Source organism: Apodemus sylvaticus, chromosome 11 (genome assembly GCF_947179515.1).
Source record: "Apodemus sylvaticus chromosome 11, mApoSyl1.1, whole genome shotgun sequence".
NCBI lineage: Eukaryota > Metazoa > Chordata > Mammalia > Rodentia > Muridae > Apodemus > Apodemus sylvaticus.
In genome coordinates, this window is record NC_067482.1 from 18004180 (window position 1) to 18076268 (window position 72089).

The following is a 72089-nucleotide window of genomic DNA, read 5'->3' on the forward strand; positions in this document are numbered from 1 at the left end:
ATGGCTTCAGGGCACTGACCCAGGGCTCTCTCCAGGAACTCACTTCACCTGAGAGCCTCAGGTCACTGCTACTTCGATTCCAACGCCAATCCTGCTCCAGCTGTCGATTATATGAAGTGAGACCCCACCCAGTGGTCTGGAGAGGAGCCTTACACAGATGGTGCATATTTTCCAGGTCTAAAAAACCTGAGATCTGTGAGGGTGTGCCTTCATCTCCAGGGATTTCAAAGAATGTCAGGATGTCAGAATTGAGCATCTACGCAAAGCCCTTTCTAGGGCAATGCCTCCTGGAACCGTCTAAAGTTTAATGTCATAACAATGACAATTCACTGAATGGATTTCTAATATACCAGCTATCTGCCTTGGCAGAATCTATCATCATCTGCCGTGATGGTTACAAGCCTCAGATGTGGAAACTGAGGCTTGGGAAAGTGAACCATCTGCGATCCCTCCACTTGGTGATCCAGCTCCAGTCTGAAGAGAGTCCTAAAACAGTGGCACCTTATGTCTCCCTCTGCTATCCCACCTACAGGAATGTCTACATGAATGGGAATCTGGCCCCAGGTGGCAGGACATGAACCCAGACACAGTGGCGAGCACATGGGTGAGGGACGCTAGGGTTCTGTCGCAGAGAGAATTGAGGTCTGGGCTCCTCGGGTACTTGCTTACAACTGCTCCTCCTTTTAACCGACGCCTTTTCTTTCTATAGCAATAATAATAATTTGATTGAAGAAAAGGATAATGACAGTGAACCAAACTCATTATTTGTAACACCCCACATACTCACCTGTGTTTGGTTCACTGTTATCCTTTTCTTTAATCAAATTATTGATCTCCTAAACTCTTACTCACTGTAGAAAAGATATCGAGCTGAACAGGTTTTGTATATAAAGGTAGATCCCCAAAATGCTATATAGGAAAGTACCCTAAAATGAGCAAGAAAAAGACAGACAAAGCAAAACAGAGTCTTCCACAGAAAAAATATTCCACTGTGAAACACAATCAAGTAAACAGCAATCTTGAACAGTGATTTTCAGGCAGTATTTTATTAGACAGCAACTCGATACTTTAAAATTTTGTTTCATCACTCCACCCAAACAATGCATCTTCAAAAGGATTTCATTTACTACTTTTATTGAAACAAGCCATATTGATAGCCACTTGAAAGCCTCCCAAGATGGCTGAATCTATAATCTCAGCCAAAAATTGGAGACTATGTTAACCCAGAGTAAATGTGTTCCGGAATCTTCCATATTACATCATCATGTGTGTCTGTTTATGTGTTGTGACCACAGATAACTACAGGTTTATTTTGTCTTGTCCAGAAGAGGCGGAGAAACATCCTTGACAGAGGCTCCTCTGTGTAGGAAGAAGAAAAGGCTGATGCTTCAAGGTCCTTCAAAGGAATCTTCTAGAGCCTCATTCCAGGTTTGGGAGTGCTGCTTGTGCCTGACTAATTCTGACACAGGGTGATGTCATCCAAACAATGTCTAGCTCAATGGCTGCAAGTTCCACTTAGGGACTCCTGGGCCACACCGAGTGGCTCTTCTTTGGCTGTAGCCCAGCTGGAGATCTGAAAACTTGGGACACAACTTGGTTACACAAATAAGGATGCTGGAAGGTCAATGCTTACCTCCAGCTTTCCAAACTTAAAGCTTGGATTTCAGATTTGAATTCCTCCATAAGAAATTGAAGTGCTGGGGAGTGGGGGGTGGGGCGGAGGAAAAGGGGGAGAACTAAGGAAGGGAAGGAAGGAGGGAGGAGAAGGAGGAGGAGGAAGAGGAGGAAGAGGAGGAGGAGGAGGAGGAGGAGGAGGAGGAGGAGGAGAAGGAGAAGGAGAAGGAGAAGGAGAAGGAGAAGGAGAAGGAGAAGGAGAAGGAGAAGGAGAAGGAGAAGGAGAAGGAGAAGGAGAAGGAATAGAGTAGAAAAGAGGAAGGGAGATTCTCTTGACCTTGAAGAGACTAGCTCTCTGTTGCCAGAAAATCTAGAGGATATATTCTTGGGAGCATTTCATTTTATTTCTGGCAGTAAATAAAGCTCCCAGGGAAAGACTACTTTATCTGGCCTAGTTAGTATATTAAATTACACTATTTCATCCTCTAGTGGCCTGAAAAAGTTAATTTACCATGTGAATGTCAGGAATGCTAAATACGTCTATCGTGTCCTGGCCTCTTACAATTTCTCAATAAGCAAACAGTGCGTTTTGCTTATGTGTGCTCTCTCTTTCTCTCTTTTTTTAGTATTTACAGAGAACAGGATAGGAAAGAGGCTGTAGCTGTCTGTTGGGGATAGGGAGGCAGATGATGAGTGTGGTGTCATCTCAGAGAGAGCCCTCCTACACCAGAAGAGGCCAGGAAGGAAAAGGGATGGAGGCCTGCAGAGGGAGAGCAGCGCAGCAGTCTACAGTCCTGTGGGCCTCCTGACTGGCCCAGGACTTCTGTGGTGCCTGGCCTTCTGTCCCCCAGACCTCGATGCCCTCCGCCCCACCCTTCGTCTGAGAAGGCCCCCACTCTCTACAGGGCTCTACAGGGGGAACTAGAATGAACGGATTTAAACATTGAAGAGCCAATTTTCATTTTCCAGATACATTAGTTGCCTAAGGCACTAAAATAACTAGGATTGGTTTAGAAATAATATATCACCTGCTTAATTGATATAATGGGATTCAAAAGAAGGGCCAAATGGTTGGCTTATATTTCATATGTAAAAAAAAATGTTTATTGTACTTTCCAGTGTCAGAAATACAACTTCTGAAGGTGGATGTCTTGTATGTATTGCTTTTACAAAATTAATAAATCAGTTCACAGGATCCAAATCCTTCCTTCAGTTCAGATGTGAAAATGCTATAGGGTAAAACTGGAGGCTCCTGTCCCCTTTTATAGGCTGTTGAGTATATCTTTGGGTTCCAGAAATGGCTCGATGCATAAAAGCTTCCCATAGCTAGGCATAATCAAGTAAGGGGTAATGTTTGGCAAGACACAAGCACAACACACACACACACACACACACACACACACACACCAGAAAAAGAAAACAGAGAAATCCAACTAGAATTAAGAGGCAAATAAATGAAAAAAATAATGGATAAATAAAATATAAATAAAGTTCTTTTATTTATCTATTTACTCAGATGATTTGTTACTAAGTTAGTTTCTGAGCTAACATTGTGCTGTGTGGGCCAGGCTGACCCTGGGACCTTGCTCTAACCTAAGGCTGGGATTAGAGGCATGTTCCACCACATCCAAGTGATAAACGAAATTTCTAAAGTACATTTTGGCAAGCTAAAATACCCAGGTAATTAATAAATGAATGATACTGAAAATGAGGTATTACCTTTAAGAATTGTACAGACAACAATGACTCTTGGGAAATGGCCTTCCCCTGTGAACTGTCAAATGCCTGAGGTGTTTTTTTTTTTTTTTTTTTTTTTTTTTTTCAGTGAACTTCGCTCCAGTCTCAGAATTCGCTCCTTAGGCCAGAAGGAGAGTTCCAAACTTTCCCCCAGAGGGCTTCCCATGAGTGGAGACCACGTGGCCAGGCCCCCTTCTGCCTCTCTGCAGGGGGTGGGGGGGGGGAAGCATTTACCTAGTTCTCTCCTGCTGGGGGAGAGAAATGAACCTTCAGGTGAGACCCAGCAGGGGGAGTGGGTGAGCCGGCCCCTTGGCCCTCTTAACGTGTCCTTGGGTGTGAGCATGGGTGTGGGGCAGCAGCTGGGTGGGAGCAGCGTGCAGGCCACCAGCACCAAGTGGTGTGCCTCTCCGGGGGTGTGTGCAGAAGGTTCCAGGATAAATAGGAGGTTCCCAGTTCAGGGTGACACTGGAGCCCGCTGGCTGCCCGCCCCGGGTGTTTCCCTGCTCTGTATCCAGGCTGCCCGCTGCGTAGTTTCGCTTCCTCCTGGCTCAGGGATTAGTTTCCAAGCACCCTCTCGGTGCCAGGGCCCGGGAAGGGCACGGAGAAGGAGCCAGGGGAGACTCGTCCAGGGGCTGCCCTGCCCCACACAGCACGGTTGATGGACCCGGCCGCCCCGGGCAGCGGTGTCAGCTCCCTGCCACTGCTCCTGGCCCTTACCCTGGGTAAGTGTGTTCGTTCTGAGAGCTAGAGATCAGGAGGAAAGACAGGGTGTCTTGCGAGTCCTGCGAGAGGTGGAAGACTGAGCTGGCCAAGTTAGGATCCCGCCTCTGGCTTTGCACCTGTTGGAGGCTTCCCTGGGTGTGCACGAGGCCCCAGGGCGGACTAGATCCTGCTGCAGGCTGCTGGGCTGTGCTCAGGTTGCACTTCAGAGTGCCAGGAGCAGAGCCCGCGAAGGGTGCTGGCAGGGACTACGGGAGGGGGGTTGGGGGGTGCTTAGCAGGTGCATGAGATGGGAGGAGAATCTCCCAAAGGTAGGAAAGCAAGGAAGTTTGCACCAGGGAGAAGGACACCTGAAGGAGGCAGAGGCGGGCATTTCTATCATGCATGATCTGGAGAGCATCGTGCTTCTCTCTCTCTCTCTCTCTCTCTCTCTCTCTCTCTCTCTCTCTCTCTCTCTCTCTCTCTGTCTCTGTGTGTGTGTGTGTGTGCTTTCCAGGAACGTGTGAGAGAGACGGAACTGCTTTTCAGACTACCAGTAGCTTAGGCGGATTTATCACACACACACACACACACACACACACACACACACACACACACACACCTTTTCTCTTTCTCCCTTTTCCTTCCATTCCAGAGTGGCTAGAGCTAAGAGGGGAACGCCCTCTCTGGAGAGCTTTCTGGACTGTTTCATTCAGGACAAGAAAGCAAAGAGAAATGAATAAAACGCCAAAGGGCCTCCTCACTCAGGACCTGTTGCTTCCTACTTTAAGAAGTCAGGAGAGGAAATGCATCTCTTTCTTTGGGAAGTTGGGGCCTGTTGGTTGAGAACTCCTGGCTGTGGTGTCCATGGGAAGGAAGAGAGGGGAGGCAGCTGCCTGGCAGCCAGCTCTCAGGAAGGAGCGCTGGAGCTTCAGGGGACACCCTGCCCTCTGCCTCTGAGTAGAGAATGAATGGACAACCTGGTGGGAGAGTGCAGCCACCTCAAGACCTCTGCTTCAGGCTTCTTGAGGGTTCTGGAAGAGTCTAGGAGGATTGAGACACTGGGAGGAGAGGGACCTCTCATGTGCCACCATGCTACATTACATACTTTCTCTCAAGCCTGGAGAGGGTTAGCAACCGTGAAAAGGGATGCGATTGTCTTTCACGGTGGAAAGCCAGATGGATACAAGTGAGCATTTCATTTGGCTGTGTCTCCAGAACTAGAGAGGAAGATAAAATGCTTGTCAACCTGGCGGCAGGTGGATTGCGTGAAGGGTCAGGTTAGAGAGGAAGGCCTGGCTGAGTCTGCGGTGGAGGCATGTCACCTTAACCCACTGTGAGTGATGTGGACCAAGAGGACTGAGACGGAGGTGTGGAGGAAGCGCTGAGACTATTGTCAGTGTCACTTGATGAAGCTGGCACTCACATCCTCTGTCTTGTCTGCACTGCTCCCCACCAAAGCCTTCTCCATCTGGATAGAGTGAACAATATGCTAAAGTATATAGGAAGCAGGCAGGAGAGTGCTCCAGAGATTCTTAGGCGTGGTTCTCTATTTATGTTGAGTTGGGAATGCCAAACTGACAATACTAAGCAATCAGGGGAAAGCTCAGACAAGCAGAGAGGGGAGATAGACGTGTTGAATATGGGGTGGCGAGAAGTCGCACAGAAGAAACCTGTGGGCACTGGGAGGGCAAAAGCATCTAGTGGAGGGACGCTGATTCAGCAGTTAATTCTTTGCTGGAAAAAGAAGCTATTGGTTTGAGAGAAAATGTAGATTATGAAGAACCAGCCAGCCAACCGAAACAAAACAAAACAAACAAAAAAAACCCAAAAGTAAACACCAGAAAATTAATTCTGAGACAAGTTAAAATATTTAATCATAAATCAATAAGCAATTAAACAGACTCAGTTACAAGTCATGAATGGAGGATGTAAACAATGACTCAGAGGAGATAAAGCTGGCATTAGGGTGCCACGTGGGCGGGGAAGGGACAGCCGGCTAAATGGCTTGGCCGTCTTGAATGTATGAGTTAAGCATGAGCTATGTTTCTGGGCCAGGAGAGTCAGGAAAGAAATGATCTTTCAGGGCTGATGGGCTTTCCTTCTGGTACTGTCAATCACTCTATTCCATACCCTCAACCTGTCCAAAAAAAAAAAAAAAACTCTCACCCAGTGTTACATTATGGCCAGGGAAACCTAAACCCGCAACCTCCCTGATGACTGATGGCTTAGGAGCCCGGATTCTGTCTCTAGATCCCCTACATGCTTGCAAAGGGCCAAGGGATGTGATTTGTTGGCATCCCTGTTTCCTTTCTTAAAACATATGTTATTTTACCTTTGCAAAAACTGTGAACAGTGTGATGTGGGGTGACATGGCCTGTGTGACAGTGGAAAGAACACTGTACACTGTCACTGAGCAGGTGGGAGACCTGGTTCCACCCCTGCTCCTCTGTGTCCCTGGGATACATGTAAGCTAAATGCTTCTTGACATCAATGTCTTCATTTGTACAAAGAGGAGGGGTTGTATTTCCATCACCACCTTTACATACACACACACACACACACACACACACACACACACACACACACACACACACACAAATAACCAAAATAATACATGATCAGTTAGGAATAGCATATGTGTTGTAGATGTAGATGTCAAAAGATACTGGGCATTTAGTAGATTGATCTATTATGAGTAATTATTATATATATAATGTGATGCTCCCTTTAGGAATTTTATGGAGGGAAATGAGTTGGAGATAAAAAAAAGAAGTATACCACAAAACAATTAATTTTATAAAATACACATAAATTTAACACATAGTATAAATCTATATGTATAAATACATATTTATTTATGCACTTAATATCCCTTACACACATGAAGTTGTTTTTTTATTAAAACTACCCAAAATCAATTTTAGAGAGTCAGTGGAAATCTTGACTACCATTTCTCAATCTTATTCTCTTGTGAAACCAAATTCAGCTGCTAATTCCAGGAGTAGCTGATGGGATCTAATTCCAGCTGCTGAGAGGGCTCCATTCAAACACAGATGCTGAATGCTGCTTTTTTTTTTAACCCTTGCTATTGTGTTTGATTCCCACCTTTTAGAATTATAGGAGATAAGAAGTAGCCAAATCTATGTCCTATATGATTGTTAAATGACAAAGAAACTAATACATGAGTTCTCCCTTGCCGGAAGTGGGGACACCTGGAATGATTTCATTCTGGACTCTGTTTGCATTTGTTCCCTGTGTGAAGACAAGCCTTGAGAACCTAGATCTGGTTTGGGTGACTCTTGTTTCGTGCTAGCTTTACTGCTCACAAGTCAAACTGAAGAGGAAAGCAAATCTGTGTGAACTTTCTAAGAGTGTACTTTCTAAGGCTAATGACTGTATCCTAAAGAACAGAACCTCGGTGGCTAAGGTGAGTCTTTAGTGGTGAAAATTTAAAGAAATACAGGTTTTCTTTTTTAGGTGGTTGGAGAGAGATGGAATATTTAATCTGAGTTCATATCAATTAAGTAATCACCTACTTTGATTATCAGTAGTTCGGGTCAACTGACCATGAAATACCTGCGTTCATTCTTTACATTTTTAAAAGATACGTAGGTCATTATTGACCGGTCTGTGGGTTAATGGCATGAGTTACAGAATGAGTCTGGAAAGCACAGCAGTGTTCATATCCAATTTTCTTGCTTTAAAGTGTGGTAGGAATTGTATAAAGGAATGGGTTACTATTAGAACATTTGTATCTTTTAAAAATTCTAAGGTCATTATTTGACCTTCTTTGCTTATGAAGGGTTTTACATTCTTTACATTGAATAAAGAATGTCTGACATAAAATGGAAATTCAGAATAATTAGTTAAATGAATGGATAAGTGCGCATGACTATTGGTGAGCATGAAATCTTGTGACTTCATGTTGGAAAATGACCCACAAGTCAGTGGCCCACAGGTCAGAGATGCTGAAGGACATGGTTTTTCATCCCTTGTTGTGTGAGCTTGGTACTGTAGGTATGAAAGAGCCTTGCACAAGAAAGACTTTTATTTTGCAAAGAGTAAGATCATTTCTTCTGTTCTATGTTGAAAATTCAAACATGCTGTACATATCTTATAGGTTTGGTATTAGGGAAGATTTGATTGGTCAAAAAAAGCTCTTCAAAAGAAATATTTAGATGTTGGGAATATACCTCAGTGTCTAACATATCTGAGGCCCTGGGTTTAATATCTAACACCAAGAAAAGAAAAAGAAGTTATTGCATGGGATAGGGAAGGACAGTGAACTTAATTAAGGTAACTGAAAATGCTCTTTGAATGCCAGGTGACTTATCTCTTGTTCCATTAGAACAATGCTTTTCACCAGTAGAAAATAATAAAGTTGTTGTATTTGTGGATTTCTGTGTGCTACTCAATGGAAGGAAAACAACAAAGTACAGCTTTGGTAGCCTCTGGGCATCCATAGATTTGCTTTGGAGGCAAAGCAAATTTGCCTTGGTCTTGTTGGTACTAGAGAATGCTTCATTTGTTCTAAATCACACATGAGATGGTAGAGCCCCCAACCGCCAGGCTGTAAGCTAGAGCACAAACCTTTCTCCTCCCTTCTTTGGAGCGAGCTATGTGGTCCAAGCTTGTTCTGAGCATGAGGGGATGCAGGACAGATCAGCTAAGAGGAAAGGCAGAGGATCTTCATCACAGCTAAATGAAGACGTTTAGGAGGACTTGGAGTTGACTCCCTCCTGAGTGTCTTCTCAGTAGTCTGCCTTCTAGGCTTCGGATGGACACAGTATTTAGGTCTCTGCTTGGTCTATGGAATCTCAGTATTGTTACTCTTTACATTTTTGGGGGAATCTTTAGAAAATCATCCCTATAGCTTTTATCTCATTAGGTATTCAGCACAAAAGTGACCAGTACAGGACAGGCACTGGTCTAAAACAATGATAACTTATTTTATCTATAAAACATATCCACCTGGTACAGGAGCTTGATGAGGAATATAGATATAGGGATATCTCACATGATTGAGTGTGAATTTTAAAGTGTGAAGTGAGTTCCTGAGTCCTAGTAGATAAACATTCACTGCTGAATTAGACAGACAGGATCCTAAAAACCAGAGAAGTCACACTGCATTAAAGTGGAAAAACTGACACTAGGATCCCATATTCCTGGCTTATTTTTAAAATAAAATGGAGTTCCTCATAGCTGTCTCCTCACCTTCAGCGATGTTGCCTTCCCGTGCATCTCTGTCACCTTAGGCTATCTTGGGTATTTGGAAGATTCTGGCTCTTCAATCCACCCATGTAACCTGCCCCCCTGTGACCCTGGCCTGGGCTTTCCTGGTTGGTGGAGTTAACTCGGAGCAGGTGTTTACTTCAGCCTGTGACAAGCATCACTTCAGACATTCCAGTCTGAACCCACACTTAAATAAACTAGAAGGTATGGGATGACTCCTACACCTTCCTGGTATAGATTGTTTTCAACCATGTGACACCCACACGCTCCTGTAGCCAGCTGGGGGGATGGCATTATTTTATATTATTCTAGATTAGATCCACTTGCCTGTCACTGAGAAAAGGTGACAAGGTCCACTCTGATCTGGATTAATATGGGAGTTAAGAAGCAGACTTAGCCAGACCATTGGCTGTAATCCCCAGTGCTAGGAATTGCTAACTCCGACACCTCAGTCCTTCAAACCCTCTCAGCCTTAGTATCTACAATTATCAATCCTGATAGGAATAACCCAAGGCTATTGCATGGATGATCTTCATCTCTGCAAAACATCTACAGTGGGTCCAAACAGTAAATTTTAGATATACATAATCTATTATACTAGACAATAGGAAATCAGAGAAAAGGTCATTGTGACCACTACTTTCATAATATTTTTTTGTTGTTGTTGCAATTTTAAGTCTGGATTCCCGATTATAATCAGGATGTATTGATTGATGAAAAACATCTTTTTCTTCAACCTTAGTTTCTCATGTTTCTGATCCTGCAAGTTATGAAATAGACTACAGACAAAAAAATCTTTCCCCAAAGAACTTTACTTTGACTGACTTTGTAAGGAAAATGTGCAAAAATATCTGCAAAGAATTGAAATGCATATCTAGCCTTTGAATATGAAACACCACCATATATTCTTTTTCACCTGATAATTTTGATTCTGATTTCATGTAGTTAAGAGCTTCACCTTGCTGTCTGACACTGACAGAAGACACAGTCATTCCACAGTAGCTGAATATATTTACAAGGTGATTTTGATATTTGAAGTCATCTCATCACAATAAGATTGTCTCATTTATTTGAGTTACAGAAATAATTGCTTCAATTAAAAAGGAATAGAACTGTCAGTTTGGAAGAATTGTCGGTGATGAAATGTCAAAATTTATTTCTGAGTATCAGAAAAATGGAAAAGATTATTTCATAAATTTTCAGGAGAAAAATTCAAATTCTTTAGGTAACCATTTATAATATTAAGTTGTTCCATCATTGGCTTGCAACAGAGATAATTACTTAACCTACCCACATCTCATTCTCGGACACACTCAAATTAATCATCATCATCACTTAGAGACACAGGGTCATTTTGAGGACAACATAGAATAGCACAGGAGTTGGGAAACACATGCCTCGAACAGAGTGGCCATTCTCAACTTTGTGCATATGTGGGTAACTCTCAAAATACTTTATAGGTATAGTTTAAAAACTAGAAATACAATCAGGTGCATTTGTTAAATTAGTGAAGCAGTAAATTCTATACCTTGAGCACAGGAAAAAAGAAAGTGTCACTCTTCACCTCTGGAGGGAAGTGCACATCTGACGGCCTAGAACAATGCTTCTGTATGGGAAGATTCAGCAAACACTTGTCGAGCTGTCGAGCAAATGAATGTGAGTTAGTCCAGGAAGTCTTCCTAGACTCAGAGTAGGCAACAAAGTGTTTAATGTAAACTTTACACTATAATGCACACACACACCACAGAGAGAGAGAGAGAGAGAGAGAGAGAGAGAGAGAGAGAGAGAGAGAGAGAGAGAGAGAGAGAGAGCACACTATGATAACCAAAATTAAGAAACCTGTACTTTCTCCCATAACTCTGCATTTATTTCTAGACAGATTTCTATCAACATGGCATCAGACCTTCGTCTCTGAGTGAGATGACCTTGCAGAATTTGATTTCTTCATGGACATTAGTGTTAATGACCACCACTAGCAACATATCATTTTATCACAAAATAGGGTTCTTACATATGGCAAAACACTTGTTTTGTAAACAGAGAGCAATATTGTTATTTATAAAACATATAATAATGAGAAAGATATAAATTTATTTTAATTTTATAATTTTACTGTTTTAAGGGATGCTTAGTATTACTTTAAAGTATGTCTATGACTAGTAGGCATCAATGAACTAAAAAGAATAATTTAATTATAAACAATTGTCTTCTAAAATGAGTTTATAAAATGCTGTATTAAAATGCTCATCACAGTTGGTGGTGGTGGTGCATGCCTTTAATCCCAGCACTTGGGAGGCAGAGGTAGGAGGATTTCTGAGTTTTCAAGGCCAGCCTGGTCTACAGAGTGAGTTCCAGGACAGCCAGGGCTATACAGAGAAACCCTGTTTCAAAAAAAAATATGTTCATCACAAATGAGAGAGTATAGTACAGGCTACAGATGATCCTCATAGCTGGAAAATCTAAGGGCTAAATGATAGAGAACCCACTAATGGAGTAGAGACTGGAGACAACTCTTCTGTGACAGTGGTAGAGGAGCAGCGTGCAACTCGGAGGTGGGCAGATGAATACACACTATTTGTTTTTAATGAGTGTACCAAAAGAAGGAAGATGCTTAAATGCCTAGAATACAAAGTTAGCTTTGTGGTGTATTGAGGGAAATATTAACTACAGAAGGAGGGACTTTCTAAAATAAAGCCTTTAATTGGGACACTGAATTCTTGATACAGCTTCCTCTTTGGGGTTCTTAGGAACTGGAGCCAAGTGATGTTATAATTCAGATAAAATCATGCTTTTAGTGACAAGTGAAACTTTAAAGTAATTTTATGGTTACTTGCATGGTGGATTTGTTTAAATGTTGAGGAAAAATTCACTCTGCCCTTTGCCTTGCTCACTACTGTCCACTGATAGGTTGCTTTACCTCGATAAAATAACTTGGAGATTATTCACCACTTGAAGGTAGCACAGGATCTTGTAGTAACAATAGCATCTTTTGAGAGAGAGAGACTAATGCTTTAATAATTAATAGGGTTAAATTTTTTAATGATTATGATGTAATGACATCATGTCAGTGGGCCTTGTCAGGGTTGTAATAATAATGGGTGTGTAAAAATAAAGGCACTGTGTTGCTTTCTCAGTAGGGTAGTAAACTGATAAGCACAGTACTTTAAAAGTGATCCTAGTGTGCAGAAGAACAGATGAGAAATGAGTCAGAGGTGAGGGAAAACTCTCCTGATCCAAAACTTGGCTGATAGAAGAAAATGTGTAACTATCTCAGTATAGGAATTCATCAGCTCTATTGACAGAACATAGATACATATGGAAGGAGACACAAGGACTACAGCTCGCTCCAAAGGTGACAATCAGAGACAAAGAAGATGCATGGCACCATATTTGGAAGAGGACAGTTTTGCTTCAGGGCAGCCATCTGAGCTATGGAAGCCACCGGAAGTGAGAACTGTGGAATCCAATCTCAGTTGTTTTCCCAGGTACTGTGAAATGCACACACCATCTGCTTCATCCTAGACCTATTAGGGTCTTCTCTAACATGATCCTAGGAGACTACATGTTAAAAAGGATTTCTAGTTGAAGAGAGCAGTGTTCCATTATAGGGTAATTATAAATACATAGGTATTCTTCCCTTCGGAGACGGAACTTAATTCCTTGATGCCTTTTAGTGGAGACCTGACTTAATGACTTGATTTCAAACCACATTGCATGTGGAGAGGGTTTTATTTTTTTATTTTCAAAGATACGGAATATCTTATTCTATGTGTATGTCATATTGTCTTTACTCATTTGTATAATGCTAGAATTGACATTGTATCCATGTTTTGACCAGTCCCTAAGACTATAGTGATTATGAGGGAATAGGTACCTCATGTAACTCTTTATTTCAATGTATTTGCATGTACTGCATATATGTTCATAAAAGGGATTGCTGTGTTTCCTGAGTAATGTAAAGTAGTCAAAACCAGGACCAGGAATGATGGCACATCAAGTCAAAAACTGAAAGAGGGGGATCACATTGAATTCCAGAGAGACTGGGAAGACAGAGTCTCAAAAAATAAAAACCAAAATAAAAATGAAACCATGTTGGTGATGTCGAACTCGTGGTATGTGAGAGAAGTGGCTGAGGATGAAAGAAAGGAAAGGAAAGCCCAGACGCAGAGAGCAGAATATTTTGCGGGATTGGGGATGAGCTCTGTGGAGTGCTGGGGATGAAAAGTGAGCTGTGTGCTCATCACTGGGGCGATTGCAAGCTCAGGAACCAGACTGAAGATAATGTAGGAAACAAATGTGCACATAAACAAGTCACTGAGGAAACAGGACTGGGAAGGATAAATCGTGGATAAATCTGGTTTACCCAAGAAAACTTAATATACTTGAAAAAGTGGTTTCTACAAAAGTACCCTCCACATGGTTCAGAGTACAAGCTAGATCAATGAGCTTAAAGTCTAAAGAGACGGTCTCACCTTAATCCAGGAAGAATTCTTTTCTCATATGAAGCCTTGAAACCATAGAATAGAATGCTCTAGGATGTGGTGAGTTTCTCACACTTGGACACATTGAGGGAGTTCTTAGCACTTTTGGGAAGTGTGCAGAAGTGATCTCTGAGTGAGAAACCATGAGGACCAAATGGCTTCCAGGATGTATCTATCGTGTTTTTATGAATACAGAATGAAGATACTTCACCTTGAGGATGTTTTGAAAGTTAGATTTTCAAGTGAAGAAGCTGCCAGCCTCCTTTGAGATGAGAAGAGGCTAGCCATCAGAGCTCGAAGCCAACAGTGAAGCAGAAAAGGATTTGATTTCTTTTCCATCCAAACCTGGGTTCAGTGACCTTTTCTCCTCATGGGTCTCATCTTGGAATATAGCAGCAATCTTATGCCAGAGGATGTTTCTACCTTGAAGTCTCTCCACAGACTTGATAGTTAAATAACAGCTGTCAAATGGACCTTAGTGTGAAGAAAACAGAAACCACAGCTGTATCTGCTAAAATACATGGATGGGAATTTCAAGTACTGGTATGTCAGAGGCTAGTTTTTCCTAACATTACCACTTTGCAGTAGAAAACTGGGAGAAAAATTTTCACTTGTGTTTAGGTAAATTAGAGACAGTCTGTAATTACAGTCAGCCAGAAGAGTGGCTTTGTGTTGTGAGATGAGTTTGTATACGTAATTGTAAGGCTCAGTTCACTTTTTTAAACAGAAGCCAACCAAATGATACCCCCTTGTTCTTTCTTACTGATTGTTACCCAACAGTAGTCATCACTCCTCTGCATGAATTGAGTGGTTTTCTAGACTAATCAGCCTCATAATGTGAATCTGTCTTTCAGGACGTGGTGAGCAGGCATAGAAATATGAATATGTGGTGTGACTGTTTCCTAATGAGTCTTATTTTCCTAAGTCACACAAGAAAATCAATTGAATTATTTCACGGGCACAGCACACACATCAAGAGGGCTCTTGATTCTTGAGACGTTCTCTTTTTAGCATTTCTTCCCCAGCCAGCCAGCTTTGCCCATTGTTTCTCTCCTGCACACACGAAGCTCATTTCTACATCATTGCCCCTGATTCATCGGTGTCCTGCTTCTTAAGGAAGTTTTTGCTTTATCATCTCTCCAGCTCAACACATTGTGTCTCCATGGGATCTCAGTATAACTGATTTTCTGTACTGCTTGTACTTGAAATATATTCCTAATACCATGTGCTTTTCTTTCTTTTGATTTTTAGTCTTCATGAACAGTTTTACTGATACAGATAATGACAGATGAATGCTCAGGGGAACTGGCTTACTCAGATTCATCTACAGTACCCATTATTTATTCCTTGAGAACTTCATATGATGTATTTTGATTATGTTTTCCCCTTCCCCAGATCCTGCCATATCCCCCGTCCCTTCAACCCTACACAGCTAGCTTCTTGTTCTTCTCTTTGAAACAAACCATTGAGTCAAATTTGTGTTAGCCAATGACTCTTGAGAATTGAGCATGTCTTGAAGTGTAGCTGATATACCACTTATCATCCATGGAGGAAAAATGATTTGCCCCCAGAGAAGCTATCAATTGCAAATAGCTTCTTGGATAAAGGTGAAGTAAATTTCATGCCTACTTCTCTTTCCCTGTGCTGATATTTTGTCTGGCTTGAGCTTGTGTAGTTTATGTTGTCAGTCTCTGTGACTGGCATGTGCATCGGGCTTGTCTGGAAAAGGCTGTTTCCTTGAAGGCATCTACCACCTCTAGTTCTTACAATCCTTCTGTGTTCTCTTCGGCATCGATCCCTAAGCTTGGAGGAAAGAGTGTGATATAGAGATCCCGGTGAGGGATGCCTGCTCTTAGGTTTCTTATCTTCTTCATGTCCATTAGTTGTGGCTTTCTGCATTAATTACAACTACAGGAGGGCGCTTCGCAGATGAAGGCTGAGTGATGTACTTCTTGCTATCTATGGATAGATGGCATCTGGACTCATTTTTTTCTGATAAGTTTATTTACTAGAATAACCATAGTAGGTTTCCCCCTTTCCAATTCCCTATCTAGTACCAGCTTCTTGGTCTTACTGACAGTGTCAATAATAGCTCCTATCTCACAGAGAAGGCCTTAAATTCGAGCAAAATGTGGTTGGTAACTCCCATCTCATCCATGGGGACTTATTACAGGTCAGAGATTGGGCTACTGCTGGATCTAGGAGCCAAGTACACACTTCTTCCTTCTTCCTGTGAGCTTGGATAATCCTTCTTAGAAATAAATTGCCCTCTTCTCTTGATTCTTTCTCATCCTCTTTCTGAACTAATATGATGATTCAGTAGGCTCAGGAATTTTTATTTAAAATGATAGAATGCCTGAGTACCTAGTCTTATGATAATTATAGAGGGTGTCAATCAAAATAAATCAAGTTTTAATAACTGGTCATTTAAGAAATTCGATCAAAGTTGTAGCAATATTTCCATTCAAGTTAGTCTCCAGTCACACATTCAGTACAAGAAAAATGAACCAGGAATTAGTGTAACTAACTAGCAAAGGAATTATTGAGTGTCAGGAGTTTTTCAGTGTATGAGTTATATGTTATATGTAGTTTATTAACCAGTGACAGGTTATTAAATTACTTCTCATGCTGGGCTTTGAAATCAACACTTTGGAGAAATTTTCTGTGTTAAAAATGCTATTGTCTATTATTCTTAGCCCTTTTTAGACACTAAGGAATTGTATCTTTAATTGAGGACAGAGTTTCACATTGGAGGAAGACATGTTTGCATTTTCCTTTCCTGGGTTTGAATGAAGGTGACATTCATTCAAATGCTTATTTCTCCTTCTCCAGGCTTTCCCTTTAGGCCCTGGGACTCCAGAAGCCCATCTTTTCGTTTGAAAGAATAGGAATATTTCCAGGTAAAATCATTTGAAAGGACTTGGAAACCCCACTTCATCCTGGAACACCTTTTCACTGTTTCCTAAGAGGTGTCCTGCCACCTGGGTCCCTGTGCTGGAACATAGTAGGCGGGCTCTCTGTGCTCGAATACAGTGGGCCAACCAATGAGCTCTTTCACTGCTTGCCATCTCAGTCAGCTTTTCCTGAGGAAATTAGCATCTAGCAGAAGGAATTTTGTCAGTGGGAACCGGTGATGCACATGCCTGGGTCAATTCATTTCTCCTTCCTTCTGTTTTCCAGAAGCATACCTTAGATTCAGTGACTATTTGAACCACTGATGTGGCCTATGTGTGGATAAACACAGTGTACAGTGGAACTCCTTTATCCCTGCATGATCCAATGAAGAGAACCATTTTTGCTTCTCCCTTCTCTCTTTCCTTTCCTTTTCCATCATTTTCATGGCCTTAGGGTTATAACTTCATATTCCTTGTCTCAGTCTAGATTCTAGGAAAAGTTCTTCTGAGATAATTTCTCTTCTTATGGGTTTGCTTTGAGACAAACTAAATGATACCTAAATCTCAGAGCAGTGTTTACTAGGGCATAGTTTATAAACACTGAAAGACAGTAACAGAAAAGGTAGAAGAGGAGTTGACTTTGTTTTTTACAGAAGAGCACAAATGCTAAATTTCACTACTTCACAATCTTTATCTTAGTCAAGCATGAGCCCAATGTGAAACAGAATTCCACCCCATCATTGTTTCCAGCTGCATGTTAGATATGGCTGCTTTCTGAACCTGGGAACCACTCAGCTCACACATCCCAGATTCTATTTCTCTTCTTAGCAATGAAGACAGAAAAGTCCTCCAAAGCTTATAGTTTTCCTCCTTGTGTTGATTTAAACTATAAACAACCGTTATTAGCTGTGTCTTTTGGAGTCTAGAGAAATGATTATGATTTAGTTTATCGTTACTGAATTGTACTGTCTCAGATCTGACCTTATCAACTATATTTGTGCCATTGACTCAACCAGCCAAGTCGGAAACCTTAGCTCATGTAGTGTGCTGACTCACAGAGCTACGCCAAGAACACAAAGACCCAACACACGAGAAAGACCCCATAGAGCTATTAATCAGCCAAGACCTATTAATGTCAGATATCTTAAGAACAAAGCCAAACAAACAGAAACAGCAGAAAGAAACAACACATGGAGATTCTCCTACACCATCTTTCTCACTGACTACAGAGCACACTATAGAGATTCTCTCTCTCTCTCTCTCTCTCTCTCTCTCTCTGTTTCTCTCTCTCTCCATATATATGTGTGTGTGTGTGCATATATATGTATATGCATTGATATTTTGTTGTTGCCATATCAAACATTTTATGTATAAGTGAAATTACATTCAAAATGTAGACATTAGTCAATTCCCATTTGCCATGTATGAGGCTGAGGATACAGCTTTCTGTAAGTGCAAAAAGCATTTACTGTAGCTAAAATGTCTAATTCCCTTCCCCATCTTTTTTTAAGCACACAACTAAGTTTGTGTCTTGACATGAGAGTTGGGTTTACACAGAGAACTCTGAAGCTTCATGGTAAGCAACAACAATAATCACAAATCTATCAATTAAAAGGAAGATCTAGAACTCAAGTCCTGCTCCCTGTGATCCCAGAGCTACTCCTGTCAGACTGCTCAGTGCTGTTTCCCTTTGATATTAATGAAGCCCCAGGGGTTGGGTATGACATTGTCTTCCAGTCCTTAATGGAACATGGAGTATGGCTCAAATCTTAAAAATTGGTCTTTTAGAAGAAATTGAATTCAGTAGATAAGCAGGGACCTGCGTTGTAGCTAAGAAGTCTTTAATCATTAAGAGAGAAATAAATGCAGAGACCGAAGGAAAGGCCATCCACAGACTGCCCCACCTGGGGATCCATCCCATATACAGTCAACAAACCCAGAAATCACTGTGGATGCCAATAAGTGCTTGCTGACAGGAGCCTGATATGGCTGTCTCCTGAGAGGCCCTGCCAATCCCTGACAAATACAGAGGGGGATGCGCTCAGCCAACCATTGAACTGAGCACGGGGTCCACAATAGATGAGCTAGAGAAAGGACCCAAGGAGCTAAAGGGGTTTGTAGCCCCATAGCAAGGACAACAATATGAACCAACCAATACCCCCAGAGCTCCCGGGGACTAAAGCAGCAACCAACTGAAGTGTACACATGGAGGGACCCATGGCTCCAGCCACATATGTAGCAAAGGATGGCCTTGTCGGAAATCAATGAGAGGAGAGGCCCTTGGACCTGTGAAGGCTCATTTCCCTAGTGTAGGGGAATACCAGGACAGGGAATTAGGAGTGCATGGGTTAATGGGCAGAGGGAAGGGAGATGGGTTAGGGGGTTTTTGGAGGGGAAACGAGGAAAGGGGATAACATTCAAAATGTAAAAAAAGAAAATATCTAATAAAAAAGAGAGAAATAAATGAACATTTTCTGATATTTGTATTTAAAATAAAAATGTTCTTGGCTTTCAAAATGGAAAATTCAGCTCATAGATGAGCAAATACAACATGCACGTGTGGGGTAGGCTGGTCATATATGATCGTTTTAAAGAGTTGATCCAGCTGGCCTGCTTCTTACCTCAGCACCAGCACTGACACTGAGACTGTCATGAGCCTGTCAGGTGGCCTCCTTCTCAATGCGTGTATTGTCCCCACTGACTTCATCGCCCATGCTGACTGAGGGGGATAAGACTTTAATACATTCTGTTTTTTTTTTTTTTAACTTGACAATCTCCAAGTGCATTAATGAAGATGGGCTGGGACTCAGCTGAAGAAGGGCTGGATTTCTTCTCCCCCTTCCTTGCATTTTATGAGGAAAATTAATAGTTTTAAAACTACCTCCAGAAATAAAAACTCAACTTCTAGTCACACAGCAAGACTAGCTAAACATGTGCCTTTATTTTATTCTGTGTTTATTGTTTTCTTTTTGTGCACCTGAGAAATTCTATAGGCCATGTGAAGTGGAATATTTGATAGGCTCAATTTAAAAAATTCAAAAGCGAAAGAAAATGTTCTGAATTTTTGAAAGTTAAAGCTTTATACAATACATTGTAAAAAGAAATATATCTATCTATATCTACATGTACATGTACATGTACATGTACATCTACACCCGCACCTGCACCCGCACCCGCACCCGCACCCGCACCCGCACCCGCACCCGCACCCGCACCCGCATCCGCACCCGCATCCGTATCCGTATCCGTATCCGTATCCGTATCTATATCTATATCTATATCTATATCTATATCTATATCTATATCTATATCTATATCTATCTCCTGTCTGCTTAGATGAAATTCAAAAGATGAAGCAAAAGAGAAGAGAAACAGAGGAAAAACATGTCCATCCAGACACTGCTTCCTAGCCACACAAGAAATTCATAGGTGTGTTTTATGATGGTAGAATAAAACTTCATTATTTAATGTGACAGCCCAGAGGGGCCGATAGATTATGCATTACTAAATAATAAAGTGTTAGGGCTGAGGACCCCACCCACTCTCATGTTTAACTTGAGAAAAGAAAGCTCCACAGGGCAACTTAGTAGCCTGATAGAAATATTTTATAATCTCCGTTGGGAAAGAGAGGCTATGGTTATTTTAAGGTGATCCAAAAGAGAAATGGCAAGAAAAATGAGTTACACAGACAAAGGTGTTTGTACAGTTGTGGAGAAAGGTGCTTCAGACCGAGGTTTGAATGATCGAATGACTGTGGCAGCATACACGGTTGCTCTTGAGATTGCCCTATCATAGAGCAGTCAGGATCCCGCCACTGAAAATTTAGATATGGCTTTGGTGGATGCTTTGAAAGGATAGTTTGTGAGTTCAGAGTTGGTAGTATATTTAAAAACCTTCAGAATTCTTGGTAACTTAATATAATCTGTGATGGTTTTGATTGAGAGTTGTATTCTTTCTAGATACTTAACCCCAACTTTTCTCCTTGATTTCCCCTAAACACAATGCATTCTCTATCTCACAAATACATTGGTAACTTTTATGAGCTTCTTAAAACTTAAAACTTCTTGTCTTTCATTGATTTTCATAAAATAGATTATGAGATGGGCGGAAAACCTATCATCCAAGGTTTTCTTGGGAAATAGAAATTTTCTCCATTAGCTCAAAGTCACATAGTGAACTAATTATTGACTCTGGGACCTTTTCATGAGATGGTGACTCTTTAAAAGACCGTATGAGGTCACAATTAGTCTTGAAGGCTGTGCAGTGTGCAGTTGGTTCACATTAAAGGGATGTGGTAAAAAATACAAGCTGTACTTTAGATTAAAATATATAAAATGGGTTGGAGAGAATCAGACTGAGTCTCACCTGGAGTAGTTCCCCTGACCCTAGGGACATTTGGTGGTATACAGATATTTTAAAAACATACTGGCAGTTCAGGTGTGGCGGGCAGTGGGGCACTGGATGCTACTGACAAATAAAAGGTAAAGGTCAAGGTCACTTAATCAGCCTACAGTGTACAACCTCTCACAGCAAAGATGTATCCAGCCCCAGAGGTCAACGGTGTGATCAATAAAAACTCCACAGGCTGCTTTCTAGTTATTTTAAGTTAGAACTTGAATTTCCTTAAACAGTGAAGTAGAATTTTTTAAGGTCTTATTTTCCTAAGATTTTTTTTCCAGGTTTTTTTTTTTCATGATCAAGTTCTATTTGCCAGCATGACTACCCTGACAGCAGATAATCAGTGAGTGTTAGAAACTGATTAACCACTACCACGTGACCTAGCTAGTGGATGCTGGCTAATTATTGCCTCAAATTTTATGACAGCTTTTGTGAGAAATGATCAATATTTGCAATGTTATGACCATGTGGATGCTAACCACTGCTGCAACAGGAAAACACAGTGATTATTTTGCTTGCACATATTTTTAGCAAGTAATTAATTGATACTTTAAGAGCCATTTATTCCTCATTAAAAACTCATCATAGACCTGGGCTTCTCTACACAAGCTCTGCCACCAGGCAGTTGCTTCTCTTTGGCACTTTCTCTTGTGTTGTCTCTCACTATGCTGAATATACAGCACTTTGGTGACGTGCACATCTTTCAAAGCAGAATATGAGATTGGCGAAATTAGCCATGGTATTTTTATCTTTGGGCCTTCAGGGTTCTGCATCAGTACCAAGCACAAGAGCTTGATGAGTATTTGTTGACTAATAGTTGGAACAAGAGTGTTCTTCGTAAAGTAGCCTGTAGTGTTTGGTAATGGGTTTTGTGAATGCGCTACTGATTCCTTAGCCTCTTCTTAAGCGTCATCAATCCATAGTCCCGTGATGACCTAAAATCAGCACAACAAATGTGATGGGGTCTGTGGTACTTAAAGGCCTCCTGAGTCACGGTTCTAGCCAGGTCCTGGGAGGAAGGTGCTCTAAAAATGGAAGGACTAGGTTCATGTGAGAAGAAGTGCCTTCTCTCAATTGCTAGAATCTGATCAGGTCAAGGAAATACTTCTCTCTCATCTAGGTTCATGACCCCTGGTTCTTAGCTAAAGACAGCATGGGTAGAGGTAGAGGCCATCCTGTTCAGTACAATCAATCTTCTTACACAGGATGCTGGCTTGTTTGTACACTCTTCTTACATGGGATGCTGGCTTCTTTGTATACTCTTCTTACACGGGATGCTAGCTTGTCAGAAGAGACTGACCACCTTTCCTGGCCCTGTCTCTACCTCTAAGGCTGCTGGCCTTTTTGTCAGCTGAGGGCAGAAGGTAGGGTGGGGATTAGTCAAAGGAGCCTGGCCACAGGACTTAGTCTGATCAAGTGTCTGAATAATTAGACAGTCTCAATGCAATCAATGTTCCCTCCATTAGCTAGAAGAGGAGAATAATGGGTTGAATTATAAGTAATTATACAAATAAAGGCAGCTAGGTAAAAATTGTAAAGTACTCTAAGCTATTTTTTTCTCATAAAACTTAAACTTTATAAAAATCCTGAGAAGTAAATGTTTCCCCTTTCAGTTTTAGATATCGACTCTCTACTAGACTTAGACCTTCCTTAGAGTGACCTCCCTCCATCAGTACTTCTCTCCTTCCCTCCCTCCTCCCCTCCCTCCCTCCCTCCCTCCCTCCCTTCCTTTCTTCTCTTCTTCCTTCTTTAATTTTTTTTTACAATTATTATGTGTGTAGATACTCGTTGTGTGCATTTATGTGTTCACATGGAGGCCTAAGGTCCATGTTGGGCATCTTCCTCTGTTGTTCTCCATCTTACTTTTGAGATAGTGTTTTCCACTGAAACTGGAGCTCACCGACTGGCTAGACAGGCTGGGCAGCCAGCTCCGTGGGTTCCTGTCTGTTCACTCTTTCCCAGCTCCAGAGTTTCAGATGCGTGCTGCTATGCGGACATTGTCCACAGCTGCCAAGGGATTAGAACTCAGGTCCTCATAGCTGTGTGGGTGGCTCTCTGCCGACTGAGCCATCTTCTCAGTCTGTCCTCTTCTTACTCTTTCTCTCTCTATTCTTTTTCTTTTTCTTTTTCTTTTTTGAACTATCAGAGTAAATGAACTATAGAGTTAAGGCCTCCTCTGAACTGGAATTTAGAAATGAATTCAATGTGTTTTATTGTTTCCCACCAAAATCTGCTGCTGAGATTTTTGGATTTGAAAACATTTTCAAACTAGACTGTTTATTTACTAACTCTTTATGCATCATATTTTTGTGTTAGGTACTTAGATTACAAAGATGAGTCTTGTATTGTTCCTGGGCTTGAGGAACCTACACGTGTTTGTTTCCAATGTTCTAAGTAGGAAGGGAGGAGCAAGTTCTGGAGGAAAATGTGTAAATAACAGAATTTGGTGATCAAGTCACGATTTTAAAAAGAAGATTCACTCATTTTAATCCTGTTGCAAAAAACCAAAATGTTCTTTTAGGAAAATTGAAAAGTAAAGATAAGAAAAATTAAAGAAAAGATTTTCCAACTAGCTGGATCAAGCACCTGTTTACCTACCTTTTGGCTATTTAGATAAGAGAAGAAATGTACTTTATATGCATGTGCACATGCACACGTGGGCACACACACACACACACACACACACCATTTCCACCACCAGCACCACCACTACCACACTAAATCATCATCATCATTTCACAGTCTGTTTTATTATTTGGAAGTGTACTGAGATGTACTATTAATTTTTAACATCATTTTCATGATTGGTTAGCATTTTATTGCAGGAAAGTAGGCCAAATATGCTTAATTAATTCTGTATTGCTATATACTTAGATAAGTGTGTGTGTGTGTGTGTGTGTGTGTGTGTGTGTGTTACAACCTCAAAGAAGCTGGAAGATGATGTTGGGTATCCAATCCTATCATTTAGTCATTCAGCATCATACTCCCTGACAGAACCTAGAGCTAGGCTGGTGGCCTGGATTTTTATGGTTTTGCTGATCGGAACTCAGGTTCTCTTGATTGCCTAGCAAGAACTCTTAGCCACTGAGCCATCTCCCCCAGCTTCCCCTTTAAGTAACTTGTAATGATTTCTAACGTATATCACCCAGAGACCTTTGTAGGTAATCTATTCTGTACATGTCCTGTGCTATTTCCATAGGAGAGCTTACTCATTTGTAATTACTGAGTATGAGAAATTGCTCTGTTTAGTTACTTCTGTTTTGATGGTTTGTGTTAAATTGTCCTCTAGAAAACAAAGGTAAATTTGCCCATCACCAGTGGATTTGAGTCTCCATTTCTGTTCAATTTCTCCAACAACTGGCACTTTCTTTGTCTTTAAAACAATGTTTTCCAATTTGATAAGTGGCAAAGGGGCAGTTATAAAGAGTGTTTTGGAAAGTCTTGACTTTATGATTTGTTTCCTGGCACACTGCTGTCATTTTGTGTCATGGTTAATTGCTTGGCCCACTATCTGCTGTGCAGCTTCATAGCATCTTTGAGGGTCAAGTGTCTCCTATCCACCTGGTTGTTTCCAAAGGCTCATGTTTGTTTGTTGAATTGAGTGGAATTGGAGAACACGTTGCTTAGAAACTGTTGGACAGATGTATAATGCCTATTATTCCTGTCAGCTGCATGATAATGCGGCAACTTACTGAGCACTAAGTGTATGCCAGGGTGTGTTTAGTGATCTGTATCCTTAACACATACTTCATGTTCTTAACACTGTCAACAAGGTCTTGAACTAAGGAGCAGCCAATTCCCAAGCCATCTTTCTGTTCCTCTTCTTGTGTCATCTACCCTCTCCTATTCAGCCTCTCTTTCATCATTTCTGACAGATGTGAACCAGAAAGACTGGCATAATAACCCTGACCCATCCAACATTCAGCTCTGATAACTATCAACATGTCTCAAGTTCTACTTCATCTTCGCCTTTCCTCGTCTTGCTCAAGGCTAGTTTGGCTCAGTAGTAGAACATTTTCTCAGCATTCCAAAGCCCATGGGTTTGATTGTTAATATCAAAAAATAATCATGATACTGCTACTACTACCACTACCACTACTACTACTACTATTACTATGAATTTCAGCTACCTTCTTTCATTAAGAAATATTTAAAAATATTTATGGTATACTCATTCTTAATATAAAGCATGATGCCATTACTGTATTTTGACATGTTTACAGCAGTTCTTTAGTAGGATCTAATATCCAGACAGTGCTTCTTTCCTTGATTGTCCCGTATATGACTTCTCATACTTGAATCAGGATTAACACAAGAACCCGTTATTGTTTTTCTCAACCGGTCCTACCAAAACACACTTCTCATTAGAGATTATTACATTAAGGGACCTAGAATTCTTAAGAAATCATCATGCTGTGGTGAGACTATAAGTTGGTAGCAGAGAGCTTGCCTAGTATGCACAAAACCTTGGTTTAATACCAAAGACAAAATTCCCCAAGGATTTATATATCTGTTTGCCATCTTCCCCAGTGGATGTATGCTTGCAAGTTAAGCTCTGAGAAATAGCAGAGCATTGTGGCTGTAGGGAATGGATTAGCTCCTTTGTTGGGGGCTTCATTATTTATTCTCCCTGCACATTCACATTTATCTGGTGACTGGGCTCACATCCCTCTACTCTCTGCTTTTGTGATGAGCCTCTACTTCGGCTACAGTCAAATCTCCTCGCTGAAGTTGTGTGAGTACCGGAAGTAATACTGACTTGAAAATTCTGTCTTTACACTGAGCTGAACAAGACATGGTTCTCCCTGATCCTCTTCTTGGTTGGGAAAGGACAGCATGCAGTGGAAGTCGCAGGTTTACTGCCTTCCACACTGTGTCCTGGTGTTTAGGGGACATTTTACATCAAACAATGTTTCAAGTTTGTTTTCTGATTCTGTTTTGAATCTGCAGGTCTTGCGATTCTCCACTGTGTGGTAGCAGATGGGAACACAACCAGAACACCTGACACCAATGGCTCTCTTTGTGGGGCTCCTGGGGAAAACTGCACAGGTAACGTTCATGCTTCATTGTTAGCCCTGGAAACCTGACTCTCCCCAAATTCTCAATCCTTTTTAAATAGTTTTCATTATACTAGGTGGTTCTGTGTATGTATGATACTATAGTAGGTACTGTATTAAGTAACTTGCATGAATATTTCATTCATTACTTGTAAGGGTTTTCTAAGTGTGACAAAAAAATTAAAAAATAATATACTATATTTTATGTGTTTAAATAATAATATAAGAATGATTTGATATAGTGTTAAGCAGATCATGAAACTCCCTTAAGGTTATCTCACTGAAGGTCACACAGCCTATAAACAGTAACTCAGTGATTTGAACTTCACTCTCCTTGGTTTCTGTGCCTCTGTGCTTATCCAACATAGACTGAGGGTCTTAGTTACTTTTCTGGCTGCTTTGACAAAATCCTGATAAAAGCAGCTCTAGGAAGGAAGGATTTATTTTGGCACACAGTTTAAAGGTATGATGGTGTTGAAAAATTTTTAAGGTGCTTCCCAGCCATCCAAAGTTCTTCAGGTAAAAATTCTTTGTTTAACTCTGTACCCAATTTTTAATAGGGTTATTTGGTTTTCTGGGGTCTAACTTCTTGAGTTCTTTGTATATATTGGATATTAGCCCTCTGTTAGATGTAGGGTTGGTGAAGATCTTTTCCCAATTTGTTGGTTGCCGATTTGTCCTTTTGATGACGTCCTTTGCCTTACAGAAACTTTGTAATTTTATGAGGTCCCATTTGTCAATTCTTGATCTTAGAGCATAAGCTATTGGTGTTCTGTTCAGGAACTATCCCCCTGTACCGATATCCTCAAGGGTCTTCCCCAGTTTCTTTTCTATTACTTTCAGTGTCTGGCTTTATGTGGAGGTCCTTGATCCACTTGGAGTTGAGCTTAGTACAAGGAGATAAGAATGGATTAATTCTCATTCTTCTGCATGCTGACCTCCAATTTAACCAGCACCATTTGTTGAAAAGGCTATCTTTTTTTCCACTGGATGTTTTCAGCTCTTTTGTCAAAGATCAAGTGGCCATAGGTGTGTGGGCTCATGCAAATCAAAAGAAACCTGAGATTTCACCTCACACCAGTCAGAATGGCTAAGATTAAAAACTCAGGAGACAGCAGGTGTTGGTGAGGATGTGGAGAAAGAGGAACACTCCTCCACTGCTGGTGGGGTTGCAAGCTGGTACAACCACTCTGGAAATCAGTCTGGGGTTCCTCAGAAAACTTGGCATGACACTTCCAGAGGACCTTGCTATACCACTCCTGGGCATATACCCAGAGGATTCCCCAGCATGTAATAAGGACACATGTTCCACTATGTTCATAGCAGCCTTATTTATAATAGCCAGAAGCTGGAAAGAACCCAGATGTCCCTCAATGGAGGAATGGATAAAAAAAAAATGTGGTATATATACACAATGGAATACTATTCAGTCATTAGAAACAATGAATTCATGAAATTCTTAGACAAATGGACAGAACTGGAGAACATCATCCTAAGTGAGGTAACCCAATCACTAAAGAACACTCATGGTATGCACTCACTGATAAGCAGATATTAGCCTAGAAACTTGCAATACCCAAGACACAATGCACATATCAAATGATGTCCAAGAAGAAGGAAGGAGTGGCCCCTGGATCTGGAAAGGCTCAGTGCAGCACTGTAGGGCAATACCAGAACAGGGAAGTGGGAAGGGGTGGATGGAGGAACAGGGGGAGGGAAGACGGCTTATGGGACTTTCGGGAGTGGGGAGTCAGGAAAGGGGGAAATCATTTGAAATGTAAATAAAGAATATATCGAATAAAAAAAAAAGGGTATGATGGAGGATGGCTAAAGCAGTGGTCCCAGAAGCCTGAGGCAGCTGGTCACATCATACACGGTTAGGAAGCATTGGAAGGTGAACACTGGCGCCCCCTAGCTTTTGCCTTTGTATGTACTGGACCAGTGCAGCCACACACATTCAGGATGGGTGTCCCCCCACCCCCACTTAGTTACATCTCTGTGAAAACATCCTCATAGGCATGCCCAGGGTTGTGTTTCTTGGGTGATTTGGAGTTCTGTGGAATTCACAACAGGGATTAACCATTTCACCTGGTGTCACAGACGTGTGGTACTCCACACTCCATTGTGTGGTATGTTGGCTTGGATTCATGAATTCTTGATACATCCATCCTTTTATTCTTTGTCTAATCCATACCCCCAAAAAGGAATAAGAAAACAGTATTTTCATATTTTGTCTTGGAGATGCTTGATTTTATATTCTCAAAGGTGTTAGGCTGGGTAACAGGCTGCATACCAGACTGGGTCCTTGGAACACTACTTCCTGTTGTTGGCTGACCTAAGTTGCTTTTGGTCCTATGGAGATTTATGTGATCTAGACCTCTACAAGACTTCCTTCTAATTTTAGGGGCAAAAACCTTACAGACCACTTTAAATATCTGGATATAGTGGATAAGGGCATGATGCATTCCCTGGGTTGTTCCCTGGGCTGGAAGCATGGCCACAGATGTGAATACTGGCTGACTAGTCCCCCGGGAAGACTGTCACAGAGCCAGGAACATGCTGAGTAAGTCTCCCTCCTGTGAGTCACTGGTTCTGGCCCAGTCTTCCTAGTTCATCCTTCAGAGCTGTGGGAGGGTTGAAGGATGTTCATAAGCCATGGACTCCACTGGTGTCTTAGGTCATGCTGATGGGGGCCTTGTCCTGTCACCCTTGTTAGGATGACAAGGCCAATGGTATATAGTTGAATGTTTTTCTTCAGTCTAGTTTCAAATATTATAAATGATGGCATTTTCCACATTATCCCTGGGAAATTATTTCATAATCTTATGATTGGTAGTGTTCAATAATCTTCCTTGCCATAATCCTAATGATTTTTCTTCTAATTTTAATGTAATAGTAAATATATTCAACAGTTCCACTTTTGAACACATTCTAGGGTGCATTATACAGTTGTTATTGAAAGACTGAAGTTACGTAACAGATAGTTTCAATTCTTAATTCAATACTTAATTAACTTTATGTCTATTGTCTAGAAACTCCCCATAATCTCCTCAGATGCTGGCAACCATGATTCTATTGTTGGCTTCTGTGAATTTTGCTGACTTCAGAGGCACAGAGAAGTGGGATCATACAGGACTAATCCCTTGTGAATGCCCTGTTTAGTTTTAGCATGATGTTCTTCAGGTGAATTCAGATTGCCATGGATTCCAGAGTTTTCTTCCTTTATACAATGGCTATTGCTTCAGTGTAAATGCTGTCTTTTCTTAATTCACTCAGCCATCAATAGACACTTGGGTTCTAACTACACTGGACTCTTGTGAAGAATGCGCAATGGACACGGAGTGCAAATGTCTCTTTGGCTTCTCGATTTTAGATCTTTAGGATTAGTATCCATGATATTAAGCAGCTGTGTGTGACTCTCTCTCTCTCTCTCTCTCTCTCTCTCTCTCTCTCTCTCTCTCTCTCTTTCTTCTGTATGTGTGTGTGTGTGTGTGTGTGTGTGTGTGTGTGTGTGTGTGTGTTGAGCATGTGTAAGTCTTCTTTGGTAAAATACCTATTTAATTCCATAGTCCCATTTTGAGTATTAAGATGTTGACTAGTCTCTTATGTATTTTAGGTATCAATAACTTGTACAATTTGGAGATATTTTCTCCTGTCCCATAGTTTGCCTTGGGCTCTGCTGATTCCTTGGCTGAGTGGCATGTTTGTTGACCCTATACTTTTGATGTCATAGCCATCAAGAAGGTTTCCCTTATGATCTCTTATATGAATTTTAGTTTCAGATCTTACCTGAATCCATAACCCATTTTGAATGTGCTATTGTGAATAATGTGAGGAACCTGAATCCATAACCCATTTTGAATGTGCTATTGTGAATAATGTGAGGAAGGAATCAAATTTCTTTCTTTTTGTATGATATTAGTTTTTGAGCTTAATTTATTATTTGAGATTATAATACAATTATATCATTTCCTCTTCGCTTTTCTCTCTCTAACACTTCCCATGCATGCCATCACCTCTTTCAAATTTGTGGCTTTTCTTTAACTGTTATTGCATGTATGTGTTTATAACATATGAACACATATACATGTTACTAAATATATAATTATAACCTGTTCATACTGTACAAAGCTATTTGCATAGATGTTTCAGGGCTGACCATTTGGTACTGGATAACCAATCCTTATGTTTTTCCCTGGGGAAGACTAACATCCTTTCTCATCGTTCTGTAATTGCTTGAAGGTCTTTGTCTTGGGGTTGAAGCCTCATGAACTTCTCCTCTTCCATATTAGCATATTTACTGATCTTATTCTTGGGCAGGTCACATTAGGCTGACATTTTGGTAAGGCGTCATAGGTGTAGCTTCTGACATTTCTAATAGACACAATCATACCTCTGGCTCTTACCGGTTTTTTCCCCTGCCTTCTGCAATGTTCCCTGAGCCTAAGGTGAAAGAGCTTGACTGCAGATGTATCTCTTAGGCCTGTGCTCCACATCTCTGCATTTTGATTGGTTATAATTTTCTAGAATGGTCTTTTTCTGTTGCAGAGAGGCTTCCTTGATGGAGAGTAAGAACTATACTTACCCGTGGGTATAAAAGAAAATATTTAGAATGTTGTTAGGGATTATGCTGGTTTTTTAAAGTGAGGTAGTAGGTTCCCCTCCAAGATCTGTGATTTCACTAGTTCTATACTACATATGACTTTTCTCTTGTTGAGTGTGTTGTAGGTCCAATTAGAGAGTTATTGGTTATCACCAAGGCATGTGTGACACTACTGCAACAATTTCATTTATTTAAGAGCCTATTCTAGTCTTTCTTTATTTTTGTCTTCTTATTACCCTTGGTGCAGTTTAATTAGTTATATACACTTGAATTGAATTGTAGGTTGTTGATTTTCTTCTATATGTCTATGTATCTGTGTTTGTATGACTATATCCTATTTCATAGCTTTGTGCATGCTCTTTGAAATTAAGAATTGCTTCCAACTTTCTTCTTATTGTTCAAGATTGTTATGATTTGTGAACCTTTGTAATTTTAATTTTCTATTTGGCTTTTTTGAGACAGGGTTTCTCTCTATAGCCCTGGTTGTCCTGGAACTCACTCTGTAGACCAGGCTGGCCTCGAACTCAGAAATCCTCCTGCCTCTGCCTCCTAGAATGCTGGGAACCTTTGTAATTTTCTACCGATTATCCAATTATTTTTCCATTGCTGCAAAAATATATCAAATTTTGATTTCTTTTTTTCTTAAGTGTTTTATTCCTTTTGATTCTGTGGTCACTGTGATTATTTCTCTAGTTTCATTTTGGGTTAGTCTGTTAATAGAAATACAACTGACTTTTATGTATAGATTATTTTTTAGTCCCTGAAGTTTGTGGAATTCCTAAATTAGTTTAATGTTGTTTTGTGTTGGGTCTTTAGAGTTGGCTACATAAAAGATCGTGCCATTTTAAAGTTGGAATAATTTTAAGTTTCTTTCTAACTTGAATGTCTTTTCTTTTTCTATTCTAATTTCTTTGTCTGCTATTTCCAATCCTGTGTTGATTAGAAGAAAAAAGACTGTATTCTTCCTCATTCTTGGTCTTAGCAGGGACGTTTAAAATTTCACCACTGAGTATAAGGTTAGCCCTGGACAATTGATCCCATGGACTTTTCTAACCAAGTCACCAAATTGTGCTCACAAAGAATGTGTCCGAGAGCTTGAGGTTCTGTGAGAGATACATTAGTGCAACTGTACAGAAACATAAGCACTTGTCAAGAAGTTTCAGTTCTGCTTTCAGTCTGCTCCAGATCTGCTTCTGCGCATCATCCGCCTTTCAAACTGAATGACACTTGGAGGGGTGCTCTGCTATCTTGGCTCCTGGTCACCAGAGAGATCTAACAGACAGCACCTGGTACGCAGACATAGCCCAAGGCTAACATCGCTTGGGTCTCAGCCTGTCAGGCTTTTGCCTGCACCCAGGGCCTGGGCAGCTCTATAGACCATCTGTGTGCCAACCCTGTCAGGGGTCGTTTGCTCTGCAGAGAGATCAGCACTTGAAAAGGTTCCCACAGCATCCGCCATCTTTGCTCCCTGACAGAGCAGACTGGCAGCACCAGGTTCACAGAAACAACCCCAGTATAGCATTGCTTGGGGCAAGACACACCAGGGCTCCAAGGGTACCCAAAAGGAGGGAAGCACATCACCAATCCGTGCCAGGGGGAACCTAGTCATCCTGTGGTGCAGAAATAGCCTTACAGGCTCATAGGAGGTTCAAGTGCCAGCCAGTGACAACAAGACCAACTAACTCCAGAGATAACCAGATGGCAAAAGGCAAATGTAGGAATGTTACTAACAGAAATCAAGGTAATATGGCAGCATCTGAACCCAATTCTCCATTAACAGCAAGTCCTAGATACCCCAACACACCAGAGAAACAAGATTTGGATTAAAAATCACTGGTCATGATGCTGTTAGAGGAACACAAAAAGGACATAAATAAAACTCTTAAAGAAATACAGGTGAACATGAATAAGTTAGAAGCCCTTACAGTGGAAACCCAAAAATCACTTAAAGAAATTCAGGAGAATATGGGTCAACAGATAGAAGCCAATAAAGAGGAAACACAAAAATCACTTAAAGAAATGCAGGAGAAATTGAATCAACAGGAAGAAGTCATGAAAGAGGAAACACAAAAATCTCTTAAAGAATTACAGGAAAACACAAGCAAACAAGTGAAGGAACTGAACAAAACCATCCAGGATCTAAAAACAGAAGTAGAAACAACTAAGAAATTGCAAAGGTTGACAACGTTGGAGATAGAAAACCTTGGGAAGAAATCAGGGGCCATAGATGCAAATATCAACAACAGAATACAGGAGATAGAAGAAAGAATCTCAGATGCCGAAGAAACCATAGAAACCATTGACTCAACAGTCAAAGAAAATGCAAAATGCAAAAAGCTTGTAACCCAAAACATCCAGAAAATCCAGGACACAATGAGAAGACCAAACCTAAGGATTATAGGAATAAATGAGAGTGAAGATTTACAACTTAAAGGGCCAGTAAATATCTTCAACAAAAATATGGAAGAAAACTTCTGTAACCTAAAGAGAAAGATGCCCATGAATATACAAGAAGCCTACAGAACTCCAAAGAGACTGGACCAGTACAGAAATACCTCCTGTCACATAATAATCAAAACCCCAAATGTACTAAACAAAGAAAGAATATTAAAGGCAGCAAGAGAAAAAGGCCAAGTAACATAAAGGAAGACCTATCAGAATTACACCAGACTTCTCACCAGAGACCATGAAAGCTAGAAGATTCTGGGCAGATCTCATGCAGACTCTAAGAGAACACAAATGTCAGCCAAGACTACTATACCCAGCAAAACTCTCAATCACCATAGATGGAGAAACCAAGATATTCCATGACAAAACCAAATTTACACAATATCTTTCCACAAACCAGCTCTATAAAGGATAATAGGTGGAAAACTCCAATAAAAGGAGGGAAACTACACTCTGGAAAAAGCAAGATAGTAACCTTCTTTCATCAAATCCCAAAGAAGATAACCACTCAAATATAAAAATAACATCAAAAATGACAGGAAGTAATAATCACTATTCCTTAATATCTTTTAACATCAATGGACTGAATTCTCCAAATAAAAAGACATAGACTAACAGACTGGATACGAGTAAACAGGATCCTACATTTTGCTGCATACAGGAATCACACCTCAGTGTCAGAGACAAACACTACATTAGAGTAAAAGGCTGGAAGACAATTTTACAAGCAAATGGTCGCAGGAAACAAGCCTGAGTAGCCATTCTAATAACAGATAAAATTGACTTTCAACCTAAAGTCATCAAAAGAGACATGGAAGGACACTTCTTGCTGGTCAAAGGAAAAATCCACCAAGAAGAACTCTCAATTCTCAACATCTATGCTCCAAATTCAAGGGCACCCTCATTTGTAAAAGAAACTTTACTGAAGCTCAAAACACACATTGCACCTCACACAATAATTGTGGGTGACTGCAACATTCCACTCTCCTCAATGGACTGATCAGGAAAAAAGAAACTAAACAGGGACACAGTGAAACTAATTGAAGCATTGGACCAATTGGATTTAACAGATATATATATCCAGACTAACTAAAGGGCACAGAGACAGTATCCAAATTAACAAAATTAGAAATGAAAAAGGAGATATAATAGCAGAAACTGCAGAAATTAAAAAAACCATCAGATCCTACTACAAAAGCCTATACTCAACACAACTGGAGAATCTGGAGGAAATGGACAATTTCCTAGACAGATACCAAATACCAAAATTAAATCATGATCAAATAGATCATCTAAACAGTCCCATGACCCCTAAAGAAAGAGAAGTCGTCATAGAAAGTCTTCCAACCAAAAAAAAGCACAGGACCAGTTTGTTTTAGTGCAGAATTCTGTCAGACATTCAAAGACCTAACACCAATAGTCTTCAAACTATTCCACAAAATAGAAACAGAAGGAACACTACCCAACTTGTTCTACGAAGCCACAATTATACTGATACCAAAACCACACAAAGATCCAACAAAGAAAGAGAACTTCAGACCAATTTCCCTTATGAACATCGATAGAAAAATATTCAATTAAATTCTTGCCAACCGAATCCAAGAACACATCAAAATGATCATTCACCTTGATCAAGTAGACTTCATCCCAGGGATGCAGGGATGGTTCAATATATGAAAATCCATCAATGCAATCCACTACATAAACAAACTCAAAGAAAAAAAAACAGATAATCATTTCACTAGATGCTGAAAAAGCATTTGACAAAATTCAGCATCCTTGCATGCTTAAAGTCTTGGAAAGAACAGGAATTCAAAAGCAATATACAGCAAACCAGTAGCCAACATCAAACTAAATGGAGAAACACTTGAAGCAATCCCACTAAAATTCGGGACTAGACAAGGCTGGCCCCTCTCTCCATATCTTTTCAATATAGTTCTTGAGGTACTAGCTAGAGCAATTAGATAACATAAGGAGGTCAAAGGGATACAAATTGGAAAGGAAGAAGACTATCACTATTTGCAGATGACATGATAGTCTACTTAAGTGACCCAAAAAACTCCACCAGAGAACTCCTGCAGCTCATAAACAACTTCAACAATGTGGGTGGTTATAAAATCAACTCAAGCAAATCAGTAGCCTTCCTATACTCAAAGGATAAGCAGGCTGAGAAAGAAATTAGGGAAATGACACCCTTCACATTAGCCACAAACAATATAAAGTATCTTGGTGTGACTCTAACCAAACAAGTGAAAGATTTGTATGACAAGAACTTCAGGTCTCTCAAGAAGGAAATTGAAGAAGACCTCAGAAAATGGAAAAATCTTCCATGCTCGTGGATTGGCAGGATTAATATAGATAAAATGGCTATTTTGCCTAAAGCAATATATAGATTCAGTGCAATCTCCATCAAAATCCCAACTCAGTTCTTCATAGAGGTAGAAAGAGCAATTCTCATATTCATCTGGAATAACAAAAACCCAGGATAGCTAAAACTATTCTCAACAGTAAAAGAACTTCTGGGGGAATCATTATCCCAGACCTCAAGAAATACTACAGAGCAATAGTGTTAAAAACTGCATGATATTGGTACAGTGACAGGCAAGTGGATCAATGGAATAGGATTGAAGATCCAGAAATGAACCCACCCACCTATGGTCACTTGATCTTCGACAAAGGGGCTGAAAACATCCAGTGGAAAAAAGGAAAGCCTTTTCAACAAATGGTGCTGGTTCAATTGGAGGTCAGCATGCAGAAAAATGCAAATTGATCCATTCTTGTCTCCTTGTACTAAGCTCAACTCCAAGTGGATCAAGGACCTCCACATAAAGCCAGACACACTGAAACTAACAGAAAAGAAACTGACTGGTGAAGACCCTTGAGGACATGGACACAGGGGGTAAGTTTTGGAACAGAACACCAACAGCTTATGCTCTATGATCAAGAATTGACAAATGGGACCTCATAAAATTACAAAGTTTCTGTAAGGCAAGGGACACTATCAAAAGGACAAATCAGCAACCAACAAATTGGGAAAAGATCTTCACCATCCTTACATCCAACGGAGGACTAATATCCAAAATATGCAAAGAACGCAAGAAGTTAGACCCCAGAAAACCCAATAACCCTATTAAAAATAGCGTATAGAGCTAAACAAAGAATTTTCATCTGAAGAACTTCAGATGGCTGAGAACCACCTTAAGAAGTGTTCAATATCATTAGTCATTAGGGAAATGCAAATCAAAACAACCCTGAGATTTCATCTCACACCAGTCAGAATGGCTAAGATTAAAAACTCAGGAGACAGCAGGTGTTGGCAAGGATGTGGAGAAAGAGGAATACTCCTCCACTGTTGGTGGGATTGCAAGCTAGTACAACCACTCTGAAAATCAGTCTGGCGGTTCCTCAGAAAACTGGACTCTACACTTCTGGAGGACCCTGCTATACCACTCCTGAGCATATACCCAGAGGATTCCCCAGCATGTAATAAGGATACATGTTCCACTATGTTCATAGCAGCTCTATTTATAACAGCCAGAAGCTGGAAAGAACCTAGATGTCCCTCAATGGAGGAATGGATACAAAAAATGTGGTATATATACATGATGGAGTACTATTCAGCCATTAGAAACAATGAATTCATGAAATTCTTAGACAAATGAATGGACCTGGAGAACATTATCCTAAGTGAAGTAACCCAGTCTCAAAAGATCACTCATGGTATGCACTCACTGATAAGCTGATATTATCCTGGAGGCTTGCAATACCCAAGACACAATTCACATATCAAATGATGTCCAAGAAGAAGGAAGGAATAGCCCCTGGTTCTGGAAAGCTCCGTGTGGCAGTGTAGGGGAACACCAGGACAGGGAATTGGGAAGGGGTGGATTGGGGAACAGGGGTGGGAAGAGGGCTTATGGAACTTTCGGGGAGGGGAGAAAGGAAACTTTCCAGGAAAGGAGAAATCATTTGAAATGTAAATAAAGAATATATCGAATAAAAATAAAAAAAATGGTTAACTCTGGCCTTTTAGATGATATAACCTTTATTGAGGCAGTGTCCTCCCATTCATAGTTTGTTGAGAATGTGTTATTATGAAAGAATAATAAATACTGCCAGGCCTTTTTTGCATGCATGGAGATCACTTGACCTTGTCAATTATTCTGTTAATGAGGTTCAGTATCTGACTGCTTTTTCTATACTCATTCTTCTTTACCTCCTGCAGCTAATTTTATTTGCTCATAATCCATGGTATTTTAAATTTACTGTGTGGTTTCATTTTCTAACATTTCATTGAGAGTTTGCATCCAGATTCATGCGGAGCACTTGTGGATGGTCTTTCTTTGCTTGTAGTGTCTTTGACTCTGTTGTTAAGATGATACTGAGATTGTAAAATAAGGTTAGAAGTGTATTTTCCCTTCAGATCTTGGCAAGAGTTTATGAAGTGTTGTCATTAATTAAATATTTGATAGAATTAGCCCGTGAAGCCCATGAAATCTGTTCATTGAGGCTTTCTAAAAAAATTAGGTACAGTCTTTTCACAAGTCATACATGCTAAGATTTTATATTTCTCTATGACACAGCCATGGTAGACTGTTTCTAGAACATTCAGTTTGCTAGTGCATACTTTTTCATAGAATTTTTATACAACGAGCTTTGTCTCTGTGGCACCAGTTGCTATATCTCCTTGTTCATTTCTCTCCATATTTTAGTATTTTAGTTGATGTGTGTTTTCCCTCCTTTTGATATTAGCTATTCATGAAGATTTGTTAGTTTTGTTTGTTTCTCCAAAAAAATTTCATTCTGTATGTGTGTGTGTGTGTGTGTGTGTGTGTGTGTATGCAAAACAAATTATATATATAATTTGTTTGCATCTCTGTTCTTAGTTTGCATCTACCAAATTTTGCCTTGATTTCTTTATTTTGTTTTTTAAAGTATGACGTTGGTTATCTATTTGAAATCTGTCTCCTATTACAATGTAAGTCTTTGTCATATAAACTTTAAGTGTTGTTTCTGCTGCACCCAGTATGTTTTGGTATATTCTGTTTGTTTTGAGATGTTCTCCAATTTCCCTTTCAAGTTCATCTTTGACCCACTGGCGTTGCAGAAGGACATTGCTCCACTCTGCCCTGGCAAACCTCCCACTTTTCCTTCTGTTATTTTCTATTTCTAATTTTTATTTAATTGTGATCAGAAAGGAATTTGAATGACTTCAGGCTTCTTAAATGTATCAATTAACTAATCCTGAAGAACACACTGCCTGCACTTGGGAGGAGTACACATTCTGTTGCTACTTAGGAAAACTGTGACTATTTGCTTTATATTTTTAGATATTTCTCATGTTGGGTGAATGTATGTTTATAGTGTGGCTTGCGTTTGATTCTTGTTGTCTAGTGTCAGAGTTTTGAGCTAAAGCTTCTTAGGTCTAACATATACATAACCACCACTGATGTCCTTTGCTTAGCATTGCTGTGCATTCTCTGTGTCCCTTTACATTCATGAAGTTCCCTAAACCTAAAGTGTCTCATAAATAATATAGACATAGTTAAATCTTTTCATTCTATGCATTTCTCTAAACCTGAAGTGTCTTATAGACAATGTACACATAGTAAAGTTGTGACATTCAATTGCTTAGGATGACCAGCTCTTGATCACACTTACCCAACCATAGCAAAAATGGATTGGTCCTTTTTTTTTCCTTTACTAGACTGTAGCAGGTCAGCTCTCTGTGTAAACCTTAATTTTGTAATAACCAGCCTGGTCAATATGGTCTAACCATGCTTTAGCACCATCCCATAATTCTCAGCTTTCTCTAGTCTCAATCATAGATCCCATTTGCTCAGAGAAAGGCACTTTTCCACTTTTCTATAGGAAAGGACATTTGGATTTCCTATAGACCCATGGAGATCCCCTCAATTCCAACCTTTTCATTGCTTCAAGGGCACTGTGGATGTTCCCTGCATCCAATTCAAGGAGACAGTTGGTACGATAAGAAGGAAAGTTAACTTTAAAAATATAAAACTATCTTTAGATTTGGGCACAAGGAGATTGTAAAAGGAGGAAACCTCTGCTGGGAAGAGGCCCAGAAGCTTAGAAGTAGATTATTAAAGCCTCTGACAAGCTTCATAGGCTGGAAGGAACTTTAGCCCCTGGTCCTGTGGGGACTTTGCATGCCCTCTTCTGGGCATGCGTCTTCATTTTACAGGTCAAGATGTGCATGTGGAAGGACAAATTTGTAGTCATTGTCTTCCTCCTCTCTCTTTCTTTATCCCATAAGACTTCTATTTCAATATTTAGCATCCTCCCTGTAGCTAGTTCTATTACTTAGGTAACTAAGGGGCTAGAAATAATGTAGACTTATAATCACCACAGTAAGTATTGCTGGGCTGGTGGGATGGGCTCAGTAGGGAAATGTACTTACTGCCCAAGCCCGAGGACCTGAGTTTGAACCCTAGAACCCACATGATAGAAGGAGACGATCAACTGCTTCAAGTAATTCTTTGGCATCCACATTCATGTCTTCAGTCACCCACACACGCATGCATATACACATGTATGGTTAATTAAGTAATTAACATATCAAACTGTTTAAATGTCATGATCATTATAGTATGTTGCCCTTATAGTTACCTGCTGAAGAGAGTTACTGGTAGCATATCACTTTCATAATTATTAAATACACTTGTAACAAGCTCTATTGGAATAGAAACTAATGTTACAAAAACCCTGCTATGTGATAATTACATACTAATATTGTAAATGTGTCAGACCCAGGGAAATTCTATATCAGAACTAAATTATCTAGTTGTCTTCTGGACTTCTCTTCCATGGGTTAGCCCACAGGAATCTGTCATATTTAATCTAACTAGGCATCTTACCCAACAAGAGCAAGTGCTTCTCATAGAATGACCTGTAGGAGCCAAGCACGGTGTCTTGGTTTCTGATCCCAACTGCAAACTCTTTAAGCCAAAACCATGCATACCCTTATCTGTTATAATTTTAATTGTTTCTGACTCGGTTGACCTCTGAATCTTGCGAAGCTAGTGTCCCACAAGAGACTGAGATCCAGCACCCGTAGCATCCCTCCATGTCTGAGGTCATGCTTGTGCCCTGTCCATCTGACAGGTAATTGTTCTGTGAAATTCTGAAATACCACCTTACCTTCAATTCAGTTGGATAAAGTGCATTGAACCAGGTCAAGGTGAGAGGAAGAAGAGCAATTAAATTCACTCCTCTCTAAAACCACGGACACTACCTCGCTCTCTTTTTAGGAGTATGCCACTCAGTTTTCAAGAGATAAACACAAGAGTTGAGACTGAGAGTAATTTTGTCATAGGAATGGTAATTTTGTTCTTAACTCCTTCTTGGTAAATATTTGTGCACCTGAAGGGTGGAATAAGATCTCCGCTGGCCTCTCTCACCCAGGTCTCTTGATAGTCAGAATATGGCTATATTTCCAGTTCTTTTTCAGACAATGTGACCAAGGTAGATGCTCAATGAGAAGTGACTCTTCCTCTAGATGCCATTTGCAGGGAGAATGACAACAGACTTCCTCATTTCAAAGATAGTGCAAGACAGGTTTTTGTTCACTTGCTATTAAATGTCAGGATGTGTGATTTATTTGTTTCAGCTCTGTAAGTTCCGTAGAGAAATCACCAGACATTCGCTGCCTGGTGGCTTGGAAAGGGTTTTAAATCCGAATGACGCTGAGAGTTGGGAAAAGCATGCTTCTCCAGCAAGGCCAGCTGAGCGAGCAAAACGGAGGCTGGTAGGCGCTAGCCTGGCATGGATTTGTGCTGCTTGCTCGGGCAGAGGCTGCTTAAGTCACTGCATCCAGCAGCAGCTGGCTAATTTGTCTTTTGGAATGATATTCTGTGTGGTATTTATTGAAAGTCGGGTGCATATAAAGGAACCCAGCAACGGGAAGAATGAGTGAAGTTTTGGATACACCGCCTCATGGCTTAGATTTAAAGGCTTTGCAAATCAAGAAAGGCCTCCTGGAGCATAAAGCAGCCTTGCTACATCTTGAAGTTATCTCCTTGCTTTCCATTCCCTGGTCCAGGCCCACATCACACTTGTCTGCATGCCCCAGTATTCCTTGGTGTTCTCCTAGTGCCCGGCATCTTATGCTAGTGTGGTCAACAGTGCCTTGCCTCATGGTGGGAAGAATGCTTCCCAGGTACCATATAGCTTCCTTGGTACACGCCACCATCAAGTCACTCATGCTCTACATGTCACTCCCAGTCTCTAACTCCATCCATTGCATCTTTTGCTGCTCCTGACAAGACCCTCCCACTTCATGACATCCGTCTCCCTGTGCTCACTCAAGTTCATTTACTGGGGACTCACGTGTTTTTGAAAAAGGGATTTCCACGCCTTTGTTTATCCTCTCAACAGCCCGTGAGGGTGGACCTTATCATCTTCACTTTATAGATTGAGGAAACCCAGGCTTAATTAATTAACCAAACATCTAATTATCTTTGTGGACTCAGCTAGCGAAGGGTACAGCTCAAACTTACACACTGACGCTTGCACCTGGTTCAGAGTCTTTTCCATTTTCTCCCCAGTGCCCTGCAATTGTTTTTATGGTTACTATAGATGTTTTCCTGGCTGTTGCTTACTTTTGATTTGTTCTATTTTTGCCACTGAAAATAGACAGAGGTTACTTTGTTCACTGATGCTTTGGAACCCACACTTAAAGGGTTAGAAAACACTCAGCAGGTGGGAGCCCACTTACCAAGTGGTTTGACAGACTGTACAGGTTCCAGCTTTGACACACGGTGCAGTTCTTTCTAGAAGTACAGCCTTTTCTGATGAGTCCCACTAAATGGTGTGCACGAGAGCAGAATAGCTGGCACGCACAAGCATTCAGCCTGTGAGTCAAGTGATTCAACCATGGAAACCAGGTCAGCCAGCAAACTCAGCAGCAATCTGGCATCCGCTGAAATTTTATTGTAGCCCTTGGAGCCTGTGAGCTCTGCACCAATGCATTCAGCCAACTGTGCCTCAAACCTATCCTAGAGGTTAGCAGGCGATTATTTACTAACAATAGAGCTTAATAGCTTATTTGATATTCATGTTGCACTGGGTATGGTAAGTAATTTAGGGATGACTTAAAGTATAGAGAGGATGTATATACATTATGTATATAAATTATAGTGCATTCTATAAGAAGTTCAGATTTTGTAGGGTTAGGGACCCCTTAAGGGCCTGGAAGCAATCTCCCATGGATCCTGAGAAATCTGTATGACATCTTGGCATCTTAGAAATCTTCTTTTATTGGTTATCTAAAATTCTCCCAGACTCTTCTGTCTGCCCCACAGAGTCGTTATGTATTATGTTAATATAAAGCATTTCAGTGGGTATTGCTGTTAACTGAATCGTGACCTAATATCATTGGCATGTGGGAAATGGCCCTCTGCAGCGACGGCTGTAAGTCTTTCTGCTTCTTCTCCTCTCTCTGTGTCTCAGTCCTGCAAAGTGTTGGCTATGCCACAAGCATGGAAGGTTAGCTCTGGGTGGGATCTGGCTTGTGGCTCTTTTTTCAATATGAGGCATACATTAGATGTGAATCAATGAATAAAACGGGGAGTTAGTATCTTAATACTGCTTTCTCCTTCTCCAGGTACCACCCCTAGACAGAAATTGAAAACCCACTTCTCTCGGTGCCCCAAGCAGTACAAGCATTACTGCATCCATGGGAGATGCCGCTTCGTGGTGGACGAGCAAACTCCCTCCTGCATGTAAGTGGAAGGCCCCGTGCCCATGAGCGAAGGGTCTGACAGCACTGGAAACTCTGAGCTAACCCTACCATCTGTTCGGACACAGTTCCATCGGGTCCTGCCTACAGCCACTTTTTTAGGGCCCAACTTAGCATCAACTTGTGGAGAAACTGACACAGACTTTCCTCCTGACATCTGAATATGAGAATCCAGGTCCAATCCTGCAGTGCTGGTGTCCCCAGCTCCCTTGAGCAAGAAAAGGCGATTCTAACCGTGTTAGGATGTCCGACAGTTCCAATCATCTCCTGGGTGTTTCAAATGAAAACAGATTCTTTGGCGTGTGTGAGCTGGTTCCACAGCTAACGTAAACACGACAGGATGCCTGCCAAATTAGATGCTGTTTTTCATTCGCAGGTGTCAGTATAGCATGAGGAAGTCAGACCTAGTTCTAAGTAAAAGTCATCAAGACCTACTTAGCCCGTTGGGGAGTAACTGGGGAGAGGACTTGACTTTTCAAGACTTCTTAGGATCAAGAGTTTAAGTTCCAACTTTTGGTGTATTGTTAATATTCATTTTCTCCTAATGGGACGCCCCTTTAAAGAGAACTCTAGGGTTTTACTTCACAGAGGGATCAAGTGATTCTTCAAGCATAATTTTAACCTCAAGTTCACAGAATATGTATGTTCTTCTGCACAACTTTCCTAACAGATAATTCCCCATAAGGATCTCACAAGCGTCCAAAAATCTCAGTTTTGACTGAACATTTTACAGAGGCTACCTTGAAGTTTATTTAGTTCAATTCTAAAAAGAAACATGCACAAATACTATGTAGAGATGGAATAAGAATTGCTAGAGTAAAAAAGTGTGTGTGTGTAAGAGTAGACCTGATTTTAAAGTTTTTCATTTTGTTCTTTTACTGGCTTAGAGACATATACTGAATTTGAAAAAGATGAGTGCCCTTTGACCTAAAACATTTTTTTTTCTGACTGGTTCCCATGTCTGCAGATTTATTGTTCTTTAACTGGGCCGTCTTCTGAGATGAAAACCAGATTGTGTAATCTCCCTGCCTAAGACTAATTCACAGCTTTCCCCATTCAACAGGAAGGCAATACCTATTTCCTTAGCCTCCAAATTTCCTCTGATCCTGGATTAACTTTCTTGGCCTATTTTTCACAATGTTTGCAGATACCCTGTAGGATCCTGTGTCACTTCTCAGAGTTTGGTATACAAATCCCTCTGTTACCCTGGAGAGTTTTTCCTACTGATGATGTTAAGATGACTCAGTTTTCAGCTCCCCCCCCCTCGCTTTCCTCATGGGAGACTTACAGTGAAAATAATCATCAGGTGAAAAGAATCACCAGTGGTTTGCTGAATGGTGAAATGATCCGAGAGGTGCTCTAGACATGTTCAGGTTTGACTTCCACCATGACGTCATTAGGTTACAACCTACAGGAAGTTCTGCTTGCTGAGACATTTCGTTAAAGCTAATGAACCCAGACAGAGCTCATAGTTTTAGACAAAAAATTCCTAAAGAGCAGCACGTAATGGCTGGCCTCTTATGGGCAAAACAGTTGTTTTAAAGTCAGATGAAGTAGGCTTGTTAAAGAAATCATTACTCTAATTAAAAGAGAGTATGCGTATTTGTAAGATTTAATTATACTCTTTATAGATGCTTTATAACCTTCCCTGCCACAATTAATTAAAGTTGACCCTTTGCAATCCTGATTTTAAAAGCATTTTTGATATTTTAAGTTCTAGGATTTTTGACCTGTGTGTGTTTTTTTTAAAAAACATTAAATATTTCCTTATTTTATGTGGCTGTGCACCTGAGTGTATCTATGTGCACCACATGCACACAGAACCCCAGGGAGGCTGGAAAACGGTATTAGATCATCTGGAACTATAATTACAAATAGCTGTGAGCTCCCATGTGGGTGCTGGGAATTGAACCTAGGTCCTCTGAGAGAGTAGCCAGTGCCCCTAACCACTGAGCCATCGCTCCAGCTCTTTCGCCTGTGTTTTGACCTTAGGATGAAGGCACCCAGTGGTCTTGGATGAAGCAGTTCTCCCCTACCTGTCCTGAGATCCTCTCTGCATCCCTGTGTGTCATGGTGTGCTTCTCTGTTCTCTGCTGTAACAGTTCGCATTTTCCTCGAGATTGGTTCTGTTTGTTACTGTTGGCTTTGAACCCTTTTGTCAGCTACAGTCTTAAGATCTTCTTACTGGAGCCGTCCTGGCTTTGTGGGAATTAACTGCCTTGGCTCTTGCAGAGCACCAGCTATAGAACCACTTGGCCATAAATCCTGAGGTTTATAAATAAGTGAGGTTGCTCAGAAATCTTTTTCAAGGTGCAGGATTTGATCTTTTTGATGTTTAAATAACTGCGCATGTGGACAATATCTCATTGTGGCTGGAGCTTATCTGTAGAGAATATGGGTAAATATTAATGCAATGATGCTGGTATTGCAAGAAATAAATTTGATTCAAATGCGCTCATTTTTTTATGTTTCTCTCAAGCTTCTATGACGGCTCGTGAATTTTATGCAGCGTCCATTTATCGCTGAGCCATTAGATCAGGGAGCCTTGCATGGATAATTCCCAGCTTGGTCAAAAGTGTCCCTAACAACAACCACCAGCTTAGGGAATCTGCTGAGCTAAAGCATACAGAGATTACATTGATAGAGGTGTGAGAGACTGAGGAAAGCCATAGACCCACTGCAATACCTCACTGATTCTGGTTGCTTTTCTTTAATAGTGGCCATGGACTCCAAAGACACTGCTTGGAGGGGAGCAGAGTCCAGAGTCCAGGCAGTGGTGAACACTTCTAGAATGTAGCCATACTCTTCCGTGTGTGTGTGTGTGTGTGTGTGTGTGTGTGTGTGTGGTTTATGTGTTGGAGGAGATGCTATAGAAATTATCTTTCTAGAACTTCATGATTTTGGATGTGGGATTTCATACACATTACCATGTTTGATTAAGTAAATATAAACATATAAAATAAAATCATTTATTTTATAATTTATAATAAATTTATAATTTATTTGTTGTAGTTTTTGAGTCAGGATTCTTTCTCTCTTTCTCTCTTTCTGTGTGTGTGTGTGTGTGTTGTATGTGTGTGTGTTGTATGTGTGTGTGTGTGTGTGTGTTGTATGTGTGTGTGTGTTGTGTGTGTGTGTGTGTGTGTGTGTAACCCCGGGTCTCCTAGAACTAGCTCTGTAGATCAGGCTGGCTTTGAACTCACAGAGATCTGTCTGCCTTTGTCTCCCCACTACTGGCTATATGAAATTGTGTTGTTTTAAGGTAGCTCATTGATGCAGTGAAGTGTTTGTCTTACCCTACAATGACATGAGTGTTTGTGCAGTTTTGTCTTCCTTGTCACGAGGTTTTTATGAATTGAAAATACTGTGGAGGGAATTTGAACATCCCCTTCCACATAGTCTGAAAGATTAAAACTGTAAAATATTTGAATAGGTAGCCATGACAGTCTGTCCCCACCAGACACATTAATAACAGTCTAGTGATGGTGAGTTTGTTTCAGTGAAGCCAGGTACAGTTGCTCCTGATGACATAGAGGAGAGTGGGCCCTTTTTAAATGTTTCCTTTTAAAAAAGAAACCATGTTATTTATTAAGGAACAAAAGCAATGCTAATTTCTTCCAAAGAGAACTGGAGACTCATTAAAGTCTTTTTCCTGTGCAGCTGCGAGAAAGGCTACTTTGGGTCACGATGTGAGAGTGTTGACCTGTTCTACCTCCAGCAAGACAGGGGGCAGATCCTGGTGGTCTGTTTGATAGTGGTCATGGTGGTGTTCATCATCTTAGTAATCGCCGTCTGCACCTGCTGTCAGTAAGTGTGTTCATGCTGACGTCTAAATAAACCTGAGAAGTTATATCTCTCTTGCCTCCTCTTCCCCTTTCCTCTCTTCCTCCTCTTCTTTTTCCTACTATCTCTTCAGTTTTTGCTTTGCTTTAAATAAATCAACGTTCCGAGGCTTGTGCTTGTTGACATAAAATTTTTATTAGTCACGAAACACATTGTAAATAAATTTTCATCAATCTACAGGAAATAAGTATTGTAAGTTAAAATAAATTTCTTAGATATCTTTGGGATAAACGTTTCAATCATTTAGCCCCAAAGGCAGATGTAGTTTATGTTTGTTAGTAAGTTAAATGGAATCATCGTTTTCCAAAACTGTTTCATTACATACTGATGTTGAAGAACAAAGAGAAACCAAAACCTTTTTGTGACCATATTAAAATAATTAATTTTATGTGTATGGGTGACTTATTTTGTTTTAATTTTCATGAGTTTTCATTATGCATTTGGAATTCAGAGACGCCTTTCTTTTTTTCTTTGAGGGACAGTGGGCTAGGAAAATTATTAATATGTGAGCAGTTTCTTTGGAAACTTATCATTAAGTTTAATATTTTGTTGCCTGGAGGAACATACATCCCTTCCTGAACCTGAGAAAATTCCTCTCGACTCTAGACTGTACCGAAAGGGGGTTCCTCTCAATTCCTTTTTGGTGTTCTTGGGAAAAAACACAGACACACAGGAAAACAAACAAACAAAAACCCCCAAAAACAAAAACAAAAACTAACTTTGACCAGCTCCACAATTAGATATTTTTGAGATTTTTGAACAAATTTCTTACTCTCTCTGAGCTTGGATTGTATTTTCTATAAAGCACTTGTATTGAACTAGATAATTTACAGCATCCCTAGCTATTAGATTGAAAAAAGAGTTCTGAGTTTTTATACTTTGTGGTAGAAAGGACTAAGTTTAATTTTACATTTAGGTCTGAGGATATGTTGAACACAGCTGGGAAATGACCTTTTTATATTAATCTTGAACCACATGTTCAGAAAACTAGAGTGCAGCCTAGAATATTAAACCAACCTTTTCATTTGTGTGCCTAGAAGTTTAGTCATATTTCCAGGGGCTATGGTCACTGTTCCAGTTTCTTACGCCTGACTCCAGCCCTTACTGCTTCTCCTTAACGCCAAGCAGGCTAACTGTTCTGCAGTGTGAAATAACTTTGCATGACAATTTTTCTTCTCTCCATTAATCTCTATCCATAATCGGGAGCCAGATTTTTCCTGTGTATGTAAATATATGTCACCACCACTGTGGGCCTATGGCAACTAGCACTCGAACTTACAAAAGGCAATGTGTCAAAAAGAGAATCCAGTGGACTTAAGACAAGAGGAGCTTGCACATCTTGAACAGCATAGAATTAAGGCCCCTGGCTCTCTTACTGAAGATTTGCATACTGACATGAACTCACGTACTCAGATTAATTTCTAATATGTTATTTTTGAAGTCCTCTTCGGAAACATCGTAGAAAAAAGAAGGAAGAGAAAATGGAAACGTTGGATAAAGATAAAACTCCCATAAGTGAAGATCTTCAAGAGACCAATATTGCTTAATGGTAAGAATGCTAAACACAGTAGACAGGAAAGCTAGTGGCCGGAAATGCTGAGTTGGGGCTTCATTATGTCTAGTAATTACTCATTGGAATTGGGTTACATGTACAAACACCTAAAGATAAATTCATTTTCTTTATGACAAAACCTCAAAGTTTTGCCCTAACTGTATCATGACATAATAGCACAGAAAAACAGAAACAAGTTCTTTGAACAAGCTAAAATAATTAATTCTAATTTTATGTTTAAAGGACAATTCTACTCTTCCCATATTGCAAATGTACTACCACAGAAATAGACATTCTAGAGCTACATAATTGTCATGGTAGTTTTGTATATTTTTCTTCCACCCTTTTGAATAAAAGAAGTATGTTAATTTAAACATTAAATCAAGAGAGGAAATACAATAGCAATAGCACTGGGATGATGATGGTAGCGATGTTGGTGTTGGTGGTGGCAATGATGATGGACGATGGTGATGCTGATGGTGATGGTGGAGAATGTACCTTACATGAAACACACTTACCAACTCTTGAAGTGTGGATCTTGAGTCAGGATCCCAGCAAGAGTCACAGATCCTTTCAGCTCAATGCAGAGATCCTGATGAGAGAACACTGCTAGGTCACTCTCCCGGGAGTCAAGAAGGGTCACAGTGTCACTTGACTTTGGCAGGAGCAAAACGCCATCACATACCCTGTAGTTGGTGGGACCGTGATGAGGATCAGCTGATACCCTGCTAGGCGGAAGCAGATGCTGTGGCAGAAAGAGCTACTGCTGAAACCTAAGCAAAGAAAAATAAACATGCCCCAAGGTGCCCCTGTTTGGAATCTCCAGCACATTCTTGGCACTACATAGCTACACCCCAAAACAAGACACAGTGGAGCAGAGTCCCAGCCATGTGATCAGTAGCAGGCAATTCCTGGAAAATCTGCCAGGGGCACACAGAACACAACCTTCAGAATCAAGTGGGATTGATTTGAGTTGTAAGGACATGAAATCCAACTTTTTTTTTTTAAGATTTATTTATTATTGTATGTAAATACTGTAGCTGTCTTCAGATACACCAGAAAAGGACATCAGATCCCATTACAGATGGTTGTGAGCTACCATATGGTTGCTGGGATTTGAACTCAGGACCTTCAGAAGAGCAGTCAGTGCTTTTAACCGCTGAGCCATCTCTCCAGCCCCCAACTAAGACTATTTTAAAACTAAAGTAGCATGTGGACCCACACGAATGGTGCTATTACAGTTCACAGCACTGAGACTCTTGTTTAAGGAAATATAATCTTTCTCTCTACTAAAACTAAATTCACAGGACTGGCTAAATTCCTAGCAAGTGCCTCTAGGCTAGAGAGTTGGGAGCAATCAGGCCTGGTATTTCCTTATTCAGCCTCAGCATGAGAAAACAGTCACTTTCCACAGCTCTCTGGGTACAATGTCTTTCTGTTCCTCAAGTATTGCTGTAGCCAATAGCAGCTAGTAACACTTGCTGGGCAATTACAGCCTTCTTGTCATTTATTTCAAAGACCACCCTAATGCTCAGGAAAGCTGGTATTGTTTGGTACAGTGCTTCCTTCTAAAGTGGCTGCCCCTGTTTTCTTCATTCTCACAGGTTATAAAGTTATCACAAGCTGGTGGTGAGCTACAAAGGACCTGACTCATTTGCAGATGGACAGGACATGTCTCAGGAAAACAGCTGGCAGAAGTGAATGTTTAAATATTGTATTTGCTTTTTGTAGTTTTATTTGTAACTCTGTGTTTCTTGTTATTGTTTTTAATAATATTTTTGTTACAGCCAAATAGTTGAGGAAAAATGAGCTGGTCAGGTGACAACGATAAGGGATGTTTGAGTATAAACATTGTTGCCAGGATTATTATGCAAATTAAAGTGGGAAAGAAGTTAGATTTTAAGAACTGAGTCACCATCAGGCAGTGATGTTACATGCCTTTAATCCCAGCACTTGGGAGGCAGAGGCAGCCAGACCTCTGTAAGTTCAAGGCCAGCCTGGTCTACAAAGCAAGTTTCAGGATAGCCAGAGCTACACAGAGAAACATAGTCTCAAAAAACAAAAACAAAAACAAAAACAAAAACAAAAAACCCCAACCAACCAACCAACCAACCAACCAACCAACCAACCAACCAACCAAAAAACCTCCCCAGGCTCATACACTAACCTTATGCTAAGAGCTTGAAATGTGTTATTTCATTTTATCATTTCAGCAGTCTGTGAGGTTGCATATATTTGTCCTCATTCCTATATATGCAAAAGATAAATGATTTCATCTAGATTTAGAGATAGAGGAACTGAGAGTCAGAACCGAGACGGACCGGTTCAAAGCTGATGCTCTTAGCATTTTTGTTACCATTTTTGTTAATTTGAGTTCTTGAGATCTAACTCAACATGTAATCCAAGATTTCCATCTGAACTAAGCTTTGCTGTGATTCTGAGATGGTAGGGCGGTTTCCCCGAGTTGGTTCTGAGATGGTAGGGCGGTTTCCCCGAGGTGACACAGAATACGGAGTCCTGGCTAGAGCTGAGGTCAGCATCATGATTTCTGCAGCATTGACTTTGAGGTTCTTATTATCTTGCATTTTCATAAAGTCTCAGTGACATGAGCAGATGCTTAGATGACCAAAACAAACAGCTGAAGGGAATGGCTGGTGTCCGTTAGCCCTTGCATGGGTATTTATACTCAGTAAAGTATAGACAGCACAGGAAGAGACGTCAGTATCGGTGATGTCACAGCTGAACATATGTGACCATATGTGACCATAGCCTCAAGTCCAATGCACGTATAATTGCTCTCAGGTGAATTTTGATGCCATAACAAACATCCTGAATTGAACTATTTTGCCACCATTGTGCTCCTTTGACTACATGCTGTATTTAGTGGAAACTATATTAAACATAAAAAACTAAAATTTATATTTAGTCAGTATTCTATAAAACTTGGAAATTTCCACATTGTTTAGGTAGGTCACTTACAAAAGCCGATAGGAAGATGTCCTCACACAATGCTGCTTTCTTGCCCGTTGGGATCCTTGTAATTTTTAACTTTACAAGAGAGATTCCATAGATTCAAACAGAAGCCTGAATTCCCAAGGTTCTTTTAGCACAGTGTTTGTAAGTAGGCTGGGGTTTCAATGATGAAGATGACCTGCCGATTCCAGCGAAATCTAAGAACTGACGAGTTTCAAAATGCTTTTTCTTCCTTGTGACTTAATGTCCATTCTTTAAAAAAGGCTACCCATAGCTGACTCAGATTCATGTTTTGTTTAGTCTTCCTGGGCTCCTGTGTGAGTTTTCTCTCCAGTTTTTTTTTTAACGCTAAGCAGGTTTGAATTACATGGCCGCTACTGTTGAGGGTCTCTCCTTCCTGGTCCCTGGTTGACTGACCGAAGCACTCAATGTTGGGAAACTCTTCATTTTTTATCTGAAACGTTTAATGGTGTCTCTTGAAATTCTGATATCATGAAAGAATTTCAAGAACTTTCATGTTTTTTCAAAGTGTATTTTGTAACTGTTTTTGCATATACGATGTTGTTTATATAGACTGTTAAGGTTATAATGAGATAAAATAAATTTATTTTTAAACAAAGCCGACATATTTTTTTCTTTGGAATTTTCTTCTGGTGCTATGAATTATTAGTGGACAGAAATGTAAATATAAGTGCTTTTAAAAGTTTATAGAAAGCATTCATTGAAGCATTGCAGATATTCTACTTGGCTCATGTGTTTTCTTTCATAATGAGGCATTTGGAAGCATGGGAACACCCACGTGACTGTCTGCTCAGCATTTTGACCCTTTCTTTGAACTCTCCCTCCAGCTGTATTTGGTTGGCCCATTGAAGTACTTCCTGGGGAATTAGAGACTTGAAATCAATTTTCCTTGGTTTGGGGAGTATAAAAATGTCTAGTTAAACGTTATTGACATCAGTTCATATCTATATAGTGCTTTCAGAAGCCACATGGTCTGAGGTACCTTTAAGAGAGCGTAAGACATATATATATATATATATATATATATATATATATACACATATATATACACACACACATACTGTGTGTATGTATGTGAGTGTATGCATGTTTGTGTGTGTGTGTGTGTGTGTGTGTGTGTGTGTATGTGATGATTCTGAGTCAAGCTGATAGAAAATATAGTATATTCATGATTTTTAGTGTCAGGCAATAGAAATAATCAAGTGCAAAAGTGGTTTTAGGCAAACCCATAAACCCTCTTCTGTATATGTAGGGTACATATGTAATGTTTGTTGCATATTATATGTGGGTACATATAAGTGTGCAAAATGTGTATGCCTTTTGTGCAAGGGTTTGTCTGCTGTCAGATGGCTTTAAAATAAATCTGCCAATCCATTTCAAGAGATTGAATTTCAAAAAAATAGCCGAATAGAGATTGGAGAAGACATCTAACCAGTGGTCAGGGAGGTGTGTATGGCTATGTGGAAGAAAAGATACAAGAAATATTTTTAAAGTTGTTGACACCTGTATTTTGCATCATGTGGACTTGAAAAGTAAATGAAGCCCCTTGTGGAGGGAAGGAGGGAGGGATGGAGGGAGAGAGGGAAAGGGAGAGGTAGAGGTACAGAGAGGGAGGGGGAAAAGGAAGGGGAGGGGGAAGGAGAGGGGGAGGGGAGGGAGAGGGGAGGGGAGGGAGAGGGGGAGGGGAGGGAGAGGGAGAAGGAGGGAGAGGGAGAGGGAGAGGGAGAGGGAGAGAGAGAGAGAGAGAGAGAGAGAGAGAGAGAGAGAGAGAGGCAGGCTTCTATAGAGCAGGTGCTTTGTAGCAGCCTGGCCACTTTCACTGTAACAGCTTAGGTTCACTCTATGAGTTCCATGAAACATGTTAGTATTTCCATAATAAATTCTTCATTCTTCACCAGCACTCCCAGAAATAATATTACTATTTACATACTACTTCTTATTTGTCTAGTATATTAACTAATTAATTCACCCAATCATTCATTCATCTATTTGTGCATGTAGTGTCTGTACTTGAAACTAAGCCCAGGGCTATGTCACTGAGATACATTTAGGTAGGACGAAGCAAAGACCCACAACTGGATAATGTGCAGAGAGGGAGAGACTTTGGAGCACTCAGTGCTATATGAAATATCTTCACCAAAGCCCTCCCCTCGTGGCTCAGGGTTCTGTTCAGAAGAGGGATCAGAAGGATTGTAAGAGTCAGAGGTGGTGGATGATTCCAAGGAAACAATGTCTTCCAGACACAGCAGGACTGATCTGAACTCACAGAGACTGTGGCAACGTACTTAGGATCTGTAGAAGTTTGAGCCAGATGGGGTTCCAGGATTAAGAGGGGGCACTGGATATGGGGTCTGATTCCTAACCAGGAAGCTATTTACAGCTGATACCCACTGGCTAAGGGAAAATCAGTTTTCTCCAATGGAGAGTCAACCACGCTTCAGGTCAGTCCCCATGCCCGGGGAGAGTTGGCCAACACAAAATGAATTCCATGTTTTTATGTTACCCTTTGTTTTTTTTCCAGAATCTTTTATCTTATTAGTTTTATTTGTTAGTGCTTGTCCTCCTTTGAGAAAGAGAGTGGGGAGGTTGGAGAGGGAAAGGGAGATGGAGAGAGAGAAAGAGAGAGAGAGAGAGAGAGAGAGAGAGAGAGAGAGAGAAATAGATAACATGAAATTGATTGAGTAGAGTGGTGAAGAACCTTGAAGAGTTAGGGAAAGGAAACAACATAATCAAAATATATTCTATGGAAAATATTTTAAATTAAATAAAATATTAAAGAGAAACCAGCTTGAGAAAATGTTATAAAGTATAATAAGGATATATCCAGTGTCCATGACTTAGAAACCAGGACATCTCCTTAAAGAGATATTTATTTATAGTAATCAGCATACAACTAACTTCATCATTCCTTCATCCATCTAAAAGTTATTTTCAAGAATGTGGTAGGTGCCAAGTACTGCCAGTGCTAGATTTGCACCAATTGCATAAAACAGTTAAAATGTTAAAACAAAAACAAAAACAAAAACCGCTGACCTCATGGCCTCTCTGTGAGAGAGTCTGATCTTTCATAATATAGAATTTAAATGAAACATATCAAAACACTGTTATGAGGGACATTATTATCAAATTTGTAATTTTTTCATTATTTCCAAGTGTCTTAATAAACAAACAAACAAAAGCTAAACAATGTCTTAGAGTCTTAAAAGGAAGGTGGACCCTTACAGAAGAGCCCAACATATAGAATGATTGGGTGATTTCCATGATCCTCAGTAATTGACGTATTTTGTAATGACCTCAAAGAGCACCCATGCATAACTATGGTTCCTTGGTCTAAAATTGGCTTTTAACCCTTCTGTCCATTAAACTTGAGGAAGACCAGGGCTACACCTGGGCACCTGCTGTTCCTCAGAGTCCTTTATGCGTCAATACAATTCCTTTTCCCTTAGAGCAACCAAGTCCCATATGATTCCCTTTGCCAGCCAAGCATTAATGCCAGAACATAATGTGCAATTACTCCACTCATGCCTCTTTGCTAACGTTACCAGACGCGAGGAATGTGTGTGTTATCATAACATCTAGCTGGCACTTCTGCAAGCGACTCATTCTGCCCCAGTCCCCATCAGCTACTGGCATTTATGGAGGCTAAAATCCTTTATAAGGAAACTATAAAATTATACAACTCTGAAAACTGCATCATTAGTTATTTCAAACGATAAATAATAAGATTGTTGTTGGACATTTCAAAAAGTAGGTCTGGCGGTACAATTGGTCAACAGTTATAGTCAGGACTTACATTCTAAAAGAAACATTGGCCAACCGTGTTTTCAAGGTCCCTGCATGCTTTGCTACTTTCACTGAAGTTTAAGTCACATAATAGATACATGTGGGACAGAGGTACTTGGAAAGGCTCCTCCCCTTCATATTTTGTCTTTGGCTTATTTGAAGAGGCAAAATGCTTCATAAACACCCAGCTCTTTAACATTGCTTTCCATGACATATATATATATATATATATATATATACATATATATATATATATATATATATATAATACAATGGATGAAGAATTAATAAAAAATTCTGAAACTCTCTCACCCAAGCTAGACAATGGTGTTCATTGTTCAGGATTTTAGGGGAAAAGTAAGGAAAAAAATCTTTAACTTTATTTGACCTCTAAATCCACTTTTGAAGCACTGCAATGTATGAACTAATTAAAATAAACTTCTTTATCCTTTATATTTTTAACATGCTAGGAACATTTTGTCTACTCAATGAACTGGAAGCAAAAATTCTAAAATGTCACTTACAGAGTGTTTTTATCTGCTTGGTTGGTTTTTATTTGTCTCACTCTTTAAAACAAGAAGAATGTGATCTTGAATTATTGGGTGAGCCCTTCTCTGCCTCCTCACTCTAACTGGACTCCCAAACATTCAAACTCTTAACCACACAGAGCTCTGAGCCACTGCTTGAATGCCTGGGGGAGGGGGAGCTAGCCTGTGTGCTACTGCAATGTGAAGGTCATGAGCATAGTCTCTGTTTAGGTGTTAGGGCTTCAATCTGCTACCTACCCCCCTCCCAGGTCACGGGCAGACTCTTTAGCCCTGCTGCACTCTTTCTCTACAAAGCTGAAACGGATGGTGAATAGGGTAAACTAAGAGGATCCAATGAGATTACAGCAGTTAAATGCTTATTAGGACACTAGGAATATTTCCTTTTTTCCCCTTTCTGGTTACCCCTCCACAATGCCCCCATTCCATCTGCCTTCTTCCCTTTGCCTCTGTGAGGATGTTCCCCCACCAACCCACACATCCACTCACTCACTCACTCATTCACTCCCTCCACACTGCTCCAGCATCCCCCCTACACTGGGGCATCAAATCTCCACAGGGCTAAGAGCCTCCCCTCCCATTGATGTCAGACAAGGCCATCCTCTGCTACATATGTATCTGGAGCCATGGGTCTCTCCCTGCATACTCCTTGGTTGGTGGTCTAGTCCCTGGGAGCCCTGGGTGACCCAGCCAGCCAACATTGCTCTTCCTATGAGGTTGCAATCCCCCTCTGCTCCTCCAGTCCCTCCACCAGCTCCTCCACCAGGGTCCCTGAGCTCATGATGAGTATTCACTGACAAATGGGTATTAGCCCCAAAGCTCATAATGCCCACCTACAACCCACAGACCATGCTTAGGAGGAAAGAAGACCAGGCTGTGACTCCTTCCGTCCTGCATAGATGGGGGAACAGGGTAATTCAAGAGGTGGAGAGGGGGGCACCTAAGAGGGAGGGAGGTGGGGCAAAAGGGGGGTAGGATAAGGTACTGGAGGGACAGGAGAGAGGTATAGAGGGTCACGAATATTTCTGAATGCTTGGAATGAGTGGGATTACTGTTTGTTATCATTACTAAGATCACTAACAGCAGTGAAGGTGTGAGTCATGGGAAGCCATTGGCTCTTGTCACAGCCATGCAGATGCAGTGCAAGCTCACTAAGTGTTTAGGGGTTTCTGAGTCCTCTGGAAAAGAACGCTGTTCTACTCCAGATAGAAGAGCCTGTGCTTAGGTGCAGCACTGGACTCCAGGGAGCAGGCCAAGGACGCTGACTCTTCCGTCACCCCGCTTCCACTCTATCTTTCTGTACTTTCATTTAGAGCATGAGGAAAAACATTAAGAAGCAGGTCTGGTACCAGTGGAACTAAACACAAGGACTAGTGGCTTTTACACGTATGCTGGGATGGATGTAAGCTAGGTACTTTCCATGAGCACCAAGGATGGACTTGCAAATGATTTAGTCCAGGGTCTGGACTAACCACTCAGTTATCCACAGTGGGGCTTCATAGAATCACCGAACAATTTCCTAGAAGCTAAGGCTAAAGCTGGTGACCTTCAGGACCAAACGGAAGACCCTGCTGCCTGCCTGTCTGACGTTGACATCTGCAATCTTAACTTTGATGTCTTCAACTCTGAAACAAAATTACATTTTATCTAACTGCCCCTCATACTGAACTAAAAGAAGGAATATATTGTTCTGAGCTCTGAATTAGCTAAAAAACAAAACAAAACGAACCTAGTAAGATCATATGGTTGGACAGTTCAAAAAGTGAAAACCTAGACAAGAGTTTCAATCTGAGAACTCCGCAGCAGCCTTTCACCCAGATTTAGCAAGACTGCCTAGAGAGAAAGGACGTTTGCTGTAACACACATGAATGTGGAAGTGCTGTGAGGAACTTAACCAAAGGAGTCTCTTGCTGGAGAGCACTGCACCTTGGTGGATCAGTGAGAAAATCATTCCCTGTCAAACAACATGCGGTATGAAGAAGTAAACGACTGAAGAATTCGCAGGCCATTCCTCATGGTTTTATAATCTGTAAAGTCTTACGCAAACTGTTGCAACCGGAAAACCATTTCTATGGTAACCCAAATTAACTTGATACAGCCAGAACCTGTTGAATTTGAAATAGCATCATTAATTTAGTCCTCACCAACCTGGCATTCAATCACTATTTGGGCATGGACTAGCCCATGTGATACTTAAGAAAAAAATATCACAGGTAAGAAACTAGTACTGAGTTATAAAACATTCTAACACATAGAAAATTGTACTTCAATAGCACTGCAAGTATTTGGTGATAATGCCACCTGCTGTGATAACAGACACACGTCAGGATCATGTCATCATACAGTGTTTCTTCAGATTTGAATCCGAGTAATTAAATGCTGACAGCTAACTGGGGGTGCCCAGTTAAAATACACTACATGCAGGGAGAAGGTTATGGGAAGAGTGAGAAAGAGCCAGTGCATGGAATGGGCGTGGTATAATGCGCAAGTACAGGTGAGAGGACATTCAGGTTCCGGACAGGCATGAGTGCTGCAGACTGTGTACAGTACACAGCTGAAAGCAAGTGCCCCAATCACTGCCCCTGTGAGAGTACACATGAGTGGTCATGACAAGAAGAGCATGCATTCTATCATCCAAACAGGAGGCTTGCTTTCACATGGGTGTATTCTGTCAAATGTTCTTAGGACATCTATGGCAGAGTGGGTGTGAGTTAATGATTTCATATCATACTCCTGGATGCATAACATACAATTAGTGACCAACAATGTTCTTCCATTCTGGACACTGAGGCCGAAGGAAGGTGGTTGCTGCTATAGACTCTTATCTTGCTATCCTGGTGTTGGAACCAAGTAGAAAAACTTATACAAGTTTTATCATCAGAAAGCATTGCTGCCCAGAGAACAGGTGCTGTCCAGTTTCTTCACAGACTTTCCTCAGCCCTCACATAAACTTGTTTTGTGTGTCAACTTGACACAGGCTGGAGTTATCACAGAGAAAGGAGCTTCAGGTGAGGAAATGCCCTGGTGCGATCTAGCTGTAAGGCATTTTCTCAATTAGGGATCAAGGGGGGAGGGTTCATTCTGGGAGGTGCCATCCCTGGGCTTTTAGTCTTGGATTCTGTAAAAAAGCAAGCTGAGCAAGCAAGGGGAAGCAAGCCAGTTAGAAACATCCCTCCATGGCCTCGGCATCAACTCCCGCTTCCTGACCTGCTTGAGTTCCAGTCATGACTTCCTTTAGTGATGAACAGCAGTGTGAATATGCAAGCTGAATAAACCCTTTCCTCCTCAACTTGCTTCTTGGTCATGATGTTTGTGCAATAATAGAAGCTCTGCCTAAGACACTTGCATTGCTGGGATCTGTGGTCACAAACCGGGGAACAGTAGGATAATTGGAAACAGCCTGATCTCGCCCCATAACTCTGTAAGGCTGTATAATAAGTTATCACAGCCTATCTTTATTTATAATTCTGATATTTTGTTTCATGTGCATTTTTACGTGAATTTTGGGTATTTGTTTAGATTCACACAGGTTTTGGCTTTCCCTTAAATATCAGAGAAGAAAGATCAAGTGTCTTATTCCCACCCCAGTCCAGACTGAATAAAAGACAAGCCAGGATATTCAAATCAGCAAGCTTTAGGTGACTGTGATGGCACAGCCCTTTAATTCAGGCATGCTGGAGGCAGAGGCAGGCAGAACTCTGTAAATCCACAACCAGTCTGGCCTACATAGTGACTGTTGTCGGTCCTGGCTACTTAGTGAGACCCTGTGTCAAAACATAACAAAACAAAACACCAAACAATCTTTATGGAATCACAGTTTTCTATAAACACACAAACACCTCTACTTGAAGCTAAAGAAACCATTCATTTCATTATACACACAAGTATTCTAGATAATAACTAAAAGATTTTCCAACTGAGTTTAATGGGAACTCATGGCTTGTTGTGGTAAATTAAATTAATTTATCCAGTCTGTTTCTTAATCTGTGGACCTGATATTATGGTCTCCATTCCATCCATGTGACAGCATTGAGCTCATGAAGACCCTGTTCAGAATTGGCTTTAGGATTTGAAACCAACTTAGTAGACAGAACTTGTACTCAAATTCTTAAGCTTAGAGCGAGGAGCTCAGCATCTCACTTAGCACTGGAGCACTTAACCTACGAAGCTGGCCTGTGGTGGATGCCCGCTGCACAACGGGCGTGGAGGAAACACCAGCAGTTAATGGATACATTGCAGATGCTTTGTGCATGAAGTTTGGTTACTGGCTTATGAGGATGTGAAGCTTTAGACAAAGTCTCAGTAGCAGCAGCCTCTGTCTTCTGTAAATGGAAGCCAAAGTGGAATGGGGTAAGCTAGCAGATATATGAATGATTGGTGGGGACAGTGAGCACTACTCTATTTTGGACAGGTGAGCCCCCATCCCTTCTTGAGCTGTTTCATAGGACACTGGGTTAAAGATCTAGTTCAGAAAGGAGAATCCCAGGCTCAGAACTAGTTTACCATCTACATGGCTAGATGTCAAGGAGTGGTTCATTCCACACATCCCCTCCCCAAGGCTGTGCTCAGTCTCACAGCCTACATAGTTTGGCTTCCAGTTAGTTCTGTCTTCCTGTGCATCGTTAGTTGGCACCAGCTGGAGACTTGGATGCTCAGAAGGTTCGCACTTCATCAAGTCTGGTCTGTTTCTATGACCCTCTTCTTGCTTCCTGGCAATCCGTTAGCAGTGTTGTTTTCTTCTTTTCAACACCCAACCACGAAAAAGTACATTTTTCTTGTTTTATTAGGCAATAAAATGAATGGAATTCAATTGCTTATGATTTATTAGCTTTGTCTCTCATTCTTCTGGTGACTCTCCCTTCTCAGTGGTCAAACAAAATCTTATAGCCTTCTTCCTGCCAAAAAAGGGCCAAGATTTGGAAACGAAACCATGCTCACCTCTGAGAGGGAAGAGAAACACATTCATGCAATCTCTTGAACAAACCTGCTCATTCGGAGTCGACAATGTAATTGTATGTAGTTCAGTGTATTGACATCGTCAATAAACCAACCCTGTCAAACAAGCCAGGGCTAGGAAATGCTTACACAGAGCTGGCTACATGGATTCTTTCATTTTTTTCTGACTCTTCAGGGTCTTGTGTATAAGTCCTTAGCTTCTAGGGATGGCCAAGCTCTAGTTAGAGGCACCCTCTTTTTGCTGGTATCTCATCTGTGTGGAAGGACATTGGGGAATCCACAGCTTCCTTGAGGAAGTGTCTGGTCAGCTTGTGACCAGAATGCAGGGGATGCTGTGTCTGTTCCCAGTGCTGCCTCATTCATCCACTCTTCCTCATAATCCTGTGCCCTGCACATGTAGGGTGAATCTATCCCATTGTTAAAATAGTTCGGTGGTTATCCACAAAATTTTACATTCAAATAGATAGGAAGAAATTTGAGCAGACTCAGCCACCCCAGCCTTCAAATGGATTCAAGTGCCGGTCTGTGACTTCTTTCTAGGTTGCTTCCCTCAATATCCCCTTTTTCTTTGTTCCGTGGTCCCTTGACTTTCTTTCTAGGTCCTCTGATGTCTCTCAAGTTTAGCAGTCTTAACCATGGGATGGTGGTCCTTTTCTCTATGGAGGGTTGGCTTTGATTTGATTTCTACCAGTTTCATCTCTCACTCACCTGGTCTTTGTCTGCTAAGTAATGAAATACATTTTCCCCTAAGAGTTCATCTCCCATCATGCTCCAGTGAGAACTCTGCATGTCTCTTGTTAGTTTCTTCTCTTCATTTCATCTCTTGCAGTAATAAGATGAGGAGAGGGAAAACCTTGTTAAGATGAATACCAAGAGGTAGATGAGGCCTATTCCAAGAGGGAATCATGGCCAGATCACATCATTCCTAAGATATCTATGGGATGAGGGGGGAAGATATGATGAAGATTTCCATTTGACAAGAAAGCAACCACAAGTGAGTTTCATGGGTTTATAAGTGTGGGATACATCTGGTGGATCCTATATTCATCTATGCTGCCAGGTAAAGTAGAGATAGTTGGTGAAATTTCAATTGTAGAAAATGGCAAATAATATGTAAGCATGTGTCTGTACATGTCATTGCTCGAGCTGACCATCCTTATGTTGAATAATGGGACACAGGGTATGAAGAGAAGTGGACCTCAAGAAAGTCTGACAGAGAGGTCGCAATGAGGCAATGATGTGCCTGGTATGCTGTGCTAGGACCCTGCACTTTACTGAGTGGAGGAAAATAAAAGGTTTGGGACAAGCAACTGACACCATGGGGTGTTTGATTTAGGAAAACAATTTCCTAGGAATTGTGAAACTAGAAGCTGACTGTGAACTGTGCAAGTCATGTTGGAGAGTTGGCATGATCTTGCCGTCTGCTGACTTGGGGAGGAGAGGTTAGAGGTACAGAAAAGCAAGAGCATCACGCTGGTAATGCCGGAGTTGTGCTGTGTGTGAGCATGCGTATTTATGTGTGTCAGGGCAAACACCAACCTCAGTCACTTTTCAAGTGCTGCTGACAGTCTTTTTCTTTTTGACACAGGGTCTTTCATGAACCTAGAATGCATCAAATTGGCTAGGACAGCTGCCCAGGAAATCCTAGGTATCCTTCCTCTGTCTTCCCTGTGCTGGGTTCTAAGAGCGTGCTACCATACCAGGTTTTTATATGTACAAGTCTACCACCCAGCTTCAACCAGGGAAATCCTTTTCTTTTTTAAAGATTTGTTTTTATTGTTTATAATGCATCTGTCTTACTTAGGGTTTCATTGCTGTGAAGAGGCACCATGACCAAAACAACTCTTATAAAAGAAAACACATTGGAGTTTACACTTTCAGAGGTTCAGTCTATTATAATCCTGGCAGGAAGCATGGCAGCATCTACACCTTGATCCAAAGCAACCAAGAGAAGACTTGCTTCCACAGGCAGCTAGGAGAAGGCTCTCTTCTGCACTGGGCAGAACCTGAGCATAGGAAGCCTCAAAGCCCACTCCCACAGTGACAAACTTCCTCCAACAAGGCCACACCTCCTAATAATGCAGTTCCCGTGAGCCAAGAATATTCAAACCACCACAATCTGTGTGAGTGAATGCCACATGTAGGTGCCCTGGAGGCCACAAAAGGTCATCAGATCCCCAGGAGCTGTAGTCACGTTATTGTGACCCACTTGAAATTGGTAGTGAGGATCAAACTCAAGTTCTCTGTAAGACACTATTACTGATGCATAACATTGTGTTTGCAGACAGGAGCCTAGCATGGCTGTCCCGAGAGGCTCTACCAGCAGCTGACTGAGGCAGATACAGATACTTTCAGGCAAGCATTGGACTGAGGTCAGGGACCCCTATGGAAGAGTTAGGGGAAGGGTTGAAGGAGCTGAAAGGGATGGCAACCCCATAGGAAGACCAGTAGAGTCAACTCACCTGGACCTCTTGGAGCTCCCAGAGACCAAGCCACCAACCAAAGAGCATACATGGGCTGGTCCAAGATACCTGGCATATATGCAGCAGATGACTGCCCTATCTTGCCTCAGTGGGAGAGGATATGCCTAATCCTTTAGAGACTTGATGCCCCCATGGACAGGAGATGGTGCCATAGAGGGGCACCATCTCAGAAGTAAAGGGGAAGGGGAATATGGTGAAGAACTCTGGAAGTGGGGACAGGGAGGGAAAACAACATTAGGGATGGAAATAAAAAAGATAATTAATTAAAAAAAAAGCAGTATGTACTTTTAACCCATGACCCAACTCTCTGTGACATTTTTCCATCGTTAAGTATGATTATGGATTGGAGGAGACATATTGAGGCTGGGGACCTGAGTGGGGTAAGAGAGGACTTTTGGTTTCAGTACAACAAAATAGTTTGGAGGACTCTGTGAATATCCTAGTGACCACCTGGAATTCATAAGGAATTACAGAGCAGGCCAAGGCAATGACTAGTTTAAGCAGAGGAATGAGATTGCAAAGTTCCAAGAATACCCCAGAGAACAGCAGCTGCCCCTGGTCAATGGTTTTGATTTTCTTGGTTTTAGTTTCCCCCCGGTTAACATCAGTCCCAAAACATGAAATAAAAATCAGGGGATCTATGCCGTTTCCAAGTAGTGTGAGATCTTACCTTATCCTCCACCAGCTGGAATGTAAATATCCCACAGTCAATCATATCTACACCATAGTGCTGAGTGGAGGGAGGAGGGAGGAGGGTGTAGGGAGGAGGGAGGAGAGAGGATGGAGGAGGGAGGAGGGAAGGATGGTTCTGTTGTGTGCTTACCGAGCATCCACTCACCTACATAGCTGGGAGCGAGGAGTGTTGCTAGCATCAAGTATGCACCACAGTTCAAAACCACAAATATCGCAAAGAAAAAAAACAACATGACAACTCAGCAGCATCCCTTAGGACACGAATACCGAATCCAAATCTTAACCCTTGGGCATGCAGGGGATGCCTCAAAGGGCGTGCAGTTCTGTATGTTTCGACAAACTAGGGACTCACTCTCCAAATTATCTGCACAGAAAATACATCTAACAAATTGTGTCTATTACTAATATTTTTTCTTTCTTTTCTGCCATGCTTGAGAAAAGGGAGAATGCCAATGTAATTAAATGTCCCATCTGGCGTAAATTCAGCTGAGTAATTTAAAGAGGCTTTGATAGAAATGTTTTTGGCTTGCTTGGAATAAAAAAGCTCAAGTTCTCATGACATCTTCTGTCATATATTGAGCCAAGGATGGAGTTCTTATCTAAGTACACAGCCCCAACTCAGTTGACTGATGTATTATACCTCTGTCCCTGAATGCTGGCTTTTGTGGCAGATGAGCTTATGATCCTAACTCCTGGATGTGAGCAGGAACCAGGGGCTCATCCCATCCTCTATGGCATAGCTTTTTCCTGCTATCTTTCTGGCTTCTCTCTCATTCTCCACCTTGCTTTTATCTGAGCTGTGCACTGCACCTCTGTGGCGTCACCACATTGCCACAGTAGGCCATCTTCTGATTCTTAGCTAAATGCTCACACCACACAGAAACAAAAGCATGTCCAGGAACTCAGTTTTCTGGATTGAGGTTACTGTGTATTCTGACTACAGAGTCCAAGCAAAGGACTGTAGGCCCGATGAAGCAAACGGGAACAACAGGAAATGTGACAGGAGCCCATTCCCTTTCATGTCATGTCATCGTGTTTCCGGCTTGAGGGTTTATTAGAGTCTCCATGTGATCATTATGCCTCTGAGTGTTAATGATGTGCAGAGAGAAAGATGGGGGAGTTTCCACAGCAACGATGTGTAGAGAATAGCCAACTGCAAAAAGTAGACCCGACATGGAACAGAAAGAAGAACAAGAGATGGGAAAAGAACAAAGAGACTCACTGTGAAGAAACAGGAGCTGTGGTGGGAGGAAGCCAGGAAGCAAGGGAGCAATGTGGGGGCATCTGACACAAAGATGGTTCACTGGGCTAAAGCCACACTTGATTCTAAATGCAGGAAACTGAAAGAGTCTGTCCCTCTGTACACTGTCCTGCTTGGAGTTTAACTTAAGTTGGGACTTATTACATAAAGTAGCCCCACTAGTACACGTTTCTGTACAGACATAACTTTAATAGTGGAATCCAGGGCGGCAGTGGCGGCGGCAGTGCAGCAGTGGCTGGTCCAGCTGAAGGGCCATCAGCAATGGAACCAAGGCGACACAGGGTCCAGTTAGGCCCTGCGCCCACGACCACTGACCTTCGCTGACCAGCCGGGCTGCAAGCAGCTGCGGTTTTGCGGCGCCTTTCGCTGCACGGAAGCCACTTCAGAACTCGGCCTCCCGCAGGTCAGGAGAGGCTCACCTCCATCTTGGTTTCGGATTCCAGACAGATCGGACAGACTGAGACACAATCTGGGGCAAGGCCTCAGGCGGGAGCCCTCAGCTCAACTCTCTCCGCTTCCAGATCCAGATCAGCCTGGGCGGCGGCACCACATCTCCAGGTCCTGCAAGAGGCTAGAGGGGCTTCGGGGCGGCCAGCTGGGAGAAGTCGGTGTGCTCCAGTGAATCCAGCCGGCCCCAGCGGGAGCTTTTGGGTGCCTGCTTCGGGATCTGAACAGCCTGGGCAGCAGCACCCTGTCTACAGGGAGTGCAGGAGGTAAGCTGTGCACCAGAGGCCAACTGGGAAGGGGCAGCTTGCACTGGTGAGACCAGCACTGACAACACCAACTAACACCAGTGAGAACTAGATGGCAAAGGGCAAACGCAGGAATGTCACTAACGGAAATCAAAGCAATATGGCAACATCTGAACCCAATTCTCCTCTACCAACATGTCCTGGATACCCCATCACACCAGTAAAACAAGATTTGGATTTAAAATCACTGGTCATGATGCTGGTACAGGAACACATGAAGGACATACTTAAAGAAATTCAGGAGAAAATGGATTAAAAGTTAGAAGCCCTTGCAAGGGAAACACAAAAATCATTGAAAGAAATCCAGGAGAATACAAAAGCCAATAATGAGGAAACGCAAAAAACACTTAAAGAAATACAGGAGAACTTTGGTCAACAGGCTGAGGTCATGAAAGAGGAAACACAAAAATCTCTTAAAGAATTACAGGAAAGCACAAACAAGCAAGTGAAGGAGCTAAGCAAAACCATCCAGGATCTAAAATCAGAAGTAGAAACAACTAAGAAAACTCAAAGGGAGACAACTTTGGAGATAGAAAGCCTTGGGAAGAAATCAGGGGACATAGATGCAAATATCAACAACAGAATACAAGAGATAGAAGAATCTCAGATGCTGAAGATTCCATAGAAACCATGGACTCAACAGTTAAAGAAAATACAAAATGCAAAAAGCTTGTAACCCAAAATATCCAGGAAATCCAGGACACAATGAGAAGACCAAACCTAAGGATTATAGGCATAGATGAGAGTGAAGATTTACAACTTAAAGGGCCAGCAAATATCTTCAATAAAATTATGGAAGAAAACTTCCCTAACCTAAAGAGAGAGATGCCCATGAATATACAAGAAGCCTACAGAACTCCAAACAGACTGGACCAGAACAGAAATACTTCCCGTCACAAAATAATCAAAACACCAAATGTTCGAAAAAAAGAAAGAATATTAAAGGCAGTAAGAGAAAAAGGCCAAGTAACATATAAAGGAAGACCTATCAGAATCACAGCAGACTTTTCACCTGAGACTATGAAGGCTAGAAGGACCTGGGCAGATCTCATGCAGACTCTAAGAGAACACAAATGCCAACCAAAACTACTATATCCAGCAAAACTCTCAATCACCGTAGATGGAGAAACTAAGATATTTCATGACAAAACCAAGTTTACCCAATATCTATCCACAAACCCAGCCCTACAAAGGATAATAGGAGGAAAACACCAATACAAGGAGGGAAACTTCACCCTGGAAAAAGCAAGATAGTAACCTTTCATCAAACCCAAAAGAAGTTAAGCAATCAAATTTAAAAAATAGCATCAAAAATGATAGGAAGTAACAATCACTATTCCTTAATATCTCTTAACATCAATGGACTTAATGCCCCAATAAAAAGACACAGACTAACTGACTGGATACTTAAACAGGACCCTACATTTTGCTGCTTACAGGAAACACACCTCAGGGTCAAAGACAAACACTACCTTAGAGTAAAAGGCTGGAAGACAATTTTACAAGCAAATGGTCCCAGGAAACAAGCTGGAGTAGCCATTTTAATATCAGATAAAATTGACTTTCAACCCAAAGTCATCAAAAGAAACTCTGAGGGACACTTCTTGCTGGTCAAAGGAAAAATACAACAAGAAGAACTCTCAATCCTGAACATCTAGGCTCCAAATGCAAGGGCACCCTCTTTTGTAAAAGAAACTTTATTAAAACTCAAAGCACACATTGCACCTAACACAATAATTGTGGGCGACTTCAACACTGCACTTTCCTCAATGGACCGATCAGGAAAACAGAAACTAAACAGGGACACAATGAAACTAATTGAAGCTTTGGACCAATTAGATTTAACAGATATATATAGAACATTCTATCCTAAAACAAAAGAATATACCTTTTTCTCAGCATCTCATGGTACCTTCTCCAAAATCGACCATATAATTGGTCACAAGACAGACCTCAACAAATATAAGAAGATCGAACTAATCCCATGCCTCCTATCAGATCACTATGGAGTAAAAGTGGTCTTCAATAGCAACAAAAACAACAGAAAACCCACATACACGTGGAAACTGAACAATATTCTACTCAATGATACCTTGGTCAAGGAAGAAATAAAGAAAGAAATTAAAGACTTTTTAGAACACAATGAAAATGAAAACACAACATACCCAAATCTATGGGACACAATGAAAACAGTGCTAAGAGGAAAACTCATAGCCCTGAGTGCCTCCAAAAAGAAAATGGAGAGAGCATACATTACCAGCTTAATGACACACCTGAAAGCCCTGGAACAAAAAGAAGCTATTTCACCCAGGAGGAGTAGAAGGCAGGAAATCATCAAACTCAGGGCCGAAATCAATCAAGTAGAAACAAAGAGAACCATACAAAAAATTAACAAATCCAGGAGCTGGTTCTTTGAGAAAATCAACAAGATAGATAAACCCTTAGCCAGACTGACCAAAGGGCACAGAGAAAGTATCCAAATTAGCAAACTTAGAAATGAAAAGGGTGATATAACAACGAAAACTGAGGAAATCCAAAAAATCATCAGATCCTACTACAAGAGACTGTACTCAACACAACTGGAGAATCTGGAGGAAATGGACAATTTCCTTGACAGATACCAAATACCTAAATTAAATCAGGACCAACTAGACCATCTAAACAGTCCCATAATGCCTAAAGAAATAGAAGGAGTCATAGAAAGTCTTCCAACCAAAAAAAGCACAGGACCAGATGGTTTCAGTGCAGAATTCTACCAGACCTTCAAAGAAGAGTTAACACCAATACTCTTCAAACTATTCCACAAAATAGAAACAGAAGGAACACTACCCAATTCCTTCTACGAAGCCACAATTACGCTGATACCAAAGCCACACAAAGATCCAACAAAGAAAGAGAACTTCAGACCAATTTCCCTTATGAATATCGATGAAAAAATACTCAATAAAATTCTTGCCAACCGAATCCAAGAACACATCAAAATGATCATCCACCATGATCAAGTAGGCTTTATCCCGGGAATGCAGGGTTGGTTCAATATACGGATATCCATCAATGTGATCCACTACATAAACAAACTCAAAGAACAAAACCACATGGTCATTTCATTGGATGCTGAAAAAGCATTTGACAAAATTCAGCATCCTTTCATGCTTAAAGTCTTGGAGAGAACAGGAATTCAAGGCCCATACCTAAACATAGTAAAAGCAATATACAGCAAACCGGTAGCCAGCATCAAACAAAATGGAGAGAAACTTGAAGCAATCCCACTGAAATCAGGGACCAGATAAGGCTGACCCCTTTCTCCTTATCTTTTCAATATTGTACTTGAGGTACTAGCTCGGGCAATTCGACAACATAAGGAGGTCAAAGGGATACAAATTGGAAAGGAAGAAGTCAAACTATCATTATTTGCAGACGACATGATAGTCTACCTAAGTGACCCAAAAAACTATCACTAGAGAGCTCCTACAGCTGATAAACAACTTTAGCAAAGTGGCAGGTTATAAAATCATCTCAAGCAAATCAGTGGCCTTCCTATACTCAAAGGATAAGCAGGCTGAGAAAGAAATTAGGGAAATGATCCCCTTCACAATAGCCACAAACAGTATAATGTATCTTGGGGTGACTCTTACCAAACATGTGAAAGATCTGTATGACAAGAACTTCAAGACTCTGAAGAAGGAAATGGAAGAAGACCTCAAAAAATGGGAAAACCTCCCATGCACATGGATCGGTAGAATCAATATAGTTAAAATGGCCATTTTGCCAAAAACAATATACAGATTCAATGCAATACCCATCAAAATCCCAACTCAATTCTTCACAGAGTTAGAAAGAGCAATTCTCAAATTCATCTGGAACAACAAAAAACCCAGGATAGCTAAAACTATTCTCAGCAACAAAAGAAAATCTGGGGGAATCTATATCCCTGACCTCAAGCAATACTACAGAGCAATAGTGTTAAAAACTGCATGGTATTGGTACAGTGACAGGCAGGAGGATCAATGGAACAGGATTGAAGATCCAGAAATGAACCCACACACCTATGGCCACTTGATCCTCGACAAAGAGGCTGAAAACATCCAATGGAAAAAAGATAGCCTTTTCAACAAATGGTGCTGGTTCAACTGGAGGTCAGCATGCAGAAGAATGCGAATTGATCTATCCTTGTCTCCTTGTACTAAGCTCAAATCCAAATGGATCAAGGACCTCCTCATAAAGCCAGACACTCTGAAGCTAATAGAAAAGAAACTGGGGAAGACCCTTGAGGACATCGGTACAGGGAGAAAGTTTCTGAACAGAACAGCAATAGCTTATGCTGTAAGAGCAAGAATTGACAAATGGGACCTCATAAAATTACAAAGTTTCTATAAGGCAAAGGACACCATCAAGAGGACAAATCGGCAACCAACAAATTGGGAAAAGATCTTCACCAATCCTACATCAGATAGAGGGCTAATATCCAATATATATAAAGAACTCAAGAAGTTAGACTCCAGAAAACCGAACAACCCTATTAAAAAATGGGTACAGAGTTAAACAAAGAATTCTCACCTGAAGAACTTCGGATGGCGGAGAAGCATCTTAAAAAATGCTCAACTTTATTAGTCATTAGGGAAATGCAAATCAAAACAACCCTGAGATTTCATCTTACACCAGTCAGAATGGCTAAGATTAAAAATTCAGGAGACAGCAGGTGTTGGAGAGGGTGTGGAGAAACAGGAACACTCCTCCACTGCTGGTGGGGTTGCAAATTGGTACAACCACTCTGGAAAGCAGTCTGGCGGTTCCTCCGAAAACTGGGCACCTCACTTCCAGAAGATCCTGCTATACCACTCCTGGGCATATACCCAGAGGATTCCCCACCATGTAATAAGGATACATGCTCTACTATGTTCATGGCAGCCCTATTTATAATTGCCAGATGCTGGAAAGAACCCAGGTATCCCTCAACAGAAGAGTGGATGCAAAAAATGTGGTATATCTACACAATGGAGTACTATTCAGCCATTAGAAACAATGAATTCATGAAATTCTTAGGCAAATGGATGGAACTAGAGAACATCATACTAAGTGAGGTAACCCAGACTCAAAAGGTGAATCATGGTATGCACTCACTAATAAGTGGATATTAACCTAGAAAACTGGAATACCCAAAACATAATCCACACATCAAATGAGGTACAAGAAGAAAGGAGGAGTGGCCCCTGGTTCTGGAAAGACTCAGTGAAGCAGTATTCAGCAAAAGCAGAACGGGGAAGTGGGAAGGGGTGGTGTGGGAGGACAGGGGAAGAGAAGGGGGCTTACGGGACTTTCGGGGAGTGGGGGGCTAGAAAAGGGGAAATCATTTGAACTGTAAATAAATTATATTGAATAAAAAAAATAGTGGAATCCAGCAGGAGGAGTGCATATTTGCAGGTTGGGCTGCTTTGGTGAGAATAACTTGAAACTTGGATGCATTAAGATGCTCCCTAGTTCCCTAAATGCAGGCCTGAAGAGGGTAGGTAGGGGCTTATGACTAATGAATGAATTAGTGATAATATACATATCCGTATATATATACAGGTATATATATATATATATACATATATATATATATACCTGTAGGTCCAAATCACATAGACTCTCTGATTCTATCTGCACTAGACTCTGCCTAATTTTGGCAAGGAAGGTGGTATACTATAGTTCAAGATATTGGGTAGTAAGGTGTTTCCTTGTTTGTCTAGTGCTTTCTAAGTTTGAGTCTGATGCTTTTTACCTGAGTTGACTGAGTTGACTGCACTTTCTGTTTAACTGACCATTCCCTTCCTGGAATCCAATCTGAATTTTAAGGAAGAAATCCAACCAAGGGCTGCACTTTCCCACAATCCCATTCCTTTTAGGGTTATAGATTAGAACTTTAATCCACATACATTGTGGGAGGTAGGAGATGACAGAGACATAGTTCTCCAGTAGTAAATCAATTTCTGAACAGAAAGCAGCTATAAGGTTTGCAGTGCTTTTTCGGTGTGTACCCCCAGAGTCATGTGCTTCTGGCTGGGGCTATCTTAACCCTCTTTTGTCTTTTTGCTTCTATTTATTTATGTATTTATTTATTTTTCCTGTCTGCAAGCATAACAGAGTATAATTAACAGCATCAGGCATTGGTTTCTGTTCATGAGATGGCTCCTAACCTGGGCCAGTCATTGGTCAGACACTCCTGCCTCTGCTCCATCCCTATCCTTGTTAGCAGAACACTACCTGGGTGGAAGTTTTTGTGGGTGGGTTACTACCCCCATCCCTCCACTGGGGGTCCTGC

The 72089-nt window shown here is 41.0% G+C and overlaps 1 protein-coding gene across 1 annotated transcript; it reads left to right on the plus strand.

Moving 5' to 3' along the window:
* Positions 1 to 3830: 3830 nt before the first annotated feature.
* On the plus strand, positions 3831 to 50393 carry Btc (betacellulin). The gene is made up of 6 exons (XM_052198798.1): positions 3831 to 4073; positions 26009 to 26107; positions 42792 to 42909; positions 46587 to 46733; positions 48211 to 48318; positions 49926 to 50393. The coding sequence occupies exons 1-5, from the start codon at positions 4010 to 4012 to the stop codon at positions 48314 to 48316; spliced, it is 534 nt and encodes a 177-aa protein (XP_052054758.1). The 5' UTR covers positions 3831 to 4009; the 3' UTR covers positions 48317 to 48318; positions 49926 to 50393.
* Positions 50394 to 72089: the final 21696 nt, after the last annotated feature.

What these genes read in the sequence shown, in the direction of transcription:
- Btc (XM_052198798.1), top strand. Translation starts at nt 4,010, where the DNA reads ATGGACCCGGCCGCCCCGGGCAGCGGTGTCAGCTCCCTGCCACTGCTC. An exon ending in GCTCCTGGCCCTTACCCTGG is followed by an intron (nt 4,074 to 26,008) that starts GTAAGTGTGTTC and finishes TTGAATCTGCAG; the next exon opens with GTCTTGCGATTCTCCACTGT. An exon ending in TCCTGGGGAAAACTGCACAG is followed by an intron (nt 26,108 to 42,791) that starts GTAACGTTCATG and finishes CTCCTTCTCCAG; the next exon opens with GTACCACCCCTAGACAGAAA.